Source organism: Triticum urartu, chromosome 1A (assembly GCF_056163025.1).
Source record: "Triticum urartu cultivar PI428250 chromosome 1A, HENAU_Tu73, whole genome shotgun sequence".
Classification (NCBI taxonomy): Eukaryota; Viridiplantae; Streptophyta; class Magnoliopsida; order Poales; family Poaceae; genus Triticum; species Triticum urartu.
In genome coordinates, this window is record NC_141873.1 from 501,775,693 (window position 1) to 501,847,781 (window position 72,089).

A 72,089-nucleotide genomic window follows, 5' to 3' on the forward strand; every position below is an offset into this window, starting at 1 on the left:
TGGGATCTCGACAAATGTAAGGAGTCAGGTATGACACATAAGTTTGATTGTGTTAAATCTTTTATGGATACCGATATTTTCTGTAAGTTTAGCACTAAATATGGACTTGATTCTGAGATAGTAGCTTCTTTCTGTGAATCTTTTCCTACTTATGTTGATCTCCCTAAGGATAAGTGGTTTAAATATCATCCTCCCATAGAAGTAAAAGTAGCTGCACCTATTAAAGTTGAAGAAAAGACTATCACTTATAATGATCCTATTGTTCCTACTTGTTATGTTGAGAAACCACCTTTCCCTGTTAGGATAAAGGATCATGCTAAAGCTTCAACTGTGGTTTGTAAAAGCAATATTAAAACATATACACCTCCTGAGCAAGTTAAAGTAGAACCTAATATTGCTATTGTTAAAGATCTCTTGTCTGATAATATAGATGGGCATGTTATTTACTTCTGTAATGAAACTGCTAGAATTGCTAAACCCCGTGATACAGATAAACCTAGACTTGTGGTAGGCATGCCTGTTATTTCTGTTAAAATAGGAGATCATTGTTATCATGGCTTATGTGATATGGGTGCTAGTGCTAGTGCAATACATATTGACTTATACAAAGAAATTATGCATGACATTGCACCTATTGAGTTAGAAGAAATTGATGTTACTATTAAACTTGCTAATAGAGATACTATTTCACCAATGGGAATTGTTAGAGATGTTGAAGTCTTGTGTGGGAAAACTAAATATCCTGCTGATTTTCTTGTTCTTGGTTCCCCACAAGATAGCTTTTGTCCCATTATATTTGGTAGACCCTTCTTAAATACTGTTAATGCTACCATAGATTGCACAAGGGATGTTGTTACTGTCGGCTTAGATGATATGACTCATGAGTTTAATTTCTCTAAATTTAGTAAACAACACCGTGAAGAAGAATTGCCTAGTAAGGATGAAATTATTGGTCTTGCTTCTATTGCAGTACCTCCTAGTGATCCTTTAGAACAATATTTGCTAGACCATGAGAATGATATGTTTATGAATGAAAGAAGGGAAATAGATGAAGTATTCTTTAAACAGGAACCTATTCTGAAACACAATTTGCCTATTGAAATCCTTGGGGATCTCGCTCCACCTAAGGGTGATCCCATGTTTGAGCTTAAACCGTTGCCTAATAATCTTAAATACGCTTATCTTGATGAAAAGAAGATATATCATGTTATTATTAGTGCTAACCTTTCAGAGCATGAAGAAGAAAGATTATTGAAAACTCTGAAGAAGCACCGTGCTGCTATTGGATATACTCTTGATGATCTTAAGGGCATTAGTCCCACTCTATGTCAACATAAAATAAATTTGGAAGCAGATTCCAAACCAGTTCGTGATCCTCAATGACGTCTGAATCCTAAAATGAAAGAAGTGGTAGGAAAAGAAATACTAAAGCTTCTAGAGGCAGGTATAATTTATCCCGTTGCTGATAGTCAGTGGGTAAGTCATGTTCATTGTGTCCCTAAGAAGGGAGGTATTACTGTTGTTCCTAATGATAAAGATGAATTGATTCCACAAAGAATTATTACAGGTTATAGGATGGTAATTGATTTCCGCAAATTAAATAAGGCTACTAAGAAAGATCATTACTCCTTACCTTTTATCAATCAAATGCTAGAAAGATTATGCAAGCATACACATTACTGCTTTCTAGATGGTTATTCTGGTTTCTCTCAAATACCTGTGTCGGCTAAAGATCAATCAAAGACTACTTTTACATGCCCTTTTGGTACTTTTGCCTATAGACGTATGCCTTTTGGTTTATGTAATGCACCTGCTACCTTTCAAAGATGCATGATGGCTATATTCTCTGACTTTTGTGAAAAGATTTGTGAGGTTTTCAAGGACGACTTTTCCGTCTATGGATCTTCTTTTGATGATTGATTGAGCAATCTTGATCGGGTTTTGCAGAGATGTGAAGAAACTAATCTTGTCTTGAATTGGGAAAAGTGCCACTTTATGGTTAATGAAGGTATTGTCTTGGGGCATAAAGTTTCTGAAAGAGGTATTGAAGTTGATAAAGCCAAGGTTGATGCTATTGAAAAGATGCCATGTCCCAAGGACATCAAAGGTATAAGAAGTTTCCTTGATCACGCCGGATTTTATAGGAGGTTCATTAAGGACTTCTCAAAAATTTCTCGGCCTCTGACTAATTTATTACAAAAAGATATACCATTTGTCTTTGATGATGATTGTGTAGAAGCATTTGAAATACTTAAGAAATCATTAGTCTCTGCACCTATTGTTCAGCCACCTGATTGGAATTTACCCTTTGAAATTATGTGTGATGCTAGCGATTATGCTGTAGGTGCTGTTCTAGGGCAAAGAGTTGATAAGAAATTAAATGTTATCCATTATGCTAGTAAGACTCTAGACAATGCTCAAAGAAATTATGCTACTACTGAAAAGGAACTTATAGCAGTTGTATTTGCTTGTGATAAGTTTAGACCTTATATTGTTGATTCTAAAGTAACTATCCACACTGATCATGCTGCTATTAAATATCTTATGGAGAAGAAAGATGCTAAACCTAGACTTATTAGATGGGTTCTCTTGCTACAAGAATTTGATTTGCATATTGTTGATAGAAAAGGAGCTGAGAACCCCGTTGTAGACAACTTATCTAGGTTAGAGAATGTTCTTGATGACCCACTACCTATTGATGATAGCTTTCCTGATGAACAATTAAATGTCATAAGTACTTCTGTAGTACCCCTTGGTATGCTGATTATGCTAATTACATAGTTGCTAAATTTATACCACCTAGCTTCACATACCAACAAAAGAAAAAGTTCTTCTATGATTTGAGACATTACTTTTGGGATGACCCACATCTTTATAAAGAAGGAGTAGATGGTGTTATTAGACGTTGTGTACCTGAGCATGAACAGGAACAGATCCTACGCAAGTGCCACTCTGAAACTTATGGAGGACACCACGCGGGAGATAGAACTGCACATAAGGTATTGCAATCCGGTTTTTATTAGCCTACTCTCTTCAAGGATGCCCGTAAGTTTGTCCTATCTTGTGATGAATGTCAAAGAATTGGTAATATTAGTAGACGTCAAGAAATGCCTATGAATTATTCACTTGTTATTGAACCGTTTGATGTTTGGGGCTTTGATTATATGGGACCTTTTCCTGCCTCTAATGGATATACACATATTTTAGTTGCTGTTGATTACGTTACTAAGTGGGTAGAAGCTATTCCAACTAGTATTGCTGATCATAACACTTCTATTAAAATGCTTAAAGAAGTTATTTTTCCGAGGTTTGGAGTCCCTAGATATTTAATGACTGATGGTGGTTCACATTTTATTCATGGTGCTTCCCGTAAAATGCTTGCTAAATATGACGTCAATCATAGAATTGCATCTTCGTATCACCCACAGTCTAGTGATCAAGTAGAATTGAGTAATAGAGAACTCAAATTAATTTTGCAAAAGACTTTCAATAGGTCTAGAAAGAATTGGTCCAAGAAACTTGATGATGCATTATGGGCCTATAGAACTACATATAAAAATCCTATGGGTATGTCTCCGTATAAAATGGTATATGGAAAAGCATGTCACTTACCTCTCGAACTAGAACATAAGGCATATTGGGCTATTAAAGAACTCAACTATGATTTCAAACTTGCCGGTGAAAAGAGGTTATTTGATATTAGCTCACTTGATGAATGGAGAACCCAAGCTTATGAAAATGCCAAGTTGTTTAAAGAAAAGGTTAAAAGATGGCATGACAAAAGGATACAAAAGCATGAGTTTAATGTAGGTGATTATGTATTGCTATACAACTCTCGTTTAAGATTTTTTGCAGGAAAACTTCTCTCTAAATGGGAAGGACCCTATGTTATCGAGGAGGTCTATCGTTTTGGTGCCATAAAAATCAACAACTTCGAAGGCACAAATCCAAAGGTGGTAAACGGTCAGAGAATTAAACATTATATCTCAGTAATCCCATAAATGTTGAAACCAATATTATTGAAACCGTAACCCCGGAGGAATACATAAGGGACATTTTCCAGAATGTTTCAGACTTCGAAAAGGAATAGGTATGTGGTATGGTAAGTAAACCGATTCCAAAATAGTTTTTAAGGCAATATTTCTCCATTTTGGAATATTTAGAAAAATAGAAAATTAAGTAGCAGTCCAGGAAGGACACGAGGGCCCCACGAGGGTGGAGGGCGTGCCCTACCCCCCTGGGCGCGCCCCCCTACCTCGTGAGCTCCTCGTGTGCCTTCCGGACTCCGTTTTCTTGCACGATACGTATTTTGGTCGGTAAAAATTCATTATATATTTTCCCGAAGGTTTTGACTCCCGTATCACGCAATTATCCTCTGTTTTTGTTTCGAGCTGTCCCACTGCAGATTAGATCAACGTGTCTTCCCAGGATTCGGAAGGAGAAAGCTATGTGGATGATTACTTAGCTAATCCTAAGGTCTATGGAGATGTGGAGCACGATGGTTGGACCACGGAGGAAGAAGAGGACTATGAACCCAATGGGAAGGAGGAGACGAGCTCAGATGAAGATGAAGCCCCATTACCTCAACCTGGGGATATGCACGTGGAGTTCAAAAAGTCAAGTCTCCCTGATAGGGTAAAGAAACCAAAATTCGAGTTTATCCCTTTTCGTCTCTTGCAGGAAAATAAGTAGGACCTATGCAAAAACATATTAACCCTGGAGTGGGAGATTGATGATCTGAGGGATCAAAATGTCGTCCTCAGGCGTAAATTAAGGGAGAAGTCTATGCCATCAACTAAGTCAACAACACCTCCACCTTCTTCACCAACCAAGGAGATATAGTCACATGGGTATGGGCACTCCCCTTGGCAACTGCCAAGCTTGGGGGAGGTGCCCCGGTATCGTATCACAATCACAACTCCTATCTTTACCATTTTCCTTAGTTCGATCATGTTAGTAGTATTTTGATCTAGTAGAATAAAGTTTATGGCATGATCTAGTTTTAAGTTTTGCTTTATGATCTCTCTATGTAATCGAGTCCATGAGCTATATAATAAAGATTAGTGTTGAGTCAAGGGCTTGATTTTCTTGCTATGATCTTGGATGAATAAAAGAAAAGAGAAAAATAATAAGAAGAAACAAAAGTTCATATTGATCTTATTGATAGTAATGACTTCACATAGAAAGAGTGTGATGATTAAAAGTTGTTGGGAGTTGGCAGACATAGCTTTGGTCATCGTTGCAATTAATAGGAAGTAATAAGGAAAGAGAGGTTTCACATATAAATATACTATTATTGACATCTTTTATGATTGGGAGCACTCATCAAAATATGACATGCTAAAGAGTTGATGTTGGACAAGGAAGACAACGTAATGGGTTAGGTTTTCTTATATCTGAGATAAAGTATGTTGTCATGGAGAATCCAACATGTTGAGTTTGCTTTCCCCCTCATGCTAGCCAAATTCTCAGCACCAAGTAGAGATACTACTTGTGCTTCCAAATACCCTTAAACCAGTTTTGCCATGAGAGTCCACCATATCTACCTATGGATTGAGTAAGATCCTTCAAGTAAGTTGTCATCGGTGCAAAGCAATAAAAATTGCTCTAAATATGTATGATTAGTGTGGGAGAAATAAGCTTTATACGATCTTGTGATGTGGAAGTAATAAAAGCGACGGACTGCATAATAAAGGTTCATATCATAAGGGGCAATATAAAGTGACGTTCTTTCGCATTAAGATTTTGTGCATCCAACCATAAAAGCGCATGGCAACCTCTGCTTCCCTCTGCGAAGGGCCTATCTTTTATTATTATCTTCTACCTTATGCAAGTGTCATGGTGATCTTCACCTCTCCCTTTTTCATTTTATCCTTTGGCAAGCCCAGCATGTTGGAAAGAACCTGATATACATATCTAATTGGATGTATGGGGGCATGAGTTATTATTGTTGACATTACCCTTGAGGTAAAAGGTTGTGGGGCGAAACTATAAGCCCCAGTCTTTCTCTGTGTCCCATTAAAACTCCGTAACCACAAGTATTGCGCGAGTGTTAGCAATTATGAAGGACTAGATGATAGTTGAGTATGTGGACTTGCTTTTTAGCTCTGACATAGACTCTTTCTGATGTTATGATAAATTGCAATTGCTTCAATGACTGAGGTTATAGTTTGTTGGTTCTCAATAAGGTTTCTGATTCATACTTTTGCATTGTGAATAGATCATCACTTGAACATAAGTAATCATATGACAATATCTATGTATGTTGTTGTTATGAGAATAATCATGATGCCCTCATATCCGTATTTTATTTTTATCGATGCCTCTACCTCTAAACATGGGGACATATTTATTGTTATCGGCTTTCGCTTGAGGACAAGCGAGGTCTAAGCTTGGCGGAGTTGATACGTCCATTTTGCATCATGCTTTTATATCGACATTTATTGCATTATGGGCTGTTATTTCACATTATGTCACAATACTTATGGCTATTCTCTCTTATTTTACAAGGTTTACATAAGGAGGGAGAATGCCGGCAGCTGGAATTCTGGGCTGGAAAAGGAGCAAATATTAGAGACCTATTCTGCACAACTCCAAAAGTCCTGAAACTCCACGGAATGCCTTATAATAAATAATGAAAAATCCTCGACAAAGATGAAGACCAGGGGGCCCACACCCTTTCCACGAGGGTGGGGGGGCGCCCCCTACCTCGTGGGCCCCCTGGTGGCTCTCCGATGACCATCTTCTCCTATATGAAGTCTTTTGTCGAGAAAAAAAAGAAGAAGCAACCTTTCGGGATGAAACTCCGCCGCCACGAGGCGGAACCTTGGCGGATCCAATCTAGAGCTCCGACAGAGCTGTTCTGCCGGGGAAACTTCCCTCCAGGAGGGGGAAATCATCACCATCGTCATCACCAACGCTCCTCTCATAGGGAGAGGGCAATCTTCATCAGCACCATCTCATATCAAAACCCTAGTTCATCTCTTGTATCCAATTCTTGTCTCCAAGTCCGGGATTGGTGCTAGTAGGTTGCTAGTAGTGTTAATTACTCCTTGTAGTTGATGCTAGTTGGTTTAATTGGTGGAAGATCATATGTTCAGATCCTTTATGCATATTATTACCCCTCTGATTATGAACATGAATATGCTTTGTGAGTAGTTACGTTTGTTCCTGAGGACAAGGGAGAAGTCCTGCTATTAGTAGTCATGTGAATTTGGTATTCGTTCGATATTTTGATGAGATGTATGTTGTCTAGCCTCTAGTGGTGTTATGTGAACATCGACTACATAACACTTCACCATTATTTGGGCCTAGAGGAAGGCATTGGGAAGTAATAAGTAGATTATGGGTTGCTAGAGTGACAAAAGCTTAAACCCTAGTTTATGCGTTGCTTCGTAAGGGGCTGATTTGGATTCATAAGTTTCATGCTATGGTTAGGTTTACCTTAATACTTTTGTTGTAGTTGCGGATGCTTGCAATAGAGGTTAATCATAAGTGGGATGCTTGTTCAAGTAAGAACAGCACCCAAGCACCGGTCCACCCACATGTCAAATTATCAAAGTACCGAACGCGAATCATATGAACGTGATGAAAACTAGCTTGACGATATTCCCGTGTGTCCTCGGGAGCACTTTTCCTTATATATAAGAGTTTGTCCAGGCTTGTCCTTTGCTACAAAAAGGATTGGGCCACCTTGCTGCACTTTATTTACTTTTGTTACTTGTTGCTCGTTACAAATTATCTTATCAAAAACTATCTGTTACCACTTATTTCAGTACTTGCAGAGAATACCTTGCTGAAAACCGCTTATCATTTCCTTCTGCTCCTTGTTGGGTTCAACACTCTTACTTATCGAAAGGACTACGATAGATCCCCAATACTTGTGGGTCATCACGCACGGGACCCTGTGGGCATGGGGTCTAAACCCCCGTGGGCACGGGGTGTCCAGGAAGTGTCCGTTGGAGCCCCAACAACTAGTTTTGGAAGTTGGCTATAAAAGAGCCCTTCCTCGCCATCGGTTTGGGGGTTGTTTTATTCACATTATAAATATCATTTTGAGCCTCTTACCACCTCTCCCAAACCCCTATCTCCCCTCTAAGTGAAGGGGTATTTGTGGATCGATCTTGGAGTCATTTGTTGATTTCCTCCATTGCATCCCCTCTCTTCAATCCCCTACTTTCTTGAGTTGCATCTTGCGAGATTGAGAGAGTGAGTTGAGCATTTGTTGCTTGACCTTGCATTGCATTTGTTGCCTTGGTTTGAGCTCCCCGCATCGATTCGTTCGAGTGAGAGCCCGTGAGTTTATTACTCTTGGAGGCTTCGCCTCCTAGACGGTTTGGTGATACATTGAGAAGATTGTGAAGAGGCCTATGTGGCCAAGGTTCCCCCGGAAGATTCCTTTTGTGGTGTGCTCCGGGGAAGGGTGTTGAAGTGGCCTAGGTGGTCAAGTTCCTCCGGAAGCTTCTGGTTGTTGTGTGCTCCGGAGAAGTTTGTAAAGGTGTGGTGGTCTCATTCAAGACCAACCCCGAGTAAACCGAGGCTCATCCGTTGGGGGTGACTCGGAAGGGAGAATACGGTGAGTCACTTGGTGACGCCCTGGAGCTTTGGCTTTGGCACTGCTCTAATGGAGATTAGCACTCTCACGAGTGTGAACTTCGGGATAAATCCGCGTCTCCGACTCACTTGTGGTAATCTCATACCCGCACCCTTTACTTTCTACAATTCATACTTGCTCATATTGATATATCTTGTGCTAGTTGAATTGCTTAGTAGTTCCTACATTTCCTTATCTTGTGATATAGTTTGTGCTTTCTAGTTTCCTTTAGTGCCTATCTTGTTTAGCATAGGTTGTTGGTGCACTTAGTTGAGCCTAGCATATTTAGGATTTGTGCATGAAAAGTATCCGTTAGTTTAATTCCGCATTAGGATAAAGCCAAATCCGTAAAAGTTTTAAAACGCCTATTCACCCCCCCTCTAATCGTCATCTAGATCTTTTCAATTGGTATTAGAGCTTTGGTCTCTCCTTGGTAGGCTTCACCGCCTAGAGAGTAAAGATGTCGACTAGTGGTATAGTGCACGATGACACCTTTTGTTTTAGTGGCACAAACTATCACTTGTGGAAAATTCGCATGCTTTGTCATTTCCGGACCATGGGTCCAAATTTTGTGCGAATTGTTCTTGTGGGGGCTTCTCCGTGGAAGGATGAACATTTTCCAACTAATGAGGAAAATGATGATATGCTTTGTGGGTATGGTGCTAAGAATGCCATAATCCAGTTTATATCCCTCGAAGTGTTTGAGTCAATCATGACCTGTGTGACAGCTCATGATATGTGGACCAAACTTTAAGAAATATATGGTGGGTCCAATCTTGTTGATATTCATCATATGTCAGAGGATTCAATTGAGGAGTTCTCCAGATCTTCAAATCATGAAGAACTCCATATTGCTTCTTCATCCATGTGCTTGGACATTTCTACTTCTTCCACCTCACCATCATATGGTATGTCCCAAGGTAATGACATGGTGAGTGGAAATATTATTTGTGATGATGATGTTGAGCTAAACATTGATTATCTTTCATGTATACATTCTAGTGTTGTAGATTCTATGGACTTGAGCATATCTAGCAAAAATGACTTACATTATTGTGTTGATAGTCCATGCATATCATTTGGAGATTCCTTGAATACCTTTTGTGATGATATGCTTGATACTCCTTGTTTCCATGATCTCTATGCTTCTATTTCCTCTAGTTGTTGTTTGACTAACCATGTAGAGGAAACAAGAGAAAATAGTGCACACACCATTATTGAGGAAATTGCTAGAGGAGCAAAGAAGGACATCACCTCGTTGGAGAGGAAACGCTATGAGTGTCAAGAGGATGGACACGGACATCCTACTCCTGATGATAAAGAAACTCCCTCTCCAAAAGAATCATCATAAACCTCCGATTTTCACATGTGCCTCATGGCAAGAGGTAATACCGAGGTATCATCTACTCATATAATGATAATGATGAGAGTGATGATGAATGTGATAGGGATATGAGTCAAGAAATATATGAAATTGGTAATTCTCTTCGTGGGGTAAATAAGAACACTTATGAGATATTTAAAGATCTTATTACTCATTTTGGAAAGTGTAATGATTTACTTCACGAAGAGCAAGAACAAAATGAAAAACTTGATAGTAACCTTCTTGATGCTCTAGAAACTCTTAGAGACTTAGAATCTTCCAAAGAAGAGATTGAAGTTGCTCATGATCAACTTAAAGAGGATTTTGTGCACCTTGACCTTGGCTACAAGAATGTCAAAGGAGAGCTCACCAAACTCTCTAAGTCTTATGAGGAACTTCAAGCTAGTCATGTGAAGTCTCTGGTCTCTACTAGCTCCTCTCATATTGGCAATGATGCTTTTGCTACTAACTCTACTTCTTGTGAAGCATCTATCTTGAAGGAGAATGTTGAGCTAAGGGCTCAACTTGTTTTGCTAACTAGCAATTATGGGAAATTAGAAGAAAGTCATGAAAAGCTCTCGGGCTCTCATGATGACCTTCTAATCTCCCATGAAAGGCTAACGTTAGCTCATGAGGCTTTTGTGGCTAAGGTAACATCTTGTGAGCCTCGTGCGGACATTGGCACTAATTCTACTCAAAATTCTTTATTGTCATGTGCTAGTCCTTATGATTTATCTAGACATATTGTTACCACATCTTGTGATGAATTGCTCTCCTTGCCTTGTTGCTCTAATAATGAAGTTTCTACTTCCTCTAGTACTTTTGTTGATACTAACCTTGTAGAGGAAAACAAAGAGCTCATGGCTCAAGTCACTAATTTTAAGAAAGACTTGGAAATGTGTCGTGAAGGAAATTCCACTATCAACAATATTTTGAGTGGTCAAAAATCCCCTCATGACAAGGGTGGACTTGGTTTCATCTCCAACAACAAGAAGTCCAAGAAAAAGAATAAGGGACAAGACCAAGTCAAGAATCTGGCAAACATTACATGCTTCAAGTGCAAGAATGTTGGAAACCATGTGAGATATTGCCCATTGAGGAAGAAGGCTTCAAATGTGAAGCGACAAGGGAAGCGGCCTCAAGTTCAATCTCAAGGGTAACCTCAAGTTCAATCTCAAGGTCAACCTCAAGCTGAAGAAAGGCCACTATCAATAATGAACCAAGGAAATTCTCCCAAGTTGAGAAAGTAAAGAAGAAGAAAAGGGGGAGCACATGTTGCTATATTTGTCGTGAGAAGGGACACATATCTTCATCTTGTCCCAATGGTAACATCCCTAAGCCTCCTCTAGCCAATGATCATTATTCGCATAGGAAGGATGTTGTTGGCAATTTGTTTGCCAAGTTTGTTGGCGCCCAAAGTGGTTTGGAAATGGAAAAGGCCATTTGGGTTGCCAAGCCTATTGTGAATAACTTCTTAGGACCCAACTTGGTTGGGGACCATCAAGCTCAACCTTGATCAATAGGTGTGTGGAGGACATTGTAGATTTGGCTAGTTCATGAAGAAAATAATATTCACCATTTATTTGTTTGTGCCAAGTCATGTGGATTATCTTCATATTATCTATCCAATGTTCCTCCTTGCGGTAACTTGTATTTTTATTGCTTACATTGAAAGTTACTCGCCCCTTGCATGCTTAGGTTTTGTATCTAGCATGTGCATTTATATGTTGTGCTTCCTAGTATGCTTGATTTGCGCTATCTAGCATGTGTAGGTTGCATTGCACATCATATAGTGTTGCTTGTTGTCTTGAGCCTTATTTGTATGTTGTTTGGCTCTTGCGAGATATTAGTGGACCATCACATTATGGGGGAGTGTTATGTTTTGTGCACATCACAAACCCAAAATGTGAATATGAGAAATACCACATAGTATTGATACTCAATATTATCTAGTCACTATGTGGTATGTTAAGCTCATTTGAAATTTAGATTCTCAGAGTATCCATTAATTATCTCTTTTAGGTGGTTATTTGCCTCTGTTGTGTGCTTGTTGTGGTATCCAGGAAGTTGCACCATAAAAGTTCTGAATACCCCATGCGCACGGGGTCTTTTGACCCCCGTGCGCATGGGGTGTTGCGTAACTCTCTGGGGCCCCCGTGCGCACGGGGCCCCCGTGCGCATGGGGTACTGCATAACTCCCTTGATACCCCATGTGCATGGGGTCTTCTGGCCCCCGTGCGCACGAGGTGGTTGTTGATTATGATCTTGTGCTTCTTCGGATTCTACCACCGAGTGTTAATTCGAAATACCAATTGGTATTTCTTCTTGTGGTAGAATTTTATGATCATCTTCTTCTTGGCTTGTGCTTCAACCTGCCTTATCTCACTGCTTGTACTATCTATTATATACTTGAGTGAGATAAGCCTTTGAGCATGTGTGTAATGTATATCCTATATGCTCTTTGGTTTTTGCTTAGTTCATATGTTGTACTTTTTGTGCGGTCCTGTGTGGATTCGTCACTGATATAATTTGGACAACTTGAATGCTTCATGTTATTTTTGGAGTATTCTTCGTTTAAGTGTTCTTTTGTCCAAATTGTATCTCTTTGGATCTTGGTAGGCATGTGCATGCATAGTTATTTATATAACTTTTCATGCCTTCATTTCTCTACTTGACCCTCTATATAGGGTAAACTCCATCAAATCATTAATTATTAAAATTGTGCATGAACTTCAAGTTCATATCCTTTTGCACATATTTAATATGGAGTTTTTCCTATGTATTGTGGTTGGACTAACTACTTCGGACCCAATAAGTTTGGGGACCAAATTGTACCTTAATGTGTTTTAGGTACATTGGAGAAGCATTGGATGCTTGGCTTATTCATGAGGAAGGTGGAGACACCATGGAAAATTATTAGAGCCAAGCTTGGTTGATTCTTTGATTTGAGAGAGAAGATAAATGAAAACCCGGTTCCATGTAAGTGTTGCATTCTCACCATGTAAACCCGGTATACACAATTTGGGTCTTTTTGTTGGATATGCATCAAAGTCGCACACTTACTATATTCTCAATAAATCCATGGTATGTATTGAGGAAACGGTGAATGTGGAGTGTGATGAGAATAACGGCTTCCATGTGAAGCAATTTGTTTTAAGTGTTTTAGGTGATGAGGCTCCTTCCCAAGCTACAAGTACAATGGGGATTGGTCATATTCTTCCACAAGAAACACCCCTTGTCCATGTAGAAGAAACAGGAGTAAGAGCCCCTCTTGTGGATCGACCACAAGGGAAGCCATCACCCCCAACACAAGAGCAAGATGCTATGGGGGATCATGTACCTATCCAAGAACAAGATCAAGTCCCTCAAGTTCGCGTAAGAGATCAAGGGCCCCTTGAACCAATGCTTTCTCTCCCGGTAACAAGTACTTACTTCATGCATTTATTTAAGCTAGAGTCAACATTGTGTATGTTGCATCATGGCATGATTAGTACTTGTTGAGTGAGTGCTTGTATGTATTTCTTATACCTTTGCACTCATGGGTTTTTTGATATATTTTTGGACCCATGCTTAGCATGATTATCATATTGGATATCTCCATTATCCCTTGTCCAAAATATGTTCTTTTGATCCTTTGGATGTTTGATTCTCATGACATATCTTTTTGGTGCATTCTATGGATCCTCAACATAGTGTGAATTTCTTCGTTTGTTCGTAACTGGATATGTGCACTTGATTCCACTCACAATATGAGGAATGCACAAATTAAGGAGGAACCCATACTATATTGGCTGTCTAGATTTTTCTTCCATTTTGGCACTTGTTGCCAATGGGGGAGAAGTTTAGAGGGTTTAGGAGAAGTGGGTTGGTTCCTGTCATTCATGCATATATACATTTGTTGTGCTTGCTCGTTGCATCGATGTGTATATAGAGAAAACTCCACCGAGTTCTTTCACATGCATATATTGTGAGGGAGTTTGCTCTATATATTGTGGTTCTACTAGCATCACATTCTTGTGTAATATTTCGATGCTAGTATAATCGGTTTTGACAACATCAACTATCTTTGTGATAGTTGAGGCTATCAAAACCACCTCAAGTATACAATTTATTCTCGGATAGATTGCATACTTGTTTTAAATTCATTATATAAACCCTCTTGTTGAGATTGCCATCAATTACCAAAATGGGGAGATTGAAAGGGCATGTAGCCCCTAAGTGTGGTTTTGGTAATTAAATGACAATCTCTATGGACTAATATTTCTCAATGAGATATATTTGAAGGTTTTGTCCATAGATGGTGCCTCAAGGATATTGGATGGAATCAAGGATGAAGTCCATATATATGAAGATATGTTTGCTGTATGCTTTGGAGTTAAATGACAATTCCTATGGAGCATCAAGTGCATTGAATCTTATATGAAGATATGTTCCATAGTGATGCTTGAAGTGCATTGGGTTGTTTTGTGAAGTCTTCCATCAAAGCATCTTAAGAAGTCCTCATGGTATCCTTCTCTGGATACCCCTTGCACACAGGCTTGTACCATGCGCATGGGGTCGAGTGTCAACTCTCTGGATACCACGTGATCACGAGGCCTAGGTGTTGGCTCTCGAGATCCCATATCCAGTGAGGTTTCAAGTTGGTCTTCGAGTACTTCTATTGAATCCATCAAGATTGATTTTTATGCCTAATCTGATTATGTTCATGGTGGAGTTCATTGGAGGATCTCTAAGACTGACATATTTGGGCTTTTAAGGATCAAGGGCTTGAGAGAATAATCAAAGAGAAGAATTCAAGTTATGGTTTCAAGACAAGATCATGGTGAGCTCATGTGTTGGGTTTAGGTTGATCAAGTCTTGAAGCAAGCAACTAGAGTGGAGAATTCATTATGCCTCTCAAGATATTATGATGGAGGACTTTTAAGGATCAAGGGTTTGAGAGAATAATCAAAGAGAAGAATTCAATTTATGATTCAACAAAAGATCATGGCGAGCTCATGTGTTGGGTTTTAGTTGATCAAGTCTTAAAGCAAGCAACTAGAGCGAAGAATTCATTATGCCTCTCAAGAGATTGTGATGGAGTTTTTTAGAAGGGAAAGTGGTGATCAAGATGATATTCATAGTGGAACTTGATATGGTCATGAAAGAGTCTTTGGTGATATTGTCTTGAAGCAATGAAGGGAAATTAAGAGTTCATTGTGGTTTTCAAGAAACCAAGATGGAGCTTGGAGTAAAGATGTTGGTTGACCAAGATGAAGCTCGAATATTATATCTACATGGTCAACTCTCAAAGCGCAAACATTGTACCACGTGGGATCAAGTGATCTAGTGGTATGGTAAGTAATTTTGAATTGTGCTTTGTTACCTAACCCATGCTGTGTGTTTGTTATGTCTATGTGGGTTAGGTGTTTCTCATGGGCTTGCATCAAAAGGAAAGATCTCAAGTAGCCTATGTGTGGATGACATCAAGTAGTGATGGTCATCGAGTTCGAGGAGTCCAAGTACAAGATGAGAAGCCGGAGGTTATATGCTTTGAAGCTTGCGGTCCACATCATGATAATGCTCATGTGAAGATGGACTTAAGTTAAGGCTTCCTCATTGCAATATGAGGAAGCAATTCAAGCATCTTCACCAAGTGGTTGTGGACAAGAAAGGGATTCCAACTTGAGACAAGCATTGGAGTCATCACCAAGCGCAAGTTGAATATGCAAGGCAAAGGTATACCTTAGCTAGGTTTTCCTGGTTTTGCCGGTCTCATGGTGCTTGGAGGGAGACCGGATTATAGGTTTGATAGCCATACTATCAAGAGGGACTCTCGGGCAAGTAGCTTGATCATGTCGCATGTAGAGAGATCAAACCTTTGCATTACTTGCATCATTATTTCTTGTTGATCTTGGGTGGTTCTCTATGTGAGGACCTTGGACTTTTACATAGCTTCAAAACAAGCCCAAGATCATCGAATTCGGAGTCTGTATGCCAAAGTTATCACTGTTTTAGTGGGCCGCTGCAGGCTGTTCTGGGTACCCCGTGAATACGGGGTTTTTGACCCTCGTGGGCACAGGGCCCTGTGCACACGGGCTTGTACCATGCGCACGGGACCCCGTGGGCACGGGGTCTAAACCCCCGTGGGCACGGGGTGTCCAGGAAGTGTCCGTTGGAGCCCGAACGGCTAGTTTTGGAAGTTGGCTATAAAAGAGCCATTCCTCCCCACCGGTTTGGGGGTTGTTTTATTCACATTCTAAACATCATTTTGAGCCTCTTACCACCTCTCCCAAACCCCTATCTCCCCTCTAAGTGAAGGGGGGGTTGTGGATGGATCTTGGAGTCATTTGTTGATTTCCTCCATTGCATCCCCTCTCTTCAATCCCCTACTTTCTTGAGTTGCATCTTGCGAGATTGAGAGAGTGAGTTGAGCATTTGTTGCTTGACCTTGCATTGCATTTGTTGCCTTGGTTTTAGCTCCCCGCATCGATTCGTTCGAGTGAGAGCCCGTGAGTTTATTACTCTTGGAGGCTTCGCCTCCTAGATGGTTTGGTGATACATTGAGAAGATTGTGAAGAGGCCTATGTGGCCAAGGTTCCCCCAAAAGCTTCCTTTTGTGGTGTGCTCCGGGGAAGGGTGTTGAAGTGGCCTAGGTGGTCAAGTTCCTCCGGAAGCTTCCGTGGTTGTGGTGTGCTCCGGAGAAGTTTGTAAAGGTGTGGTGGTCTCCTTCAAGACCAACCCCGAGTAAACCGAGGCTCATCCGTTGGGGGTGACTCGGAAGGGAGAATACGGTGAGTCACTTGGTGACACCACGGAGCTTTGGCTTTGGCACCGCTCTAATGGAGATTAGCACTCTCACGAGTGTGAACTTCGGGATAAATCCGCGTCTCCAACTCACTTGTGGTTATCTCATACCCACACCCTTTACTTTCTGCAATTCATACTTGCTCGTATTGATATATCTTGTGCTAGTTGAATTGCTTAGTAGTTCCTACATTTCCTTATCTTGTGATATAGTTTGTGCTTTCTAGTTTCCTCTAGTGCCTATCTTGTTTAGCATAGGTTGTTGGTGCACTTAGTTGAGCCTAGCATATTTAGGATTTGTGCATGAAAAGTATCCGTTAGTTTAATTCCACATTAGGATAAAGCCAAATACGTAAAAGTTTTAAAATGCCTATTCACCCCCCCTCTAGTCGTCATCTAGATCTTTTCACTATTCCTCTCTTTCCTTTTCCTTCCCCTCTTTTCTTTTCCTCCTAGGCTGGCCCATATGGGGGACACACCAGCCCCTTGTGGTTGGTGTGTTTCCCCTCTTGGCCCATAAGGCCCATATCTTTTGCCGGGGGTGCCCGGAACCCCTTCCGGTGACCCGATAAGTACCCGGTACCCCCAGAAACACTACTGGTGTCCGAATACCATCGTCCTATATATCAATATTTACCTCTATACCATTTCGAGACTCCTTGTCATGTCCGTGATCTCATCAGGGACTCCGAACAACATTTGGTCACCAAATGACATAACTCATATAATACTATATCGTCATCGAACGTTAAGCGTGCGGAACCTACGGGTTCGAGAACTATGTAGACATGACCAAGACACCTCTCCGGTCAATAACCAATAGTGGAACCTGGATGCCCATATTGGCTCCTACATATTCTACGAAGATCTTTATCGGTCGAACCGTTATGACAACATACGTAATTCTCTTTGTCTATCGGTATGTTACTTGCCCGAGATTCGATCGTCGGTATCTTCATACCTAGTTCAATCTCGTTGCCGGCAAGTCTCTTTACTCATTCCGTAATACATCACCTCATGACTAACTCCTTAGTCTTTTGCTTGCAAGCTTATAATGTATATTACCGAGAGGGCCCAAAGATACCTCTCCGATACTCGGAGTGACAAATCCTAGTCTTGGTCTATGACAACTCGACAAACACCTTCGGAGATACCCGTAGAGCATCTTTATAATCACACAGTTACGTTGTGACGTTTGATAGCACACAAGGCATTCCTCCGGTTTCCGGGAGTTGCATAATCTCATAATCGAAGGAATATGTATTTGACATGAAGAAAGCAATAGCAATAAAACTCAACGATCATTATGCTAAGCTAACGGATGGGTCTTGTCGATCACATCATTCTCCTAATGATGTGATCCCATTATCAAATGACAACACATGTCTATGGTTAGAAAACTTTAACCATCTTTGATCAACGAGCTGGTCTAGTAGAGGCTTACTAGGGACATGGTATTTGTTTATGTATTCACACATGTATTTAAGTTTCCGAACAATATAATTCTAGCATGAATAATAAACCTTTATCATGAATAAGGAAATATAAAATAACAACTTTATTATTGCCTCCAGGGCATATTTCCTTCATATATATCTTCCTCAATTGTGTGCAGCTTGGTGTTGTAAACTTGTAATTAAATCCGAATGGCATCTATGGCAGGCTTTCCTACTATATATTTGTAACTTTTAGTTGTAAGGGTGTACAAAGGTGTGTGTGTGTGTGAGAGAGAGAGAGAGAGAGATCCGGACGCGGCGGAGCGCAAGCCGGACGGCCGTCTCCTCCTCGGGGCCGCGTGGGATGAGCTTGGGGTCGACGGATCTGGAGGTGAAGGATTCGGATCCGCTGTTCGCCATGCCGGAGACATCCAGAAGGGGCTAGAGATGAGTTTGGGTGGCAGAGGGAAGGGGAGTGAAATGGTTAGGGTTTGGTTCGGCGAGCGAATGGGAATGATTTTATGTGCGAAATTGCTCCATGCACGACACAAGTGGCCGATCTATGCATGGCACGTAAATCCAACGGCCGACACCCTTCTCAATCAACGTTTGTCCGGCCAGATTTAATCCATCGTCTGTGCATCGTCCAATTTCATCGTGTGTGTAGCAAGACTCTTTTATGTGGGGTCGGATGGACCAGCGTGCGCCGGGTCCAACGTGACGGGCGTGGCCGTGCGCGCTCGGGCGCCTCCATATTCGGCTCATATTTGAGCTGGATATAGTGGGTGCTGGTCAGCCCAGGCGTTTGAGGGCCATTTGATGGGCCGCCTAGGTTAAAAAATCATGACCGAACACTAACCGGGCGGCCCGCCCGCACGTACGGCGGATTTAAGAGGTCCGGCTGTAGATGTTTTAAGTGTCTCAACCTTGTACACTTATTTTGTTATGGAGGGAGTACATTTCAAAAACAAAATTCTTCGGAAATTCTGGCCGGGAAACTGGCGGTGTTCTCCGGCAACCACAAATTCCACCACATCTGGTAAGTTTTCAATCCGACAGCCAAAAAGCTTAGAAGCGACTAGAATATTCTAGCACGTGCAGCAGCACTATGCAAATTGCAAAGAAAGCAAACCGGCCGGCCAACACACGGACGCAACGCCGCAACTGGATGTCGCGCGTGCCATTGCCACCCTCCACGCGAGAGTGCGAAATACACATATGATATTGGGACGTGGGGGAGGCGGTCAGCCCAGCCATATTGGGTGGGCTACGTTACGTAGTGGCCGTCGTGGCAGCGACGGCAGTGCCTCTCCACCTTTTACGACTGACTGACTCCGGCCGCCCCGCCACCGCATGCGTGCGTGCGCCCGCCCGCCGACCCGGCCGTCCACCCCATTCTCTTCCATTCCACCCCGCGCGTGATGCGTCATGTGTCACGCCGCAACGCGAGCATGCCCGGCGATCTGCTTGCCGGCCGGCGCGATCGGGCGTGCGGGGTGCAATTGGCTCGAGAACAGGCCAGGCACCGAGCTCTCCATCACTCGCGGCTCGATCGATTCCGATTTCCGAGCCATGTTGCATGTGCATGGGTGCCGATCGCGCCGGTGCGGGTGCACTGTGAGTGGCGCTCCGAGATTGCCTGCGCCTCGGGGTTCCGCTTTACCTTCTCCTCCTTCCTTGGGTAGGATTATGCCTGGCTAGCCCTATCCTGTCTGCGTGATGCGTCCACCCAACGTCGATCGGACGACCATCATGTACAGGCTGATGATCATGTATGTGGGATCGAGTAGCAATTACAGGGTAGCACCGTACTACTTTGCGTGCCAACATGCACCGGCCAGCTCCCTCTCCATCGATCGACCTCCCTTTGCGTATAGGTCATCACGCGCCCACAAGAACACTAATCAAATGACTTTACGACCTTCCTTTTGCTGCAACCCAACATGCGAATTGGGCCGACACTTCTTGGTTGGTTAGGTCTTACATAGCTAGGTGCTTGTTTTCACTCCTAAAAAAATATAGGAAAAGGCCCGCAATAACAAGATAACAAGTGCGAACCAACATATGATTGTATAGTTAAAAGGACAGTGGTATGCCCAGCCCATCAGGGTTCAAGTTCTGGTGCTCGCATTTATCCTGAATTTATTTCAGGATTTTCAGCAATGCGCGTTCAGTGGTAGGAGACGTTCTCGTAGACTATGAGGCTCCTACGGCGACTTCGTAAAATCTCAATATGATATGCCGGCTCAGTCTCTCGAAGGTGCTCATATGATAGGGTGTGCGTGTGCGCGTTCATATGGGTGACCGTATGCACGTATATATGAGCGCTTGTGTCTGGATTGTGTTTTAAAAAATAAGATAGCAAGTGTTTTTCTCGCAAAAAAAATATAGAAAGTGTTGTAAATACAGTTACTATTAGTTTGCTTTTGAGGGGGCATACTAGCTTGTTAAGTCGTCTAGAGTCGTCGCACGCCTTTCTCTCGCTCTGTTATGTGGGTGGCGTTATCAGGACACAAAGTTATTAGGCATGCGTTGCGAGGCCCCGGATTGCTTTTGTTTAATTCTTGCCGCACATTCGGTGATACCTTTATTGTGCCTTTTGCTAGGCCATGTAGTATCTATTATTGTACCTTGAGTCCTTGATAATGTTTGAGATCCACAGTGCTCCCTTTGTCAATTTGGGTTTTATAAGTTGTGGCCGTGCGGGAAGGGGTCTGTGGACGGGGAGCTAACGGAAAACAAAGTTTGTCATCAGCAAGTAGTCTATGAATACATTGTTGACAGAGATGCGCGGAACTATGCTAGATCCTGCGGAAAATGTGCCACCGAGCTTGATCATGGTTCTGATGATTCCAGAGCTTAAAGAAGGGTCTAATCCTTTTTTCTGAGGAAATTTTCAATCCATTCATTATTCCATGGCAGTACAAAGAACACATAAATAACAAAAATTATGTTCATGTCCATAGACCATCTTTCAAGGCCACAACACGGAATTATAGATTTCATAAAGCCATAAGGGTACTTGTTCACAGACTTCACAAAAATATTTTTCGTTAGAAAAGTCTAGATGGAATTCCGAGCCGATTCATGTGCTAGTAGAAAAAATTGATGAGGTATATCCAAAAATAAATAAATTAAGAAACACATTACAGACGTGATGCTCGCAAACACATACATACACTCATGCCTATGAATACACGGCGCCACTTCTCTTCATCTGTGGCGGTTGCTGTTCTGGTGTGCTGATCCTTAGCATGACGACTCTCGAGTGTCTACTACAACAAATTTTCTTGGCTTCGGTGAGAGGGGTGCAATGACGGCGGTGCGCCTTCTTCTTGCCCGGTGGTCTACGAACCTGTATATAATTTTTCTTGTGTCCTTGTACTGCCATTGCGAATGTTGAATAATGGAAGTTTCTCTAAAAAAAGTTATTATAGAGTTTATTTTCTTGAAAAATATTACATACACTATAAGTTGACAAGAAAGAAGTAATATATGGTAACAAAAGTTACAGAACATTCTGCTGTATATTCTGGTAACTGTCACGCAAATCATCTCATACTGTTACATTTGCATCTTTCTATATACAATATATAGGTAATTTATACTACACACGACCATGCTTTAACTAAGTTTTTTGTCTGGCCTAATATATTTTCTCTGGTTTTAATTACTTCCTCATCTATAAGGGGCGTGCGACGGCTTGACGTCGCTCATCAGTAACACTTCAAGCTGCTAGCTTCATCCACGTTCCTGGGCACGCCCTCTATGAGGCACGCCACCGGCGGCACAATGGGCGTGGTGGTGTTGCCGTAGACGTTCCAGCAGAAGGGGCTGTCGACGGTGTCGCCGGAGGCGGGCAGCAGCTCGACGCCGGAGAGGGTGATGTTGGTGCAGGGCACGGCGTCGCTGCAGCCGAAGTGGATGGGCGGGCCGCGCACGTCGTAGGTGCCCCGGATGCCGGCGTAGGTGATGTCGGAGACGAAGACGGCGGTGGTGGCGTTCTCGCAGCTCTTGGTGAGGCAGTAGTACTGGTCGATGATGATGGGGTTGCGCACGGCGTCCATGCGCACGTTCTCGAAGGTCACCGCCGACACCGACCCGGAGCCGCCCTGCCACGTCTTGATCCTCACGCCGTTGTCCGAGTGCCGGATCACCGCGTTCCGCACCGTGATGTTGGCCACGCACGCCCGCGACCCCTGCTTTCCCAGGCTCCCGATGCTGCAACGAGAGCGAGCACCCAATGTCAGCCAATGCCACCGGAGTGGAGTATATATAACATCCGAAGAAAAGCTACGACGAGGAATGAAGTGGATGCGAACCTGATGCCGTGGCCGGGGCCGCAGGTGACGTTCTCGATGTGGACGTTGAGGGTGCCGGCGCCGATGGAGACACAGTCGTCGCCGTTGGAGACGACGGTGTTGGTGATGAGCACGTCCTGGGTGTTCTCGACGTGGATGCCGTCGGTGTTGGGGCTCAGCGCCGGGGAGCTAATGGAGAGGCTGTCGACGTGCACGCCGCGGCAGCTGTCGAACCGGAAGTGGAACTCCGGGCTGTCCTGCACTCTGAGCCCTTGCACCGTCACGTTGTTGCTCATGAAAAACCTAAGCGCCTGCACAGGAGATCAACGTCCGGCGTTTAGCACTTACTGGCCATTAAAAATACTGTTAAAGGCCTGAAGCAGCAGTACGTGGCTGGGTTAGGCCACTCACCACCGGGCTGTCACAAGGTCCGTGGGTGCTTCCTCCCTTGTGAGGCTTGCAGGGGAGATCCCACCACTTCTGGCCCTTGCCGTCGATGAGCCCGGAGCCGCGCAGCGCCATGCCGTCGGCCTTGTAGAACACCAGCCAGTTGCGCTTGCTGTTGGCCGGCCACGTGGTGGGCTCGCTGGGCGCCACGATCGTGCCGTCGATCTGCAGCGTGACGCTGCCCTGGCACGGCCCGGTGAAGGTGGTGGTGTGCACCAGGAACGAGTGCCCGGCGGCCGCGAGGACGACGCCCTCCCCGTCGTCCTGGCACGCCGTGTCCCACGCGGTCTTGATCGCGTCCGTGTCGTCCGTCACGCCGTCCCCGACCGCGCCGAAGTCCTTGATGACGTCGTACACGTTGTCGCCATCGTCGGACGGGGCCGGCGCGGGCGCGCCCGGCATTGGAGGGGCTGACGGTGGCGTCCTGGCCGGCGGTGGTGCAGACGGAGACCCATGCTTAGGTGAAGGTGCCCTCCTCGGTCCCGCAGGCCCGGGGGCGTGGGACGGCGGCCGCACGGAGTGGCGCTTGGTGTGGTGGTGGTGGCGGCTGTGGACGCCGTCGCAGAGGAAGCTCGCGGCGACCACGAGCGCGAGGAGCAGCGCAATGGCGGTCCGGGCCTCCATTAGAGCAAAGCGTTGCAAGCTGATGAACTTGCTCGCGTTGGTTAGATTCAGCTCAAGGATGGAGTAATCTCGGATCACTGGGCCTGCTTATATATGGACGTCCAGAGGAAGGCCGAGGCGCGATCGAGCGCTGTCCCGGGAATCTAGCCACTAGCTAGCTAGCTTGGACGCTGTGCTATACTGGAGTAGATGAGCAGAGGAGCTGGACAGTTAGTGGCAGTTGGGTTTGAGAGAGTGAGGAGCGCGCGTACATGGATTTATAGGCTGGCATGGGAGCCAAAGATGTACTACAGTGTCAAGAAGCGTGGTGGTGGACTGGTGGTGGTGCGCGCATGGGCGGCAGGGCGTGCACGCGCGCGCCGAAGGAGGGGGGTTCGTGGTTGGACTTGCGCTCGCTACCATGCACGATCGATGATCTGCAAACCGATTTCCATTTGTGTACTGCTGAGTGCAACGACTATGCTTTCGGTGGTGTTGTGTGTTGAATAATTGTAGCTTTTGGTTTCTATTAATGGAAATCGAGAGAGGATCACCCTATCTTTGAATGGAAAAGAAGCAAAATTTTGAGTGCAACTATATGTGGCCGGGCAACTCTTGGTCGTGCTGGATTCCTCTGCCGTGCAGTGTGTCGTTGGGCCAGTGACATGTGAACCAGTTTTCCTATGGGTCGACATGTCAATGGAAGAACGACAGGGTGCCGAATGTCAGAGGATCCTCCTCCTGGTCATCTCCAGCATTCACTGGGCGCCTCCTTTCTCCCACTTTTCGGCGATCAACCTTGATGAGACCGGCCAGACGTACGTGCACGCAGACAGCCGTGGTACCGTTGCCCTACCGGCCTAGCTGGTTTGCTTTCCAGCCGAACCAACCCAGCTTCTGCAGCTTCTTCCTCTATTTTGCCCCCCTAGCAATTGCTATCTACTCTTATCTACGACAACTGAGATACGACCAGCCTAGCTAGCATGCATGCAGCTTGCCTCCAGCTCCCATGCTGGATGGATGGACCGATCTCCTTTTGCACATAGGTCGCGCATGCGCCCACAAGAACACTAGCTTTACGACCTTTTTCGCTGCAAACGAACATGCGAATCGAGCCGGTATTCCTCGGTTGGTTAGGCCTGGGCTGAGGTGCTTGTTTCTTTCCGATCTCAGCACATCGTGCATGCATGTATTTTTTTGATCATGGCTGAATTTTTACTGACTTCAAATGAAAGATTGAGAGGACATAAACACGATGAGCATACATCTAGCCTTTGCACAATTAAGATGAACATGGCTAATAAGCATGTGCACAGAAAAATAAAAATAAAAAATCAAAACATTGAGACAACGACAATCGACACCAACCATCTCCTGACAACATATCGACGAGGAAGATTCTTCATCAACAATGCCTTCGGGAAGAAAACGGCTCTATGCCGCCATTCTAGCTGAACATTGAGTCCGAGCAATGCCTTCAACAAGATAATGACCAAAAACACTCAGTTACAAGTATGATCAACTAGCGTCTGGCCTAGGGATTTCATCCTGCAACTCGATGGATACTTGGGAAGCACCACCGAATGAATTCATCATGTGTTGTCGCTAGTACTTAACCACAATCCCAAACGCTACATGCGTGCACGGTCTTGTATGAGATGCCACAGAAGTGGTGACCATTCTCGCACATTACTTACGTGTGCCACCTCATACGGAATTCTCTCTACGGACTCACCCCTCGACTAACCTCAGTAACATCCAGTCCCGGGCATTTGAGGCGGGTTTGGAGCGTCCGGCTGTAGATGCTCTTAGGCCTGAGGTGCTTGTTTATTTCCGATCTCAGCACATCATGCATGTATTTTCATTTTTGACCAAGGGTGAATTTTACCGACTTAAAATGAAATATCGAGAGGATAAAAGCACAGTGAACATACACCTGGCCTTTACATGAACACACACAAAATCTGAAAATGTCAAAGAAAAAACTACCAGCGAGCTACAACAATGACTATCGATACCAACCATCTCCTAACAACATATGGACAAGGAGGAAGATTCTTCATCAATAACACTTACAGAAAGGAAACATCGCTCTACCACCATTGTCGCCGGATTCAGCCGGCAAATGACAGATTTTGGGTTTTCACTCAGAAGATTGAGTTCGAGCAATGCCGCCAATAAGCTAAAGACCCCGAAGTTACAAGTATGATCAACCAGGGTCTGGGGTTTCACGCTGCGACTCAAAGATTTGGTACTCGGAAAGCATCGCCAAATCAAAGTCATCAAATGTTGCCACTATCACTTACCACAATCCCAACAGCTATATGCATGTACGGTACTTACGGGCCATGCTCGCACAATACTTACGGCCCACCTCCTACGGAATTCCCGGTACGTACCGACTCCCCCAAGACACCCCCAGTCCCCACCCCCCACCCCCCAAGAAACCGGGGCTTTGCTACACCTACGTGCAACACCTACGTAAACCTACGTGATGGCTGATTTGGTGTGGTTTAATTAGAACAGAAAACGGCCCGGGCCCCACCCACGAGAATCAGGGGGCGGAAGAGAATTAGATTATAGAAAGTTACGTAAGAGTACGTAACATTGTTACGTAGGTGTAGGATTACTGAAGAAACCGAGTCTCATTGTGGCCCCCCTGGGGCTCCAACCAGATGTTGTCGCCTCAATTTTTAAAAAAAATAAAGGGCTTTTTATTAACTCATAACGTAGGTTGCCACCTCATTCTGTAAGTCTAATTCCGTAAGATCCGTAGCTGTAGCAAAACTCAGGTTCTCCTCGCTTTGCTAGATGTAGCAACGAGAATACAAGAAGGGATGCATGCGTGATGCGATTCAGTCAAGCTAGTAGATCATGCAGCTGTGTGCTGTCGCTTTGGTTGATGTTGCCGTTCCTCCACGTTCCCAGGTGCAGTGGTCATCCATGTCGTCCCGGATCATGCATTGCTTTCAAGGACATCCACTGGATCGACCGGCCTGCCCCGCCCAAATCTCTTCCTCCTTCCTCCGGTTACTACATGCAGCACAAGCTAGTGCATGCAGCCTAGTTTAATCTGAGGTCGAGGAGGAGGAATGGTCCACTCCACTCCTCATCACCTTTCCATCCCTTTGTGGTCATAGATTGCTGCGAGGCGCCGTGAGTGCATGTATGATTCTTCCATAGATCGATGGTGATAAGGCCACCACTAGAGGGCCCGACAGGGAGTGTCGATCGTAGTATTCTTAGAAGGCTAGCTAGTAGATATAGATGGGTAGCCAGGTAGGTGGCCATGGCGCTTTTAGGAGTGGATTAACCGGAGAGACGGTGCCGATCGATCGGAGTTCTGTTCATGCAACTGGATTATTGGAGCACGTACACCGGCCGGTTAAAGCGCCTCACTCACGTTGCGGCTGGCCGGAGGAGAGAGCATAATGGGGTGGTGGTAATTTGATGGTGGCCACAAGATTTTGGTGGTGCTGAGGTGGTCCATCAATTTGGCCGAGTAACGCTACTGTTTTCGTCATTACACGTCTTGGCGGGGTGCGCTCAAGGTTTGGAGGCCGCATATAGAGCGTGGAGCACAACATTTTGCATAGTTCCTTCCAGCGTATCATCGTAGTAAAATACTAGGCGCACGTTCGTGCCGTAGACTTGCGGCGCAACGCGCTGCGGGCGAAAAGGGAGGAGTAGCTTTTGAGAGATTTTACGGTACATCATATTACCTAAAACAGTGGGTAGTATATAATGGATCCAATGATCGGTATTAATTCCTTAAATTTTTGCTATAGGTCTTTTCGGTAATTAACTATTAGTGTGGATTTTTTTTCTTTTAAAATTTTATAATAACGATTAATAATGTAATTAATAACAACGCGATGCCATTGCCATCTCGACGATGCAGCCATCTCTCTTCGTCTGGCATTCCTCACTTGACGGCTCGATGATGCCGCCCGGCGGCCGTCTCCTCAGTTGCACAAGGCCGACCGCTCTGCGTTGAACGACCTCTGGTCGCTGCTTCGAGATCTTCCTCCCATGCATCCCAGCAACGACGCAGCCGCCTTGTCCCGCACGGCGGCCCTCTCCCCGTCTGTGTTAGAAGGTAGAGAGAGGGATTGGTGGAATAGTTCGTTGTATTGCTTGAGCCTCGTGGGCATATATATAGGAGTACATGATCTACTTGGAGTACAAGGCAAGCCAGAATATTTCCTAGTCTAACCTATGTTTCCTAATACAATCACGTTACTCAACATCCCCCCGCAGTCACAACGGTAGCGACGCAGACGGTGAGACTAGAGAAGAATCCGAAGGCAAGCCGGCGGACACCCCCCACAGTCGTAACGGCCGACGAGGTTGCTCAAGCAAGGCGGTAGCCCTTTGTGCCGTTTGTCGATGTAGCCGAGAGCCGAGGATGGTGTAGCCGTGGTCGAGGTAGCCGCGCGAAGAATGTCGTGGTCGATGTCGAGTCGGGGAGCCGGTGTCAAGGATGTCGTCGTGGAGCCGCGGGCGCAAGAGGGCGCCGAGTTAGCATGGGCGCAGTGGTGTCGAAGTAGTGGTGCGCTGGGAAGAAGACGTTGTTGACGACGCGTTGTGACGGGTTTGCCAAGCCCGGGGACGCATCGTAGACGAAGGCACACACCGGTGTTGCCAGCACCGGGCATGCGTAGACGGACGAAGACGAAGTTGACGAAGCGCCACACCAGGCTTGCCAGGCCCGGGGAAACATCATGGACGAAGGCACGCATCGGTGTTGCCAGCACCGAGCATGCATAGACGAGGACCTGCACAAGCTGTACGCCATGTCGGAGGAGTCGGAGAGGCCAGCAGAGAAGGACTCGACGACGGTTGCGGCGTCAATCAGCGCGGAGCCGATGTCGTCTGCGGTTGTTGGAGTAGACGAAGTGGTCGGGGTAGATGACGGCGACGCTGGCGATGGGCCAGTGTTGGACGAAGACGAAGGAGGTGGACGTGCGGCGGCGGCTACGTGCGTAGCGGCGGCGGCCAAAGAAGAGCGGCGGCGGCGGCGGCTAGGTTAGGAGCGCGGCGGCGGTGCTCGAAGTAGGCGAAGAACCCAACAGCATGACGAAGACCGGCGCGGACAGTGGCGTTCCCGCGCCAAGGGAGGTGGCGCGACGCATACCACGGGAAGTCAACGCGCGTGGACGACGAAGTGGACCGTGGGCCGCCGTGCTACGGCCCGAAGGGGCGACGCAGCGGCGGCGGTCAGGTCGGGGTGACGGCGGGAAGACCTCGGGGCGGCGGCAGGGACCGCGGGCCGCGGCGCGATAGCCCGAGGGGGCGGCGCAGTGGAGGAGCGCGGGTCGGTGTAACCGCGGGGACGGCCTCTGGACGGCGACGTGGACCGCGTGCCACGCTCGCTACGGCCCGACGGGGCGACGTAGTGGCGGCGCGAGGGTCGGTGCCGCCACGGGGACGACCTAGAGCGGACGGCCTCTGGGCAGCGGTGGACCGCGGGCCGCGGTACTACGGCCCGAAGGGGCGACACAGCGGTGACGCCGGTCAGTGCAACTGGGAGAAGAACCACGGGACGGCGGCGCTGCGGCCCAACGGGGCGACGCAGCGGCAGCCCATTGCTCGATCGGTAGAGGGGCGCGCTGAAAGATCATGGATGTCGCCTAGAGGGGGGTGAATAGGCGCTTTAAAATAATTACGGTTTAGGCTTGAACAAATGCGGAATAAATCTAGCGGTTAATTTGACAAGCATAAAACCTACAACAACTAGGCTCACCTATGTGCACCAACAACTTATGCTAAGCAAGATAAACAACTAAGTGATAGCAAGATATATGACAAGAAACAATATGGCTATCACAAAGTAAAGTGCATAAATAAAGGGCTCGGGTAAGAGATAATCGAGGCACGTGGAGACGACGATGTATCCCGAAGTTCACACCCTTGCGGATGCTAATCTCCGTTTGGAGCGGTGTGGAGGCACAATGCTCCCCAAGAAGCCACTAGCGCCACCGTAATCTCCTCACGCCCTCGCACAATGCAAGATGTCGTGATTCCTCTAAGGGACCCCTGAGGGCGGTCACCGAACCCGTACAATGGCAACCCTTGGGGCGGTCACCGAACCCATACACTTTGACAACCCTTGGGGGCGGTCACCGGTACCCGTTAAATTGTTCGGGGCGACCTCCACAACCTAATTGGAGACCCCGATACTTGCCCGGAGCTTTAACCATAATGATTGAGCTCCGAACACCACCAACCGTCTAGGGCGCCAAGGCACCCAAGAGGAATAAGCTCTAGGGTGTCCAAACACCCAAGAGTAATAAGCTTCTCAAACTTCACTACCACGTATCACCGTGGAGAACTCAAACCGATACACCAAATGCAATGGCAAGGGCACACGTAGTGCCCAAGTCATTCTCTCTCAAATCCCACCGAAGCAACTAACGCTAGGGAGAAAAATGAGAGGAAGAACAAAAAGGAGAACACCAAGAACTCCAAGATCTAGATCCAAGGGGTTCCCCTCACACAGAGGAGAAAGTGATTGGTGGAAATGTGGATCTAGATCTCCTCTCTTTTTTCCCTCAAAATCTAGCAAGAAACTATGGAGGGATTGAGAGTTAGCAAGCTCGAAGAAGGTCAACAATGGGGGAAGAACACGAGCTTAAAGTATAAGGTTCATTGGGGAAGAAGACCCCCTTTTATAGGAGGGGGAAAATCCAACCGTTATGTGCTCAGCCCGCACACGAGCGATACTACCGCTCAGGCAGAAGAAACAGGGAAAAGGAGTAACAAAACATAAACCTTGGGGCGGTAGTACCGCATATAAGCGGTACTACCGCTCACCCCAGCGGTACTACCGCTGGAGGAGCAGAACACAGGACCAAAAGAGGCAGGCAGAATATAGTATGGCGGCAGTGAAGCAGAAACGGTACTACCGCCCGACCGGAGTGGTACTACCGTGCCTTACTGCCGTGCAACTACTGCTAAACCCGACACGAAAAGAGCAGGACCCAAAATCGAGGCGGTAGAAGAGCGGCACTGCAGCGGTACTACGGCTGAGAGCTCCAAGCGGTACTACCACTTGGGCTCGCGGTACTACCGCTGGGACCAGACAAAAACCACACTCAAGAAAACAAGAACTGCCATAACTTCTGCATATGAGCTCTGAATTGAGCAAACTCAAAGTTGTTGGAAACAAGACGACGAGTAGCATCAAACTCGAGCTTGTTATAGTAAGAAGAGGCAGGGGACGTATGCCTAACAAATGGAGGAGTGAGACCTCCAACAGAGAAGAACGAGCATAACCTCCAACATCGAAAACATCATAGAAGATGCATGTGAACTCCGTTTTCGATGAACTCGAGCTTGTCATCAAGATGACCATAATCTCTAAGACTCACAAAGAGAACCAAACAAGAACCAATAAAGATTATGCAAGGATGCAATGGTTTGAGCTCTCAACGAACGATACGATCAAACTACTCATCGAGAACCCCCCCCTTGATAATACGGTAATCAATCCTATAACCCGGTCTCCCAACTACCATCATGAGACCGGTAAAATAGAAAACCTATCAAGGGCAAACCTTTGCCTTGCACATGGTCCACTTGAGCTAGATGATGACGATCTTGACTCCCTCAAGTTGGACCACCTTTCTTGATTGTGTTGACTCGATGAAGACTAGTTGATTGCTCCCCCATACTCCACTATGGGTGAGCCACTCTTCCACACATCTTCACAAGTCCATTGTCACCACAAAGGACGGCAAGCTTCAAGCATTTGATCTCTTTGTGATGCTCCACTTGAACTTGCACACCGCAACCTTTCTTGATTGTGTTGACTCGATGAAGACTAGTTGATTGCTCCCCCATACTCCACTATGGGTGAGACACTCTTCCGCACATCTTCACAAGTCCATTGTCACCACAAAGGACGGCAAGCTTCAAGCATTTGATCTCTTCGTGATGCTCCACTTGAACTTGCACACCGCAACCTAACCCCACAAAGAACCCTCACGAAGACAATGGGTTAGTACACAAAGCGTAATTGATAATGCTTACCATACCATGGGATCACTTGATCCCTCTCGGTACATCTTCTACGCTTTGTGGGTTGATCAACTTGATTCACTCTTTGACTTAGTCTTGATCAACCTCTCACAAGACCAATCTTTAGGTAATTCCTTGAATAGCACCTTGGTCGACACAAACTCTCCTTGAAACCAACACGTGTACTCCAAAAAAAGCCTATGGACAAAACCTTCAAATATAACTCAAGGCAACCATTAGTCAATAGAGATTGTCATCAATTACCAAAACCAAACATGGGGGCACCGCATGTTCTTTCACGCGCTGAACTCGGGACGATCTTCACGGGGCCTGCAGAGGCGTCCGCAACCGACGGGACAGGTCGGTCGCACTGCCTAGATGAGGCGGATCGCGGCGGCGGGCGGGTGATCACTCCGATTGCGCGCGAGGTCGGGGACGCCGTTCGGTGGAGGCGCGGTGGCAGCGGAGTCCGAGATGAAGCCGGCGGCGGCGGGCGGTAGGGCGGCTATGATTGGCCGCCACATGGCGCGAGGCCATCGGGTCGGGGTGATGCAGGAGTTCCGGTCGGAGCAGGGCGGTGACGGCCGGCGTAGATCGACGGACGGGCCGTCGCGCGAACGGCGGCGGTGAAGGGCCGCCGCATGACGCGAGGCCGCCGGGTCGGGGCGACCGGCGGGCCGATGCAAGGATGCCGCGCGAGGCCGCCGGGTCAGGGCGACCGACGGGCAGACACGCGGACGACGCGCGAGGCCGCTGGGTCGGTCAAGAAGCCGGCTGATCACGCCGGTGTTGGAGTAGAGGCCCACGGGGTCGACGGCGGCGGTGGGCGACGCAAACCGGATCACATAGACTGGAAAACCAAAAAGGAGACGCCGATCAAAGCGACCGGCGAGAGAGAGAAAACCCGGATCAAAGGATCGGGAAAAAAAGACTCCCTAGGGCAGCCGACCAACACGGCCGGCGGACGAACCCTAGGTACGGGCGGCGCGGCCCCCGGTGGCGATCATGGAGGCCGACCGCCCCGGGGGCGGCGCGCGGGTGCGGAAGCGGCGGCTGCTAGGGTTTAGGATCGACTTGCGATAAATACCATGTTAGAAGATAGAGAGAGGGATTGGTGAAACAATTCGTTGTATTGCTTGAGCCTCGTGGGTATATATATAGGAGTACATTATCTATTTGGAGTACATGGCAAGCTAGGATATTTCGTAGTCTAACCTATATTTCCTAATACAATCACGTTACTCAACAGTCTGCACGCACTTCGGTAGGTGGTCTGAAATCGCTTCTCCTCTGGCCCTCTCTTCATCGCGCACGTACGTCAGCCGGCTTCCACTAATCTAAGCACACCGCATGCACGCGGAGCAGCAGCAGCAGCACACGCCTGCAGATGGCGGAGGAAAGGACTGAGGGGGAATGGGGGATGTAGTGAAGGAGAGGGTAGAGAGGGGAGGCGAAGGTCGTTGCCTCGGCACCGGTACGGGCCGCGAGGTGGCCTCTGTGTGGTCGTGGGAGGCTCAGGCCGGTGAACATGTCTTGTGGCAGCGCTTGAATCAGGGTCCGTGATGTCGGACGAAATGGGCGCCGTTGCGGCGTCTGTGCGCTCTGGGATGGGAGCGACGACGCCGGATGAGCTGGGCGTGGGCGATGGCACATCCGCACAGGGTGGGCTGAAAATGGCCGGCTGCAGATCACAAACTATACAGTACATACGGAGGTGCGGTAGCCGCTGGCAATGGCGGGAGCAGGATCGATGGGCCAAAGGAACGACTATGCCCTTCACTTTTTTTTAAAAGAAACATAGAAACTTTATTCATTTGCGATAACAAGTACATTGTTTATGAGGAGGGATACAATTTCACTCAAGGGCTCCTCAAACCAGTTCAATGATGAAGAAAATCTAGCTAACTTAACAAGTTCATGTGCGATCCTATTTGCTTCTCTATTACAATGCTCAATTTTAGTAATAGGAAAGTCACATGCTAAAAAATAACAATCGTCAAAACTGCCGCCGCTGTACTAGATGACCATCCTCATTGTTCATGGTTTCGATAACCTCCATGTTATCTGAGTTAATAACTAAGCGGTTGCAGCCCGCCCTTTGAGCAATAGATAGACCATATCTAAGCGCCATAGCATCAGCCGTCAAAACGTCCGTGCATCAATCAATTCTTCAATTCCCCCCTGCAACGAATTTTCCTTTATCATCTCTCAAAACAGCACCAGCCGTGCCCCTAAGCCGGTCATGATCAAAAGAGGCATCCACATTAAGTTTTACAAACCCCCTTGGAGGTTGGACCCAACCTCCTCTTTTCATCGTAGCCTTTGGTGATATAGGCAAAACATAGTTTAACGTAATTGCACGAATTCCCATGGAGATCTGGTTAGCGTCTTGGGTTTTCTCCTTATGGACCAGTTTTCGCCTCTCCCACCATAAATACCAAGTTGAAATTGCAATTCATTCACGGACATTCGGAATACCCAAGATCATAAGCTCCCGTTCAGACATAGAAAGCAAAATTTCAAGCACCGCCTCACTAGCATAATCAACTTCGCACGCTCTTTTAATGACCTGATCTAGACCCAATTTTTTCCAAACCTCCTTTGCTTTCTGACACTGAAATAATATATGCTTTGTATCCTCTGATCCAAAGGAACATGACGGACAATTGGGGGTAACCTTTATATGTCTATTCACCAAATTAACTCTACACGGGAAGGTGCCATGCAGTGCGCGCCAAATGAAAATTTTAAGCTTCGATGGACAAGATAATTTCCAAATCTCACTCCAAATAGGATTGATAGTCATGTGTCCCATATCATCGGTTCTCCTTAGTTTCCCCCCGTGTTGGTGTTCCCATTGCACTGCATAGACTGATCGAACAGAAAAAGTTCCATTCTTTGAATAGCTCCAAGCGACAAAATCCGACATATCATGTTGTGACAAAGGAATTGCAAGGACCCTTTGTACATCAACTGGCGAGAACATTCGTGTGACCAAATTTTCGTCCCAATTACTAGTAGCGGGATCAATTAAATCAGATACCCTTGAGATCAAATTACTCCCTCCCGGTGTGATTACTTTTCTATTTGCACAATTAGGAATCCAAGCATCTTCCCAAATATCAATGTTGTGACCATTTCCAACACGCCAAATATAACCAAGATTTAGACAATTAACCCCTGTCATAATACTTTGCCAAGTAAAAAAAGAGCCTTTTTTAGCTTTGTATTCAATAAATCACCTGACTATGCCCTCCACTTGATTTGGAGGGAAATCTGCCCTGCGGGATGGATTAACAGCAAACTACCCAAAAGGCCCCTAATTGCTCAATATACTACTTGAAACTTGGTGTAGTATTGCCTCATCTGAACCGTCAAACCATAGAAATTAACGGCCCCAATTTAATTGATGTACCGTAAAAGGTCTCTAGCTTTTGGTTTTTAAAAAAGGGAGTAGATGGATCGAACACATATAGAGGCTGGAGCACAACATTTGCATAGCTCCAGCGTATCACCGTAGAAGAATACTAGGCGCACGTTGGCGCCGTAGACTTGCTGCGGGCCGGGAAGGGAGGAGTAGCTCTTGGTTTAAACAAAAAGGAGGACATGGATCGAACTCAGTCTTTTCCTTTCTTTGATGATCTTCGACACATCTATTTGAATTCTCTGCGGGTGAAGGATTTCTCGTGTGGAGAAAAACCTCTTGAGCGCTATCTGATCGTCGTGACGTCAGCATACAAAAGGCATTTTTTAGGCATGGGTGATTTTGATGTAGCAGTAGGAAGTAGTCCTCATTTTAGCTTTGTCATAAATTCAAGTTTGTAAATTTTGACCAAGTTTATAGAAAAAACATTAACATCTACAACAATCAATACCAGAAGATTCATCAATGAATATTTTTTCACATCATATATCCTTGTTATTGAAATGTACATATTATTTTCTATAAACTTGGTCAAATCTTATAAAGTTTGATGTTGGACAAAGCTAATATGCAGAATAGATAAAAATAGAGGTAGAAACTATTTTGTTTCTTTATATCAATAGTTGTTCTTTAAATACCAGGCATTTACTGAAACGCGAGGGGTACTGGTGACCCGAAAGGAAAGGGACTTGTTTGTGAATCGGTGCATGATTTAAAACTAAACTTTGTTGTTATATAGGAGGCAAAAAAATACATGTGCACATATTTGGTGCTTCTCTCCTGCTAAAGGATTATCTTTTGTGTGTGTGTGTGGGGGGGGGGGGGGGGGGGGGTCATAATAGAGATAAAGTGATGTTATTATTAATAGAACTTGTTCTTGTCCTTAAGCGCGATGACTCTTTTTATTATAGGTGGGGACTTTAATATTATTTGGAAGTGTACTGAACTTGATAGAGCTACAATAATTGTTAGATCGGCTCAGATTCTTAATGCTATTATCCGGTATAAGTAGTTAAAAAAACTTGATTTAGCTGGGAGAAGTTTTATTCGGTCCAACAATCATAAGGATCATCTCGCAAAAAAAAAACAATCATAAGGATCCTGTTTTTGAAGCACCAATACACAATGGGAGGGTTGGTTTCCCTTTGTCTTCTCCAGAAGTTTCCTTAGAATTATCCTGAGCATAATGTTCTAGTTGTAGATATTGGTTTTGAAAAAGCTAAAGATTACTTCTCCTTTTAAATTTGAACAATATGACTTTTTAGACATGATCTGAAAAGATGTAGTAGCTAAGGCTTGGGAAAATACATGTAGAGGAAATCCTTAGATAAATGTCAAAATAGAGCTAGTAAGAAGAATGCCTAAAGGTATTTACAGAAGACAGTGGAAGTTGTCGTCCGAAGAACTGGAGAGTATTGGCAAACATAGTGAAAGTTTTTGTTTATCTATTGCTAATTTTCTTTTGAAGAAACAACTTGTTGAAAGGTTGCATAAAATTTTAAGGAAGAAGAGATTTAGCAGATACGGAGATCTAAGGAGCAAGACCCACTTCAGGAACATGCTATCATTTTCCCTTTTTATGGCAAGGCTAGTGGCAAGAAAGAGAGGAACAAAATCATCTCTTTGAGACATGAGGGGTTTACATAAGAGGGAGGGGGGGTAGGCATATGTTACTGTATGCAACTAGTTTTTCTAAGTCTTTGTTTAGCCCAATAGCTTCTAATGTTTTAGTATTAGCTCCCTTTTGCTTGTGTTCTTGATGAATTGATAGAGAAATATTCGAAAAAGTATTTAGCTAAAAGGAAATAAGAGTTGCTCTGTTAGAAAGAGGTAAAAATTCTTCTTTTGCAGGGATTTTGGGAAAAAAAAAGTCTCTTATCATTTTTTTATTATATGAAGGAATAAAAATTAATTTTACGAATTCCTACTTTGTTTAAAGTATATTTATTAATTTTTTATATAGATACATCATGTAAATTGATCTACTTTAAATAGAAAAAATAAAGTAGAGAGTGAATAAGAAAACATAATATTCGGCCTCATAGGTCAGAAATAGAGTTCTTTCTTTTTATTTTATTTATAGTATTTCTTCTCATTATACTGCAAAAAAATATTGGCTACAATTGAGGAGGTCTTATCAATGAAATTTCCATTTACATGGGATCTAGGCATAATTCCCAACCCATTCTATATAGAATTATTTTCATTCCTTCACAAAATAAAATAAAAACAAACATATTCAAGATGAAGCACAATAAAGTACCAGGCGTATTTGGGCTGCCTATTGAGTTTTACCAGTATTTCTTTATTTATTCTTAGTGGAGATCTTATGCGGTTATTGTTAAATTTACCATGGTATAGCTAGGCTCGGTTATGGTACTTTTGAGTCTTTTGATTACAGTTGTATAGACCTCTATCTTTACTGAATGGTGCGATAAAATGCTATGTTTTTTTGGACAATCTAGAAGACATGAAACAATTCATGTTCTTGAGATATTAAACCTAGTGATCCTACTAATGTTGTTTTATTTCATTAAAAAATGTAGTTTCTTTTCCCTATCTCACAATCTCAATACCTAGGCAAAACTTTGAGCGGGAGAAGCTACACATCAGTCGACTGAATTTTTTAGTTAGGAACAGTCAATTTATGGACCGTTGGATGAAGATCGTATGGCGTCTGGATCTTTTTCCTCCTCCGCTCCCAGACCGCCAAACGTGTCGCCGAACGAACCACCAGCCACCACCACCTGGGGTTGGCGGCGCTCCTGTGACTGCCTCGCCGCCCCGCCCTCCCCGGAACCGCCCCCACCGCCGGTCTAGCCGCCGCCCCCGCCATCCCTCTAGCCCCGCCCGCTGTTGGATTTTTTTTCTTTGGCGAAGTGCGCCACCGCCCCACATCACCGCCGGCAACCACCGCCCCCACCCTGTACCCTAAGATAGATATTCGGGTGATGACAGCGAGCCCCTTCGTTATCTCCGGCGACGCCCTTCCTTCTCCTTCCTTCGTTGAAAAATCGACTGACCCCCCACTGATGCATAGCTAAACTGTTTTCGAGCAGCTACTAGCTAGTATGTCAAGCAAAGGTTTGATTTCCTATGTTTTGGCAGTAAACAGGGGCTTTGCCCTGTTTACCTGATAACATATTGCACTGCACAAGACAGTTTTTTTTTCTTTTTGATGAGGGTAACTGCACAAGACAGCTGGGTTCTTTTGTCTCAAAAAATTCCGAACGAAACGGGGTCCGTTGGGCCGCTTTTCCTCGGAAAAAAGGAGGCATGAGTATCATCGATCGGCAGGACCATGTTCGAAGCTAGTGCGTGGGCTGCCATATCACTTGGAACGCAAGGCAAGCACAACTTGTTACTCTTTCTGCCAAGCGCGAGGCCTGCTGGAAGCTTTTCTGAAGAAACGGTAGGCGAGTCAAACCCTTGTGTCGTGCTTACAAGATCGTGCTAGTAGTAGCCTGTACATGTGTTATCTGAGAGTACTGTTGATGGATAACCGGCCAGCAGACGAACTGCCTGTCTGCTTAGACAATGATGTTGATGCAGCAGCATGAAAGACCTACTCTAGCATATAGGAGTACGATTTTTCTACTATCCTACCATACTACTGTAGTAGTTGAATACCATTTCAGTGTTAGTACTCTTCGTAAAGACGACGGTGTGGTGCCTATGAAATCCTTGCGTCAGTGTAAATCATTGCCGTTCTCTTTGTTTGTTATAGTGGCCACAAAGAGACAGTTTGCTGCCTATGCAACCCTGTGTGCGATGTCCTTGTCTAGGCGAGGTCTCTGCGGTAATTCCTGATTAGTAGTAGTAGTAGTACTATACACCAATGCGCACTGTAATGCGGCACTGCGTGGAGCGACGTTACTGAATTCAGATACTGCGTGCAGTATACTACAGTACCATCTTCCGGGTGAGCAACGATATTTGTGGATTCAGAGACAATCTACCCAGGTGCAGTCAGAGATCTCGGGAGAATGATAAAACCCGTAGTCGATCACCTGCTTGCAGCTTGGTGTTGTAAACTTGTAATCAAATCCAGATGGCACATACGAATCTGGGTTAAGCAGCGCAGCGCAGCGCATTATGTTCTTAGGTTTTTCAGTGAAGATGGTGTATTCGTTAACTAACTTTCAACAGGTACAGCCAAGTCGACAAATGCAGGACGATCGAGTGGTCAGCCAAAGATGGCGTTCCAACATTCCGATCACGTAAGCATCACAGTTTAATTCCCTGCATTCGTTCCATTTACAGTCAAGGCAGTGGATCATCATATATCTCGAAGGATTGCCCCAACCCACTCTGCATATGCCTTGAAGGACCAATGGATCGCCACATAACTGTAACTTAGAGAGCAGTATGATATGAAGCAACCACAACCTTCTTATATAGCTTAATTCAATGGCTTCATATACCTAGGGTCACCTTCTTATATAGCTTCGTTACTGGCAACTTATTTTCCATCATTGATGGTGCAGGCCACCGCCGCCAGTTCAGTATCGAATCGAACATTCCTGCTTGGGTAGGCGGGATGCAACGGCATCACTTACAAGCATCGACAGCACTTTTATCTGAAACTCTGAATTCCGAACGTGCCACTGCAGTGCAGCCCAGGCTCCGGGGCCTCTCCTCCGTGACCCGTGACAGCCGCCGCAATGCATCACCCATCACCTAGGCCTAGCTATTCGATCGAGCTTGACGACAGTGGTTCTACCTTTAAGCAATGGTGACTGGTGCATGGCAGATTCGCGAGCCATGGCCTGACCATTCTGTTGTCCATTTGTCTGTCATGAACCGAAGAAGTGGCTCACCAGACGCGGAGGACAGGGAGGGAGGAGCGATGCCGGCGGCATGGAGAACAAATCGACGCCGATGCTAGAAACTCAGCCATGAGATCGCCTCAAATGGAAACTAAGGTAATCAATCAATCAATCCATGGCGTAGGTCATGAAATTCAGCCATGAGATCCTACTATAGGAGTAGTTTATTTCAGGTAAGTTGCGGCCGCAGGAGGTCGCTCGAAAGAGCAAGTCTGAATCTGTAGCTGGCGCCGCACCAACGCACGTCGCTTCTGAACCGATAGAAGAAACAAACAGCTGTGCGGCAGTGCAAAAATGGATTGCAGCAAGGCCACAGGAGCCACGAGATTATACAAAGCCAACAAAACAAACGGGGAATATGCTTCTACTCTACTGCATTTTCATGTGGCTAAGACAAGCTCTTCGCGTCACAGCTCCATGTGCCCGTCGTCGCTGTCGGCCGTGGCAGTGAACCCGTCGTCGTCAGAGTCGGTGTCCTCGCCACCGCGGCCGCCGTCGCCGTCGCCGTCGCTGGAGGAGAGGCGCGCGAGCCAGCAGCTGCCGTGGAGGTGGCCGCTGACGCAGACAAAGTACTCGAGGCGGCCCTCGTGCGCGCCGAGCCGGCGGCACGCGCTGCGGGGCGCGAGGCCGGCCGCTGTGACGCTCCAGACGCGCGCGCCGCAGTAGGGGCAGCGCACGCGGGGCTCCAGCGGGGCCCGCCCGCCCACCAGGCAGGCGCGCGTGCGGGAGCGCATGAAGCCGCGGAACACGCCGCGGTAGGCGCCCACGTCCTCGTCGGCCGCGGCGCCGGCCGCCGCGTGCTCGCACGGGTCCGACACGTACAGCAGGTCCCCGCCGCAGCGGCGCGACAGGAAGCTCCGGCCGGACGTCTTGGAGAAGCGCGACACGGGCGCGAAGTGGCCCCGCACGCCGGCCCCCGCCGCGCCGCAGCAGAAGAGCAGCAGCTTCGCCAGCGCCGGCCACCCGCCGCCCACGCGGCCCGACGCGGCCGAGGAGCCCGTGGTGAGCGTGGACACCATCCGCGGCGCGCGCGAGACGCAGAGCTCCCGCCACAGCACGCGCTCCGCGACGGCGCGCAGGCGGCGGCTGACCCGCGCCACGGAGCACAGCGCCTGCGGGTCCCAGTTGAGCGCCCGGAACACCAGCGCCAGCACCTGCTCATCCAGGATCCCCACGTTCACCCCGCGGATCCGCGCCCCAATGCCGCGCCCCCCGCTGCTCCACTCGTCGGCGATGCCGATGCCGATGCCGCCGCTCGCGTTCGCCTTGCTGCCGCCCCCGCCGCCGGCGCTGCCAACGCGCAGCCGCCTCATCTCCCGCGTTCCCTCGCTCATGCTAACCGAATGCTACCCAACCCGTGCACCGAGCCAACGGAGTCCGGCGACTCCCTCCCGGCGCCTCCGCGCGTGCCAGCCGAACCTAGTTGCCCGACGTGGTGGTGTGACTCTGAGCGTGACTGCGATTCGCGAGTACGAGCGCGGAGCGGGGCGGCGCCGGCGGGTGGGCAGTTATATACGTGGGCGGCCGTCCCGTCCGTGCTCCCTGGAGGCGACCCCGACCCGGCCGGCCAGCCCTGCTCCTCGTGTCGCCGCGCCGCGCGTGACAAATGTACGGCTCGGCCGCAATAGCCGCTCGCGGTACGGTTGCGATCAGAAAAGCGATCCTTGTCGCACTCCCCCGCACGCAAAATATCTCCATCATCCCCGCACGCTAATCCCTCTTGCCTTGCGTGCCGTCTGCCGTGCCCCCGTCAAAACAGTGCCGTTCTTGGACCGGAGCAGCGCCTGTCGCCACCGCCCGATCCAGGCTCGCTGCCCGGACAGAGCGCGCCGGTGCTGCGCATGCGGGTGCAGCACAGCGCTGCTCGCCATCCCCAAAATATCTTGCGCGCACACTGCCAATCTTAGTTTACTTTGCCATGTATCATGCGAGCTTAGTTTACTTAGCTGACGTACAGCATCCACGGCGGGCACACTGGCGGGCGGGACGCGTGCCCCGGCGGTCGCGCCTGCGCGCCCGTGCTCTGGGGCGACACGTGCCGGCCGGGCCTCGCTTGGCGGGGGACGCGTGGCGCGATCACGGCGGCTGGCACCGGATAGTCTCAGGATTCGGTTGGCTCCTCGGCCGGGGGTGGCGGCGGTGCCGACGCGTGTGGCTGCCGGGAAGACCACACGCGGAAATATCTGGGGCTACGCGGCGCGCCTGGGTTGGCCGAGCGGCACACGCGTCCGATAATTAGCTCGGTCGCTCGCTGCGGGCGTTCCGTTTCTTTGCCGCTACGTACGTACTGGATCAAGATCCACCAATCATCAGATCTGCTGCACGCACAACGGTGGGATTGCATTTATTTTGTCGTCTTGTGGGAGAAGGGTGGAGATGTACGTTACGCAGGGTTTGATAAATGAGTGAATGACGTCTCGGGGCTAAATTTCATGTTTTGACTCTTTTCTGAAGCCTATTCAAAATTTGATCTTAGTTTAAAAAAGTTTCAAGATCTGATCCTTTTGCTACCGCCAGGGACCATGGCGATAGGCACCGTCAAGTCCCTGACGGTAGGGTTGCATGCCCTACCGCCAAAAACCTATTAAATATTGAACACAGTGCGTACTCGTGCCTACCGCCAAGCACCTTGATGATAGGGTTGTGCAGGCTATCACCAGCCTGGTTGGCGGTAGCGATGTTTCCTACCGCTAAAGTCCCTGGCGGTAGGCTGTTAACCCTACTGTCATGGATTCTGACGGTAGCAAAATGATTAGATCTCAAAAAAAAATTAAACTGAAGTCAAATCTCGAATAAATTTTAAAAAAGGGTTAAAATACGAAAAATTGCCACGTCTCGGCTGGCTCTCGCTCCGGTGCGATGGGATGCCCAGGAAACGGGGTTCCTTCAATCATTCGTGGTGTCGGGGGCGATGTCATGGAGGAAGCATCGCCTCGCAGTTCACACAAGCATGGTTTTTTTTCCAGTTCGAATCACGCAAGCATGCTTGTTACTGTCATCAGGTGCTACTGTGCTAGTAACACATCAGAGTTCTTGCCATGTCAAAATAAAAAAAGATTTCGTGCTGAAACACAACTACGAGGTTTTTTCTTCACAGAAATCTCTACTTCTAGAGAGGTGTCCGTAATCGTTTCGTTTCGTCTGTCCCTTCGATTGATCGATCGGAACCCCTCCCCACACGACATCTCTACTCCTAAAGGGGCAGTCTGTAATCGTTTCGTTTCGCTTTGTTTCATTGTCCCTTCGATCGATCGATCAAAATCCCTTCCCTCACGGTAAAAAGGAAAAAAAAATTAGAGAAAGGAAGCAATGCATGGGATCTGATTACTTTAGACTTCTTTTCCTCGCGTGTTTTGTATGCGTGCGTTGGTGTTGGTTGTGTGCATCTTCTCTATGCAGCGGTCGGATATGTGCTCTTAAGGCATGTATCCACTTGAATCTTGATGCACCTTTTTTGAGCCAATAAAATTCACCGTTGGGTTAAAATGATACTATGTGGACCCTTTTACTCTTATCAATTGATTCAAAGGATTCTAACGATATACAAAGACATGAAAAATAAAGTAATTGCAATGGGGTGTCAGTAGATCGTATATTGTTTTTTATCTTGTTTTTTGCAAAAATGATAGGATTCTATTATAAAAGTTTATTGAAAATACAAATCATCTCAAACATAATAAAAATTACATCGAGATTCTGAGACCACCGAATGACCACTAATGCCATCAGAACGAGCTGCTGTCGCCGCTCCCCTACCGGAGCCTTCTTGACCTTGTCCATGACAGCCAGGAAGTCTTTGTGCATATGCCTTTAAGGACCAGCGTCCTGGAACCGCAGTCGTCGTCGTTAACCCTTGCATAAATCTGAAGCACATGGCACCAAATCTCGTCACATGATGAGAAATTCTAACCGCACTGCCCTAGGGAGACGACAAGAATCTGCGTCAAAACTCCATCGTCTACGTCCGAAGTGACAAGCTTGATGAGGATCGAAGCCCAGAAGAAACACCGTCATCCGCCCAAGAGTCGTACCTGCGAGGTCTAAAAAACTCTAATCTAAACTACTAACCGGAGCTGAGGCACTAGGATTCTCCTCTCTGCTACCAGCCGCCAAAGCGGCAGGTAGAGGAGAGGCGCATCAACAGGCTCACCGGTGAAGTCTAGAGGGAAAACTTTGCCCTAGCGACCTAGGGTTAGGGGAGGAATCAAGAGGAAGTAAGAATATAATGCTACATTATTGGGTACCATATATTGCACCGAACAAACAATATAGGAAGTAAATTTAAATCCTGCAAATGAAACCACCTCATTTTTAAACAGAAGAGGCCGCCCTGTACGCTTTGAACTAGTAAAATAGGGAGGTGAAATGAAAAGAGACATCGTGGTGGCCCTGTGCAGCGGGTCCAGCGGATCCACTCTGTCATACAGACCACAAGTGCTTGCCTCAAACCTGCAAGTTGCTGCCATGGAAACACACATTTTTTTGTTTCATATTCCTGGACGATCCCCTTCTTATGCATGTCAGTGAAGCATGCAATGACAAGACAGGTTCACACCAAGCATGCAACTCTTTTTTTCGAGACAAACAGCCATGTATTACTCACTGTCAGCATGAGAATCACGCTGGATACAGGCATTTAGGAATACAGGAACCTGATACATCCAAGTACTCACAAGTCACAACATTCGATTTGGAGCCCTTTTTGGCTGTGTAGTGAGCAGCCATTTTGGCTTCTCTTCTAAGTTCTAACATGATTAAGCTCAAAAGATATACACACCCTAGTAAGATCTTGGATTTGATACACCATAGGGAGGATACACGAACTATTAACGTTCCTACTACGCCACAAATTAATCAACTCAAGGCTATCAATTTCCATAATCACCTTCAGCAGGTCCAGGTTGCACCCTAGATCTGCTCCGTCCCCGCGAGCAAGAGCTTCAGCAGTGATAATATTAGGGAGGGCTTCACACCATTTGTTCCTTGTTGCAATAACCCAACCCTGGTCATCCCGAATGATCACCCCTGTGGCTCCTTGTCGAGTATCCAAATTGAAAGATGCATCAACATTCGCCTTTACAAAACCTACAGGGCGGCGTTTCCATTTAATGATTCTAGCTTCTTCTTTCTCCTTTGCATCAGAATTTGATGTTTGGATCATATCTGATGCCATCTCCCCATGGTATCTTTTATTTCTGAGGGTCCAGATCGCCCACATGCCGCAAAGGATAGCACGACAGAGCTCCTGTGGACAAAAGGCATTATCAAGCAAGTCATGTGACCAAGTAGCAGGATGTAAGCTAGGCAATTTACAACCACATAGTTCTTTAAAAGATTGCCAAAAACATTGGGCAAACACCAAGCATGCAACTGATGCTCTTTTTCCCGTACTTGGTTTCCTCTGAATATGGACGTGCAAAAACCTGTGAGAGCAATCTGACTTTTGAAGTAGACCAATGCATCATGCCTCGCGATTCCAGTACTTGCATCAAGAAACAAGGGAGGCTGCTAGGACTATGGACATGGAGCAAACCAGAGCCAAAATGAAAGTGAGGCTAGATACAAATCCTGTGTGCGCCTCGTCGCCACAGGGTATGCGCTACGTGGCTTTCTCCACAGGCGCGGCGTCGAGATTCTGGAGGATCCACAGGCAGGAATCAGGATGGGTTTCCTTTCTTCTGTAACGCAGGAGCAGGTCAGGGCTGACCAACTCAACCCTTGCGTAACCACTGGCGTCGAGAGGCTGCAAATAAATACGACAATCAGTAGTCTGCTAGGGGATTTCTTCAAAAGTGTTACGATGAAGAAGGGAATAACTGAAAACCTGTATGTGAAATTTTATCATGGATCCATGGTAACATCTAGAATTGGACTGGACTACAGAATCTTAGTCATTTTCTTGAGGGATTTAGGCTGGAAAAAAAATCTTGGGGGAGAAAGCGACTTTAATAACATCAAGCATCTCTTACAAGAGAATTTGGGAGGAACCTAAGACCTAAAAAATTACTCCAAGATAACTGCCGTGTACATCCACCTTCCATGACAAATACTCCCTCTGTCTCTAAATATAAGTCATTTTAGATATTTCAAAAGAAACTACATACGGATGTATATAGACGTCTTTTAGAGTGTGGATTCACTCATTTTGCTCCGTATGTAGTCCATATTAAAATCTCTAAAAAGACTTATATTTAGGAACGGAGGAAGTAAGAAGTAAAGGAGATCAACATGAGAACCATGTAGTAATATTTTCGTAACACCGTGTGCATTTCAGGCATGTTTGCACCAAGTTAGAACATGCAAATGGAGGGTGGAGCTTCCACTGGTTTTCTCTTTCTTTCTACTACCATCCAGCAGCAATCTCCAATACACGTAACATTTCAGATGAAAGTATTCTAAAAGTGAAATTCTCCACCCTCGCAAAAAAAGTGAATTCTCCAGAAAAGGTAAATTAATTGTACTTCTGTAGCTTCCCATTTCACCAACTATGTTGCCTGCCCACACACACTGCAGTGTCCCTTGCTTCATTTGATCCGTTGATATCATTAAAGCTTTTCAAAATTTCCTAAAAACACGTGGGATCAAGGTAGGGACCCACAGTCTGGCAAAATCTTAAACTCGACCTAACGATGAAACCCAAAACACACAAATATACAATGAATTGCGATTTTATGCCACTTAGTTATTAGCATGTATCTCGTGGTTCGCCTTTCTCATTTCTCGGTCTCTTGTTTGACTACGCCGTTGAGCAATTATTTTTCGGGCAGTTTAGTTCATCAGAAATTTCAATTTTGCCAGATGTACCATCTCTCACACTATTCACTAGCTTCAGTGTTCTTCTGGAAAATCTGGAAACCTTTTATGGTGGGATGCTCAATAGCTGGTCCATAACATCACCATAAATACAAGGACATTAATGAGATGTGACCTAAAGCAAAACTAAACATAAATTACTACAGTTGCAAGGTATTGCTGATCTCTACTTGATATTTGTTAGGTGCCTGTTCTGCAAATAACATGCTAGGCATGCATTATTTGCCATTATGTGCGCCAAGCCGGTAACCTGGTCTACAATAGTTATTTTGTCTGTCATCAGGATGCACTGTCCGATTTCCATCAAGGAGGTGATATTCACATAAACATTAGACCGCTGTTGAATGTTGTGAAAATAATCATGTGACCTATTTCCTCAAATTGAGAAGGCAAGATTTCCAATCAGAAGTATGTGTATTTGCAGACAGCATGAACCAAATAAATCAAGTTGACAGCTTGTTACCGCAGATAATTTTCTTTGAAACTAGAAACTTACTGGGTATCTAGCATGGAGAGGAAGCTCCATCACAAGGTTACAGTTCATTGATGTGCTTGGCTTGAGATCAAAATGAATCTCAACAGCTGGCCGGTTGGACAGAGCTGAGGGGAGTTCCAGGTTTGTGTCTCCAAAAACAGCAACATCAAGAAAAACTACAAGATAAAAGCAAATTATCACAATGTAAATGTATATAGTATAATTGACTTGCTAGCTCAGAGTTTTCTCTCACCTTTTCGTTCAACAAAATGATGTAGCTCGAATGGGTCAACAAAGACCCCACTAGGGAGGCTCTCAATTATCACAAGATTCGCATCATAGCCATCAAGGAATTTTACCAAAGTATCTTCGCTGTTACCAAATTTCATGGAATAGACAAGACGGCGGTGGGAACCTTCACCAACAAGTTGCCGGTGCGATTCCAAAAGCACAGGCACATCAGGGTCATTAGTGAGTCCTTTGCACAAGTCAGAAGAATCAGGTACGTCAGCTAAGTCAATATGTTGAGCAAGCGGTGGCGTCAAGGTGCCGGGATATGCATCAGAAACGTATGTCATAGAGCAGGGCATGCAATTGAAAGATTTCTGGCTGCTCCATGCCTGCGCGGAACTAGAATTAGAACTTACAGACAAAATTTTGAACGTCTTGGAAAAAAATGAACCAAAATTTAAAGTAGCGCCTAAGTAGTTAACATTGTGGCTCTCGTTAATCATCAAACACAGTTAACTACCACCAGAAAACTAAACTCACAGAGTAACTCAATCTAACATTGGATGGGTGCACAAATCCTGCTTCCTAGAACTGAATTCAGCAATGCAAATCTGTAGAAAATCCGACGTAGAATCACATAGGCAAACACGTTATTCAACCCCTGGTGTACCTGCTCACTAGGCGACGAACCAGCAGCAGCAATGGAGGTCCAAGCGGCCACAAGCACCACAGCTAGCAATTTTCCATGTGGGACATGCGGATTCAACAGACCTAGAAACATCTCTGAAGAAGAAGCTGCCCCAGCACCTGGGCAAAGAAAAATCAGCGACTATCTGAGCGAAGAAAGAATAATTTAAATCACTCGCTGCCAGCACGGTAATGAAGAAACCCCAATAGTGAAACAAATTCTGGGAATGACATATATCCATCCAATGGAGCCAGGGATCGGTACCAGCAGTATAAGGCAAAAAGCAATCCAGGGCATGGTTGCAAATATTGGGCGTACAGAGTTCGAGGAACGGAACAAAAACAACGACAATAATTATGGAACGGAGGGGGTATCAAATACCAACTACTCCCTCCTTTCCAAACTACTCGTCGCAGAAATGGATGTATCTAGAACTAAAATACATCTAGATACATCCATACCTGCGACAAGTAATTCGGAACGGAGGGAGTACATCACAAATACTCCCTCCGTTCCAAATTGAACTAAGAGCAGTGTTACATGGATGATACTTTATGGCCGATCTTCGCACGACACAAGATTACAGCCCTGTATCCCGTTTGTTCAGTGGGAAACAACCGTTGATGAGTAGTGTCGTGCAACAGCCATCGTTTGCACACTGATTCCGTTGAACTAAAACCATGGCACTTATTTTGAAACGGAAGGAGGAGTTTATTTATGCAAAAGAGACTAGGAGAGCACCTCACAGCAGCTTGCAAATGGTGGCTGTGTCAAGATCTCTAAACTGGGAAATGACGAGTGTGTGTGCATTCTACTATGGCGGAATCAGGAAAATTACAGTATCCTACATCTCAGAATCCGTGCGGCTGTGTCTGCATTTCATAGAAAAAAAATGCAATCCAATTACACATTCACATAATCAGATTTCACAATTTTGCCGTCCTCCAACTAGACTCTAGTCTCTAGGTCTCAAGCATATAAGCGGAAGAAGAGAGCAGTGCGGCAAAATGATACAGTACCTCTCTGGTCTGTGCCGGCCGCGCCTCGTCGCTCCCTCTCCCCGCCGTGCGCTCCGGTGCTCGCAGCCACCGGCCGTCTTGTTGTTCTGCTGCTTGCGTCGCAGAGAATGGCGACCTGGCGCGTCTCCGATCCAGTTTTTTTTCTTCCTTCTTTTTCTTTTTTGGGTGGAGAGGGACGCAGTCGGGGAGAGGCGGCGAGATGGCCGGAGAATGGGCCAGGTCGCGGCCGCCGGCGTCGCTTTGCCTTGGGCGCGAGAGGGGAAGAGGCCGAGAGAGCCAGGGAGATGCGATTTCTGCCCAGTCGATCGTTCCATTCACACATCAGGGACAGAAAGGTATTCACACGTAACAAGGTTTAGATATTAGATTAAGAGAAGATTATAATTGTAAATGTTTCTAATCGGCGGACCGGCCCGGCGATCCATCGGTCGCCTATCATCACGCGCGTCGCTTTCCTCTTCCTCTCTAGATCCTGCCGCCGCCGACGGCTAATCCACTCCGGCGCAGGTTCCCACCCCTAACCACAGCTCCCCGCGCCGACTTCCTCCACTGACCTCGCCCATGGGTCTTCTTTCTTATCCATGCGAGCGGAGTTGTTGCAGGAGCAGGTCTTCGCACCACCGCGCACGAAACCCATCGTGCCCCTCCCTTGGTCCACTCCGGTGAACTGGCCACCGGGCCCGCACCACGTCCTAGACCTATCTGCTCACAGGCCATGACCACACGATACGAGGGGAAGCTGGATGTGCCTGGTGTTCATGGTCTTGCATCCCTCGTCATCGCTTTTTCTAGGGCCGCATGCTGCACCCGGCAGCTGCGTGCTTCGAGATGGTGGCCACCGATGAAGCAACCGGTAGCAGCTGGCGATGGGGACGAATGCCACTGGATGCTGGGATCGCAGTGACGCGTGTTGGAACCGTGTGCCAGAGATGTTGCAATCATGATGGCCTCTTGCTGGAACCGATCGGGGACAACAAAGTTGCATCCATGGCAGCAAAAATTGGAACCCACCGGCGGCAGTCGGTGGTGGGAGATGAGTACCACCGGATGCTAGGTCACGGTGACGCGTGCTGGAACCGGCAGCCACGGATGTTGGAACCATGACGATCGCATGCTGGAACCTGCCGGCGACAGAGCTACATCCTCACCTGCATAACTACATCCATGGCAACAGAAGTTGGACCGCACTGACGCCCGTTTTCTTCCACTTTCCTTATCTCGTGCGCTCTCCTCCTTGCTCTAAGGGGATAGCAACATACGACAGCTAGCCGTCGACGATAGGGACGCCACATGCTGCAAGCTTGCTCTCTCCTCCATCTTCCCTCTCTCCCTCCTCTTGTGTCCAGGTCTGGGAGGAGACGGGGTTGACTGCCGGTCATCAGTGACGACAACAAATGATGAGTCGGGATGAACCGCTAGCTGCAATGGTGGAAGCAAATCCTGCAACCGCAGCTGGGGCTTTCTCCGAGCAGTGTCCCCTGGTGCTACGACTAGCGTGACATGGGCGGACGCACGACGTGCTGCAACCAGAAGTGCGGTGGGTGGAGGCATCGACGACTGCACGAGTTGGTACTGGAACCCAGCGGAGCCGCGGTTGCTGGAACCAACAACAGGGCTTGTTGTGCCCGTGGTAACTACAACCTAGAACCGGCCGGTGTGATGTTGCAACCACGACGACCGTGCCCTGGAATCAATGGGCCAAGATGTTGCGACCATGACGACCGCGCGCTAGAACTGGCTGGCAAGATGTTGGAACAAGGAGTGACGAGTTTCCAACGAGCATTTTTTGCTGGAACCAACGGCTACCAAAGGTAGGACAATCAAAGCAACTAGCGACTTCCAGAGTTGCAATTGTGAGTCACTTTTGTTGTAGTCGACAAGCCACTTTGCTGTGACCGGCGATTACTGGAGCTGCGACCAGCAAGCCATAGCCATGGTGCTACATCTCGCGACCGCGGCGCGGCGAGGAGAACCCACCAATGCGGCATTTCGACGAGGACGTCGACAAATTTTTCCTTTTTTTTGTGAAGCCATGAGATGAGGACGACACACAGATCGCGCATCGTGCGGCTGGCAGGCGACCGGCCGAGTCTTGCGGCGGTCCTAGCACCGCCTTATAAAAGCAGGTGTTTTTGCGGCATACTGCGACACGTGTTCACTATTTCCCAAATAGAGAAACATGTAACCACCATTTGCTAGCATACAAGCTGGAATGCCAATGGCCATTGGTGCTTACCCAAGTCACCTCCGTAAGCACTTCTCAGCCAGTCAACGCACCAGTATAAAACGGCGACGGTTGATCACCGCGACAGAAAACGGGGAAGAATTCTACGGGGACAAGGAGTCCACGGCAGGTCCTTATCGGCGGGGCGCGCACGCGCGACAAGGGTGGGAGCGCACGGCGCCAGCGCCACGGCGGTGTCACAGGCTCGCGCCGCGTGACGTGAGCCCGCGCGGCCGAGAGCCCCCATGTGAGTGCGACCGCCCGAGCAATCCCCACCACGCGCGCCCAGCCAAGCGCACTAGCGCGCACAGATCGGAGCGGGGGCAGGGAGGGAGAGAAAAAAATCCCCGGAAGCTCCCGCGGCCCGGAGCTGATCAGATCCCTCCCCGGAGGAATGGCGGCGGTGGCCGCGCCCGCGGCCGAGGCGCAGCCGCAGGCGGAGGAGCCCTCCCCTCCCCGCCCGCTGCCCCCCGAGAAGCGCGCCGCGCCGACGGACGCCGAGGAGGGGGACGAGCGGCCGGAGCCGAAGCGGCGGCGCGCGCACGTGGCCGCGCTCGAGAAGGTCCCCAGCGCCGCGGCGGCTGCTGCCGCGGCTGCCAGCGAGGAGGAGGACGACGGGTTCTCGTTCCTCGCGCGGAGCTTTTCCGGGGTGGAGACGACGCCCAAGTTCGGGTCCTTCAACCCCGCCGCCGCCCAGTTCGTGGCCTTCCACTTGGCGCGCCCGCCGCCCCTGGTCGACCCGGCGGAGGGCTCCCCGCCGGTGGCGGTGGGTGGCGACGGGGAGGAGAAGGGCAAGGACGGCAATTCACACTAGCGCGGGCAGCATGATTGCTTGATTTTGAGTTAGGCAGCGGGGAATTCACCTTCCCTGAACCTCCAGTTCGTTGGACAGAGCGCTTGGTCGATTTCTCTTGCGTTTACCACTACTTCTTTTCTTCTGCTCCATTCCACTGCTCCCGTTGTACATCAGCGAATCTTGTAGCCTTGTACTGATACGATTAGCGAATAAAGACTGATTTTTTTGGTTGATGTGCTTGCTACCCATGTCTGAGACCTCTAGATTGCAGCCACAGCCTACCATCAGCATCCCTGTTCCCATGGCCCCTGCTAATCCACCTGCTGACTGTTGCACTCAAAGGAAACGAGGCACACTCGGCGGAGTGCTTGGGCCAGGCCTCCAACTGAGCCCAGTACCCCACTGCTCCAGCCTCAGCCTCGAGTTGCACTTGTGGCTGTGTCGTCCAATCCGGTTACAAAGATTGATATGGCATTGTTCAGATCAACGCTTAGATGGGCTCCAGCGCGATCTTCCCGCCAGGGCATATGTTCGTCTTCGGCGGCGTCACCCTCGTCGCAAACTCGACTGGCCAGGTCGAGTCCAGGTCGGATCGTAAGATTTAGCAACATGGAGTACATCAAGAATTTCCACGAAGAGATGATCTTCGCGGGTTTGGCATCTCGTCGGATCGAGGATCAGCAGACGTTGGTCCTTCCGATCTCGATGTGAGATCTGATCTTGGAGTTGTGGGAAGAAGTTAATATTTTCGACCCACCCACCACGTATCTCATCGCCAACATCAAAGACCTCGCCGACGTCCTTGAGGGAGCCACCAAGGCAGAAGACATGAAAGAGGAAGTCGGCAGTCTGCGGACAGCCAACCGCCAGCCACGTTGCCCTTACGCAAGTGGCAGGCGACCTTGACCTACGCGTGCTACATGGTGAACACACCCAATGCCAATTCTAGCAACGACAACAACAATGGCAACGGCAATGAACCTAAGGGCGACACCGGTATGCTCCCGAGAGGGAGAGCCTGCCTCATGATAGATCACGTGACAAGGAGGGGGAACCCCAATCGCTAGGCGGTGAATTTGGCCCCTATGACGAGGACATGCTGAATGAGTTGTTCGACAACTCTCACCATGACGAAGCTCGGTTATAGCTACTCAAATCAGCAAGGAAAGTAGCCAAAGAGAATAACCAACTGCTCAAACGGATTCAAGCCCTCGAGGATCGCTGCCAACATGTCCCAGTACGAGGAGAACGTGAAGGGTGATTAGAACCAAAGGCACCAAAGGAAACATCGGACAAGCACGACAGAAACCTAATGAAAGGCTTGGGCGTCGTCGTAGACCATAGTTTGGCCTTTAAACACATGTTGACGAAGAACTTGCACACCAGTGTAGGAGATCGGTCTCCCCGCCATGAAGGCTGACGGGCTGATTGATACGTCTCCAACGTATCTATAATTTTTTTATTGTTCCATGCTATTATATTATCTATCTTGGATGTTTTATATGCATTTATATGCTATTTTATATGATTTTTGGAACTTACCTATTGACCTAGAGCCCAGTGTTAGTTTCTGTTTTTTCCTTGTTTTTGAGTTTCGCAGGAAAGGAATATCAGACAGAGTCCAATTGACCTGAAACTCTATGACGATTTTTTTTGGGCCAAAAGAAGCCCACGGAGTACCGGAGATGCACGAGAGGAGTCCCGAGGGCACCACAAGGGTGGAGGGCGCCTGCACCCTCCTAGGGCGCGCCCTACGACCTTGTGGGCCCCTCATGGACTTCCCTGACTTGTTCTCGACGCCAACACCTCTCATATATCCCCAAACCTCTAGAACAGAATCTAGATCGGGAGTTCCGCCGCCGCAAGCCTCTGTAGCCACCAAAAACCAATCGGGACCCTGTTTCGGCACCCTGCCGGAGTGGGAAATCATCACCGGTGGCCATCTTCATTATCCCGGCACTCTCCATGACGAGGAGGTAGTAGTTCACCCTCGAGGCTGAGGGTATGTACCAGTAGCTATGTGTTTGATCTCTCTCTCTCTCTCTCCCTCTCTCTATCTCTCTTGTGTTCTTGATATGGCACGATCTTGATGTACTACGAGCTTTGCTATTATAGTTGGATCTTATGATGTTTCCCCCCTCTACCCTCTTGTAATGGATTGAGTTGTCCCTTTGAAGTTATCTTATCGGATTGAGTCTTTAAGGGTTTGAGAACACTTGATGTATGTCTTGCATGTGCTTATCTGTGGTGACAATGGGATATTTACGTGATCTACTTGATGTATGTTTTGGTGATCAACTTGCGGGTTCTGTGACCTTGTGAACTTATGCATAGGGGTTGGCACACATTTTCGTCTTGACTCTCCGGTAGAAACTTCGGGGCACTCTTTGAAGTTCTTTGTGTTGGTTTGAATAGATGAATCTGGGATTGTGTGATGCATATCGTATAATCAAACCCGCGGATACTTGTGGTGACATTAGGGTTTTGGATGATGTGTGTCTTAAGGTGTTATTCTAGTACGAACTCTAGGGCTGTTTGTGACACTTATAGGAATAGCCCAATAGATCGATCAGAAAGAATAACTTTGAGGTGGTTTCGTACCCTACAATAATCTCTTCGTTTGTTCTCCGCTATTAGTGACTTTGGAGTGACTCTTTGTTGCACATTGAGGGATTGTTATATGATCTAATTATGTTATCATTGTTGAAAGAACTTGCACTAGTGAAAGTATGAACCCTAGGCCTTGTTTCGAAGCATGGCAATACCGTTTTTCGCTCACTTTTACCACTTGCTACCTTGCTGTTTTTATATTTTCAGATTATCAAAACCTATATCTACCATCCATATTACACTTGTATCACCATATCTTCGCTGAACTAGTGCACCTATACAATTTACCATTGTATTGGGTGTGTTGGGGACACAAGAGACTCTTTGTTATTTGGTTACAGGGTTGTTTGAGAGAGACTATCTTCATCCTACGCCTCCCACTGATTGAGAAACCTTAGGTCATGCATTTGAGGGAAATTTGCTATTGTCCTACAAACCTCTGCACTTTTTTCTTCCGATGAAGGGCGCTTTTATTATCTCAAAATGTAGCATCAAAGTGATACAAAGCATTAAGAGTATCACCTGGCCTCTGCATAACTAGGATGCACACAGCCAAACACCAGTAGTCTGATAAACAGAAAGATAAAAGACCGACAATTCGGCAACAATAGAGTCCATAGACCGACACTATGCCTATGTCGAAAGAGATGATGGACCGAGCCGGAGATTATGCTGCCATTCATGTTGGGTAAAAACCTCTGTAGCCACCTGCTCCAACAGTGTACACACCGCCTTGAACAACGGTTGGTACTCCGCTCGTTGTAGCGTACACCACGTACGAAGCCAGTGCGTACAACGGAAAATAACCTGCAAAGGAGAAACCATTTTTTGTCATTAAAAACAACGTCATTTCTACATAGCCAAAGTGACCATAGTAAGGCATCTGCTCCCACCCTTATTAGCGTTTTGTACCTATTTGAAATACCGTGCAGCCAATGATCAAAAATATTGGCAACACTTGTGGGCGGATACGAATTTGACGCTATTTGGATGGCTGACCACGTAGTACGCGCAAACTTACAGTAAAAAAAGAGGTGTTTAATTGTCTCATCATGAGTACAAAAACAACACTTCTTACTTCCCGACCAGTTGCGTCGTGCGAGGTTGTCTTCTGTTAGCACAACTCCCCTACGGAGATACCACATGAATATTTTGACTTTAAGTGGTACCTTCGCTTTCCAATTTTTTTTGTTATTACTCACCGGTACCTCAGAATGCGTGAGTGCACGATACATAGAGTCTACTGTGAAAGACCACGATGTAGTAAGGTTCCAGCGAAACACATCACGACCTTGTGTCAGGATAATCAAATCCAGACGGGACAATAGATTATTCCATGACATAAGTCGGGTGCCAATCAAATCCCGCCTGAACGAAATATTTGGTGGGGATGAACTAAGCACTTGCGCAATAGTATTATTCTTATCGCGTGCAATGTTGTATAAGGCTGGGTATTTTTCTTGGAGGCTAGCATTGCCTAGCCAGATGTCTTCCCAAAAACGAATCTCCGACCCGTCCTTTATCGCGAAAGACCCAAAGCGAAAGAGATGTTTCATTGCCGCCATTAGGCTGGCCCAAAAGTGTGAGTCTCCGGGTTTCCAATATACCTGAGACACTGCCTTTTGTCCTATATACTTATTGCTCAGCATGGTTTGCCAAACACCATCCTTAGTAAGAAGTTTGAACAACCATTTACTAAGTAGGGCCTCATTCTTGACCTGCACGTCATGAATACCGAGGCCGCCCTGGTCTTTCGGCCTACAAACCACACTCCATTTGGCCAGCCTATATTTTTTCTTTTCACCATCTCCTTGCCAAAAGAACCTGGACCTAAAATAAAACCCCACCTTGATCAATAAAGCTTTCATCTTATATTCGCAATATCCAGATTGCAATCTTAGTTTCTTGCTTGTTCTTCATTTGCTTGCAGGAAATAGACCTTCGTGGTGAGGTTGATCATGCTCCGGCGTGGTCAATAACCTCTCGGAGTTGGTTTAGCGATTGCTAAGGCACGACGTCCTCACACGTTCATAGTCGGATCATCAAAGTCGACCTCCACCAAAGCGATATCCATCATCTCATCGAAAGATGGGACACCTTTGCCTCTATCAAGTGGAGGCCCAACAACGTCTACAAGAAGAAGGTTGCGTAGTAGACATCACTGATACCGACAAGCGCGCTCTGGAGACAACGGGACATCGCAGCAAGAACAACGACATGGAATTTTCGCAACATGGGTGGCTCAGGCTCCCGGCATAAGGCCCCTCCCAACACTCCACCTTGTACAGGTGCTAAGGTTGCCAACTAAGCAAAAAATCTATTGTGGCATGATAGTTAAGAAGAGAGAGAGGGTAGTATGGTGACCCCAGGAAGAAACGGTGCTAAGCACGTGTACCTAGGTGGAAGCACAATTCTAAGTCTACAACTAATTAAATGCATGAAGCTTGGCACCCAAAAGTTTAGCACCTTTGCATTGGGGACTTGAGTTGTTAAGGCATTTAATATACTTAGCACCTCATCTAAGCACCTTTACACCGGAGGAGGTCTAAGCAGAAATCGAGATCCCACCCTAAGGAGCAGCGCCCAACACCACCCGAGGATGATGCTTCTCGGACAATCTATCAGACCAGGTGCAACACGCCACGTCCCCAGCGCCACTACGAGATGTTAGGCGAGCAAGAGGCTCGACTAAGCGAACTGATAACCCACAAGTATAGAGGATCACAACAGTTTTCGAGGGTAGAGTATTCAACCCAAATTTATAAATTCGGCACAAGGGGAGCCAAAGAATATTTGCAAGTATTAGCAACTGAGTTGTCAATTCAATCACACCTGGAGATTAATTATCTGCAGCAAAGTGATCAGTAGCAAAGTAGTATGATAGTTTTGATAGTAGTAGCAACAACAATAGTAACGGTAACAGTGATAGCAATGATTTGGTAGCAAGTGCAACAGTAACAATAGCAATAGTAACTTAGCAAGAACAATATAAGAGAAATTCGTAGGCATTGGATCGGTGAATTGTTGGATGATATTCATCATGTGACAGTTACAACCTAGGGTGATACGACACTAGCTCCAGTTCATAAATATAATGTAGGCATGCATTCCGTAAATAGTCATACGTGCTTATGAAAATAACTTGTATGACATCTTTTGTCCTACCCTCCCATGGCAGCGGGGTGCATAAGGAAACTAAGGGATATTAAGGCCTCCTTTAGTAGAGTACTGGAACAAAGCATTAGCACATAGTGAATACATGAACTCCTCAAATTATGGTCATCACCAGAAAGTATCCCGCATATTGTCACTACAGGGTTTACGGATCATAACACGTAATAGGTGAATATGACTTGCAAGATCGGATCTAGAACATAGATATAATGGTGATAACATAAACGGTTCAGATCTGAATTCATGGCACCCGGGCCCAAAGTGTCAAGCATTAAGCATAGCAAAGTCATAACAACATCAATCTCAGAACATAGTGGATACTAGGGATCAAGCCCTAATAAAACTAACTCGATTACATGATGAATCTAATCCAACTCCTCACCGACCAGCAAACCTACGAAGGAATAACTCACTCCCGGTGGAGAGCATCATGGAATTGGTGATGGAGGAGGGTTGGTGATGACGAAGACCGAAGATTCGCCTCTCCGGAGCCCCAAACGGACTCCAGATCTTGCCTCCCGATGAAGAACGAGAGGTGACGGCGACTCCGTATCGCGAAACGAGATAATTCTTCCTCCCTGAATTTTTCTCTGAAAATAGGATTTTATAGCGTCGAAGCTAGGGTCTACGGGGCCACTAGGTGGGGACAACCCACCTGGGCGCGCCCGGAGGGGGGCGCACCCTGGTGGGTTGTGCTCACCAAGGCCCCCCCTCCGCTGGTTCTTGGCTCCATTATTTTTATTTATTTATATAAAAAATCCTCGCAAAGTTTCGTTCCAATCCGAGAACTTTTATTTCTGCACAAAAACAACACCATGATAGTTGTGCTGAAAACAACGTCAGTCTGGGTTAGTTTCATTCAAATCATGCAAATTAGAGTCCAAAACAAGAGGAAAAGTGTTAGGAAAAGTAGATACGACAGAGATGTATCACAAACAAGCCAAGGACAGGTACCGAGCAACATTCTCCGAGTATGACGAGCCTATCAGCATCAATGATGCGCGCCATACCATTGACACTCCCCGAGGAGTAGGGGGCCATCCACTTTGTTCCCTCCTTGTTTCTTTGATAGAATTGACACGCATTTTTCAACCAATTTAAATATCACAAGTTGTGCTAAATATGATTGAGGTAGTCCTGGACTAAGGGGTCCTCGGGCGTCCAGCCTGTAAGCCATGGGCTGGACTGATGGTCTGTGAAGATACGAAGACCGAAGACTGCCCCCGTGTCCGGATGGGACTCTCCTTGGCATGGAAGGCAAGCTTGGCGACCAGATATGTAGATTCCTTTCTCTGTAACCGACCTTGTGTAACCCTAGATCCTCTCGGTGTCTATATAAACCGGAGGACTTAGTCCGGATAGGGGACTCATCATCATAGCCATACAAGCTAGACCTCTAGGGTTTAGCCATTACGATCTCGAGGTAGATCAACTCTTGTAATACTCATATCCATCAATATCAATCAAGCAGGATGTAGGGTATTACCTCCATAGAGAGGGCCCGAACCTGGGTAAACATCGTGTCCCTTGTCTCCTGTTACCATCGACCTTAGGCACACAGTTCGGGACCCCCTACCTGAGATCCGCCGGTTTTGACACCGACATTTGTGCTTTCATTGAGAGTTCCTCTATGCTATCACTAAAAGGTTTGATGGCCCCTTCGATCGTCAATAATGGCGCTGTCCAAGGAGAAACTTTCCTCCCCGGACAGATCTTCGTGTTTGGCGGCTTCGCACTGCGGGCCAACTCGTTTGGCCATCTGGAGCAGATCGAAAGCTACACCCCTGGCCATCAGGTCAGATTTGGGAGCTTGAACTACGTTGCGGACATCCGTGGAGACTTGATCTTCGTCGGATTCGAGACCGCGGCAGCCGCTCCCTGTCACCCAGATGATCATGACCTAAATCTGTCATCTGGCCGCATCCAGGAGATTGCTCGTGTAACCGCTCTTGCCCTAGATCCGGAGCAAGCCCGCCATCCAAGGATGGGAGGATTGACCCCACTACGGAGGCCGCAGATTCCACGGCATTGGAGCCGCACATAGACTCAACCTCTCATGATGTCTTGGTCACCGGAACTCCGGACTCGCCTTCGGCTGTAAGTTTCAAACCATGTGAGCCCGCGGACGCCGAGCATGATCGTTTATCGATCTTCGAATTCATCGCCGCGGACATCTTCCAGCACTCGCCTTTGGGCGATGTGCTAAACTCGTTAAAGAACCTATCCTTGACAGAGGACTCACATCCGAAGTATATCCGGCTCGAACTAGGGGCTAACGGTGGAGAATTTTGCTTCCCACCCGCCACCCACTTCATAGCCACGGTCGAGGATTTGACCGACGAACTTGAATACGACTCCGAGGACATCGACGGTATGGACGACGATGCCGGGGAAGAAGAGGTCCAGAACCCGCCGTTCACCGGACGCTGGATGGCCACTTCCTCGTATGATGTATACATGGTGGATGCACCAAAGGAGAACATCGGCGAGGACAAGGAAGATCCAGCTAAGGATAAACCTTCTGAAATGCAGTCCAAGCACCGGCGTCAGCGGCGCCGCTCTAAGTCACGCCGCAGCAAAGAAAGCAGTACCGACACAGGAGAAGACAACACTCCAGAAGGTGCCGAAGACAACGAAGACCCCGTCGGTACAACTAATGAACAAGATGAACGGGAAGGTGGGCATGTTAGCCCCGGTAAACAGGCCACGCACGAAGATTCGGAGGACGATAACTACCTTCCGCTCTCCGAGGATGAGGTGAGCCTCGGCACCGAGGATTTCATCGTGCCTGAGGAACCTCTTGAGCAGGAGCGCTTCAAGCGCTAGCTAATTGCCACTGCAAGGAGCCTGAAAAAGAAGCAGCAGCAGCTTCAAGTTGACCAAGATCTTCTCAATGATAAATGAACCGATGTCCTAGCAGCCGAAGAGTACGGCCTCAAGCGCCCAACCAAAAGCTACCCAAAGCGCAAACTGCTACCTCAGTTTGACGAGGAGGCGCCGAACTACATACCTCCATCGTACAATGCGGCGGATCGACCACAGTGTGGTTGAGACAAAACGGCAACTCACGCCGAACACCAGCCAGCCCCGCCTCAGCACATAGGCAGAGTAAATTAGCCCATGGGCATACATATGACCTCCGGCAAACCCTGAACAACAAACCAGGACACACTAGATCAATCTACGGATCACGAGGGCGTGGCTCGACACGCGACGACGGCCACCTATTCGGACGTGACAAACTTAGTCACGCGCGGGCCGAAAACCACAGACGGACTCCATCCGAGCTACTTCGTGATACGGCCCGATATAGAGGCGCCGCACACCCTCATTGCTTCACTGATGAGGTCCTGGATCATGAATTCCCAGAAGGGTTCAAACCTGTGAATATAGAATCATATGATGGAACCACGGCCCCCGCGGTGTGGATCGAAGACTTCATTCTCCACATTCATATGACCCGCGGCGATGACCTCCACCCATCAAATACCTCCCTTTAAACTCAAAGGGCCAGCTCGGCACTGGCTCAACAGTCTGCCTGCAAATTCTATTGGCAACTGGGAGGACTTGGAAGAGGCCTTCCTCGATAACTTCCAAGGTACATATGTTCGACATCCAGACGCTGATGACTTAAGCCATATAGTTCAACATCTCGGAGAGTCCGCCATGAAATTTTGGACTAGGTTCTTAACTAAAAAGAACCAAATCGTCGATTGTTCGGATGCCGAAGCCCTAGCAGCCTTCAAACACAGTATCCGCGACGAATGGCTCGCTCGCCACCTCGGCTAAGAAAAGCCAAAATCCATGGCAGCCCTCACGGCACTCATGACCCGCTTTTGTGCGGGCGAGGACAGTTGGTTGGCTCATAGCAAAAACAATGCAAGCGACACCGGCACCCCTGAAGCTGAAACTAGCAAAGACAAGTCTCGACGCAACAGATACAAGCGTCGAAACAATAGTGATAACATCGAGGACACGACAGTCAATGCCGGATTCAGAGGCCCTAAGTCCGGTCAGCGGAAGAAGACATTCCAAAAGAACAATTCAGGCCCATCCAGCTTAGACCGCATACTCGATCATCCGTGCCAGATTCATGGCACCCTAGACAAGCCACCCAATCATACAAATAGAGATTGCTGGGTTTTTAAACAGGCCAGCAAATTAAACGCCAAGAATAGTGAAAAGGGATCGCAAAGCGAGGACGATGACGAAGAGACCCAACAACCGAACACAGGGGGACAGAAGAAGTTTCCCCGTCAGGTCAAAATGGTGAACATGATATATGCTACCCACATCCCCAAGAGGGAGCGCAAGCGTGCGCTCAGGGACGTCTACACGATAGAGCCAGTCGCCCCAAAATTTAATCCATGGTCGTCATGCCCAATCACTTTTGATCGCCGGGATCATTCGACCAGTATCCGACACAGTGGCTCAGCCACACTGGTCTTAGACCCAATAATTGATGGGTTCCACCTGACTCGCGTCCTTATGGATGGAGGTAGCAGCCTTAATCTGCTCTATCAGGATACAACGCGAAAAATGGGCATTAAGCCATCAAGGATCAAGCCTACAAGGACTACCTTTAAAGGAGTCATACCAGGCATAGAGGCCCGCTGTACTGCCTCAATCACACTTGAGGTTGTGTTTGGATCTCCGGACAACTTCCAAAGCGAGGAGTTAATCTTCGATATCGTCCCATTTCGCAGTGGCTACCACGCACTGCTCGGACGAACTGCGTTCGCTCGATTCAACGCAGTACCATACTATGCTTATCTCAAGCTCAAGATGCCCGGTCCACGTGGCGTCATAATAGTCAATGGAAATACGGAACGCTCCCTCCGTACAGAAGAGCACATAGCTGCCTTAACAACAGAAGTACAGAGCGGCCTTCTCAAGCAGAACCTTAACTCGGCTTCTGAGCCCATGGACACCGTTAAGAGGGTCCAAACTACTCTGCAGCAGGAGAGCTTGGCTCGTCAGGAGCTCGACTAACAATTTGGCCTCTGTCGCAGTTCCGATCAAGTGGTGGCATTCGTGCCGCGCGTACATAACTATGCGCTCAAAATCCCATGGGCATCGATGGAGGCATAACTAGCTTGTGGTCCGTAGTACGGCTCAACCGATGTCGGATACACATATACTTTCATTTTTACTTGTTTCCTTTTTAGGTCTCAATCCCACAGGCACCATCTGATGGCCTGGTCATCGGTCCCCTTGAAGGATAAACACACCAAGACGGCGAGAAACACAGACATATGGGGGACTTTTTAGGTGATTCCGTTAATGATAACTGTACCTGTTTTTTAGGACCCACATGCAGCTCTTCCTTGGTTTCGACATGTCAAATAGCCTATTGCTTATCGCACTACATGTATCAATGCGCCTTGACGTACTAATTAAATTACAATGAGAACAGTTTGCGGTTGGAGCTGTATGACTCCAACTTTTTTGTACCTTTTCTGTTTTCTTCCCTTTTTTCCTTTTCAGCTCCCCTGTGGATAATCCTATCAGGTAGCACCTGTACACTTTGGTACGCTTGACGTTTGACAGGGGCTTCATAGCACCCCACATTATGGCAACAAAAGTCCGAACACTTTTTATAAGTACAGTTCGGCACCCCGAATTTAGAATTATATGCATTGGCTTCGAATCATGTCTTTGGTCAATAGTTGGGTTGCCCGGCTCCTGTGCTTGCTACCTTACGTTCCGCTATATTGGCTAAGGTAGTAAAGGGAGAACTACTGCGATTGTGCCTTGGTTTATCCAAAGGAGCACCTCAGTAGAGAAAGCTGAAAACTGACTGTCATGATGCGGCGCGAGCCGGTCAGTTGTTCGGAGGTTGCAAATCGTTGGAGATTTCTTCCGCATTACGCGAAGGATTGGTACTTCCCGATCAGACGCTTATAGCACTCTAGTTCGGATACTAGGGGCTGCGCCCATGTTTTTATTGTCGCACTCCTATGGCTAAGTGAGGGCGTTACAGCCGCATAGTCTGGTTGCCTGGTTCGTTGCGCTAAACAACTCCTTCAAGGACCATATAATTGGATCAAGATTGTTTAGATTCCATCCCGAACATCCCCGTACTACCTACGTGGGGGCAGAAGCCGACGACTGGTTAACCCTCAGATTTCATACAACACGGCCGCACAGGAAGTAAAAATTAAAAAACATAACAAGCATTATATGGCATAAACACTTTGTTTTACAAGGTAGAGGGAGCTTGAGTACATTCACTCAAAGATAATGTCTTTTGCACAATGATCCACAACAATGCGGGATCCCTCCAGGACACCATCAAAATATAACTCGGGTCGGCGGTGCTCCTTGCCCTCAGGTGGCCCCTCGGTCATTAGCTTCTTGGCATCCATCTTCGCCTAATGTGTCTTGACGCGGGCAAAGGCCAGCCGTGCACCTTCGATAGAGACCGACTGCTTTATCACCTCAAGACGTGGGCAGGCATCAACAATCCGCTTCACAAGTCCGAAGTAGTTACTGGGCATCGGCACGGCAGGCCATAGTCGGAATATTAGCTCCTTCATGGCCAGCTCGACCGCCTTGTGCAGCTTGACCAACTGTTTCAGCTAGTCACTGAAGGACAACAGATGTTCTGGTCCAAGATATTGAGACCAGAACAGCTTCTCCGTAGAACTCCCTTCTTCGGCTAGATAGAACTCGGCAACATCTGATATGCTACGCGGAAAATCCGTAAACACCCCTTGAGAACTCCAATTTCGGGTAAGTAATAGTAACATTTCCTTCACAGACTTGCTTTGCATAATGAAAGCCTTACCGCCACGATCTTCCGGGCCGCCTGGATTTCCTGAAGGGCGCTCTGGGCTTCAGCTCGAGCCTCCTGCGCACTTTGGAGGGCCTTCGCAAGTTCGGACGCTTGCGTCTTGTAATCGCGCTCCAAGGACTCGCACTTCTTGACGGCGTCCTGGAGCTCTTGCTGAACCTCTCCAACCCGGGCCTCTCGTGCTTCTCGCGCGCGGTGCGTTCCTTGGCCGCTTTGTCCTCGGCCCGCTTTAAGTCCTTCTTGAGGGCCGCCACCTCGGTCGTGGCCCCTAATAAAGTTCATGGCACTTTAGTCATCACGAACCATTCATCCTTCCTAAACATACACGCATGTTACTGCATACCTTTACTGTCCTCCAGCTGCTTCTTCACGAGGCCGAGCTCTTTCCCGGTCCGCTCCAGGTTCTGCTTCAGTCCGGAGACCTCCGCAGTGTGAGCGGCAGCAGCCAGCAGCGACACCTGCTTATTCACAAAGGCATATTATGTTAGACTCCTGCAAAAATTATTTTGATCCCCTGTTTGGCTTTTCCTTTCCAGACACCGAACAGAGCATCAGGGGCTACTATCCACATTGTGATATTTTTTCTACAATTGTTGCCTCAAAGCCTGTTAAAAGGCTAGTGTAGGCCTCGGTCAATGCGCTTTTGGCGGACTGAAACTTTTCGATCACCGTACCCATAAGGACACGGTGCTCATCCACAATGGCGGCGCCTCGTAGCGCCTTCAGCAGATTGTCCGATGCCTCTGGTTGGAAAGAGGTCATCAGTGGAACAGACACAGCTCCTCCTTTCAGGGAAGGCCGTTCGCTGGACTCTGGAGCCGTATAGGTCTCCAGAATGGTATCCGACTGAGGGCCGAAGAGAACTTGGCCCCCACTGCCAGTCCCCATGGGGCCTTTTTCCCCCATGTGTCCGGCAGCCGAGGAGTCATCCTGTGGCGCCACCTTAACGACTTCTGGAATCTCCCCTGGTTTGGGAAGATCCTTTGGGACGCCACCTTGTCATCACCCTTGGGCGAGGCATAATGAGCGGGCGGCGGAGACATGCTAGCCATCTCCTTTGAGTCTAGCGAACCCTCTGTCAAAGATCGCGGGGAGCTGTCGCGGGCCAGACTGTAATGTCATAGTTGAAACATATTAAACTGGAAAGGCCAGTGATTGGGAGGTGCATAGGGTTTTGGTACTTACAAGGCAGCCCGAGGCTTGGTCCGGGGCATTCGCTCTAGACTACTTTCTACATCCCATGCGGAGTTATCCGCAAGGGAGCCCTTCCCCCTCTTGGGCGCCTTCGCCTCCAGATTCGTGGAGGCCTATCTTTTCTTCTTTCCCCCCTCCGGGGGAAGTCACTTTCTTCTTCCTCCTCGCCGTCGCCTTCGGCGACCGAAGAGTCAGTCTCATCTTCGGACGGCATGTCCGAAGCGCCCTTTCGGCGAAGACCACTCCCGCTCCCTTTTGCCGTCTTCTTGGCCTTCTTCTCCGGCACATCATAAGGCGCCGGGAATAGCAGCTTCGTTAGGAGTGGGGTCTCCTCGTCTTCGGGAAGTGGAGCGGGACAATTAATCCGCTCTGCTATGTCTATCCAGGCCTGAAAATTCATAGGAAGGCTTAGACTCCTTCCCAAAATATGCTAGTAAAGGCTATACCTTGAATACATGAAAGAACTTACCGAATTAGCCCGACGCTTTAAGCTGAGCCCGCGATCTTCATCGTGGGCGGTGGTGTCTCGCCGGCCTTGAAGAGCACTTTCTAGATATCTTCGTGCGTTGTGCCGAAGAGCTCTCGTAGCGTCTGGTGCTGGGCCGGATCGAACTCCCACAAATAGCAAGTCCGGTGCTGGCACAGAAGGATCCGGGGAATGAGCATAACCTGGATCACATTGACGAGTTTGATCCTCTTGGTTAGCATGTTCTGAACGCACATCTAGAACCCAGTCAGCTCGCTCGAAGAGCCCCAGGCGAGGCCCTTCTCTTGCCAGGGGGTAAGCTGCAGCGGAGTTTCGGATCGGAATTCGGGGGTCGCCGCCCAGTTGGTGTCGTGCGGCTCGGTGATGTAGAACCACCCTGACTTCCGCCCCTTCACTGTCTCCATGAAGGAGCCTTTAGGCCATGTAACATTGGGCATCTTGCCCACCATGGCGCCTCTGCACTCTGCTTGTTGGCCTCTCACCACCTTCGGCTTTACATTGAATGTCCTCAGCCATAGGCCAAAGTGAGGCGGGATACGGAGGAAAGCCTCGCAAACGATTATGAATGCTGAGATGTTGAGGACAAAATTGGGGGCTAGTTCATGGAAGTCTAGCCCGTAGTAAAACATCAGTCCGCGGACAAATGGGTGGAGAGGGAATCCTAGCCCACGGATGAAGTGTGCGAGAAATACAACCCTGTCATGGGGCTCTGGGGTAGGGACGATCTTTCCTTCGGCCAGGAGATGGTGAACGATCTCCTTGGCTAGGTATCCGGCCTCTCGAAGCTCCTTGACGTCTTTCTTCTTGACAGAAGAAGCCATCCACTTGCCACCAGCTCCTGATCCGGACATGGTTGGAGTGTTTTCTTCGGCGGGGGAAGCAAGAACTTGGCCGCTGGAGCTCAAGAGTGGAAAGGCAGGAAGAAGGCGTGGGGGAAGAAGGAGGAATCTTATCTCCTTATAAGGGCAGTGAATATTGAACGCCACCCCACTCGCCTCAAAATTCGCCTGCTTCCGAGAGCTGTGTAAACGGCACGGTTGGGTTACCCACGCCCATATTGATGAGAATACCGTAATAAGGGGACACGATCTCTGCTTTGACAAGACGTGCCAATGGCAACCGCGTCTCAAAACATGGAGCGGCAGGCAAAAAATGGTTTGAAATTATGACCGGATGGATGTGATGTCATGCTGTAAAAGTTGTCAGCGGATTGGACTCGTGTATTATTATATTCTCTCTATGGTTGTATGTGGTGTGTGTTACAGGTCCGGACACGACCAATTCGTCCGAAGACTATTTTGGAGTTCGGAAGGAGGAACCCGCCTTGCAATGCCGAAGACGGCACTACGCGCCGGATAGCTTGTCATTGAAGCCAGGTTCAGGGGCTGCTGAGGGAGTCCTGGACTAAGGGGTCCTCGGGCGTCCGGCCTGTAAGCCATGGGCCGGACTGATGGGCTGTGAAGATACGAAGACCGAAGACTGCACCCGTGTCCGGATGGGACTCTCCTTGGCGTGGAAGGCAAGCTTGGCAACCGGATATGCAGATTCCTTTCTTTGTAACTGATACGTCTCCAACGTATCTATAATTTTTGATTTCTCCATGCTATATTATCTACTGTTTTGGACATTATTGGGCTTTATTATCCACTTTTATATATTATTTTTGGGACTAACCTATTAACCGGAGGCCCAACCCAGAATTGTTGTTTTTTTGCCTGTTTTAGGGTTTCGAAGAAAAGGAATATCAAACGGAGTCCAAACGGAATGAAACCTTCGGGAACATGATTTTCTCAACGAACAAGACCCGGGAGACTTGGACCCTACGTCAAGAAAGGAAACAGGAGGCCATGAGGTAGGGGGGCACGCCCACCCCCACCAGGCACGCCCTCCACCCTCGTGGGCCCCCTGTTGCTCCATCGACGTACTCCTTCCTCCTATATATATCCATGTACCCCCAAACGATCAGATACAGAGCCAAAACCCTAATTCCACCACCGTAACTTTCTGTATCCACGAGATCCCATCTTGGGGCCTGTTCCGGAGCTCCGCCGGAGGGGGCATTGATCGCGGAGGGCTTCTACATCAACACCATAGCCCCTCCGATGAAGTGTGAGTAGTTTACCTCAGACCTACGGGTCCATTGTTAGTAGCTAGATGGCTTCTTCTCTCTTTTTGGATCTCAATACAACGTTCTCCCCCTCTCTTGTGGAGAAGTATTCGATGTAATCTTCTTTTTGCGGTTTGTTTGTTGAGACCGATGAATTGTGGGTTTATGATCAAGTCTATCTATGAACAACATTTGAATCTTCTCTGAATTCTTTTATGTATGATTGGTTATCTTTGCAAGTCTCTTCGAATTATCAGTTTGGTTTGGCCTACTAGATTGATCTTTCTTGCAATGGGAGAAGTGCTTAGCTTTGGGTTCAATCTTGCGGTGTCCTTTCCCAGTGACAGTAGGGGCAGCAAGGCACGTATTGTATTGTTGCCATCGAGGATAACAAGATGGGGTTTTCTTCATATTGCATGAGTCTATCCCTCTACATCATTTCATCTTGCTTAAGGCGTTACTCCATTTTTAACTTAATACTCTAGATGCATGCTGGATAGCGGTCGATGGGTGGAGTAATAGTAGTAGATGCAGGCAGGAGTCGGTCTACTTGTTTCGGACGTGATGCCTATATACATGATCATACCTAGATATTCTCATAACTATGCTCAATTATGTCAATTGCTCAACAGTAATTTGTTCACCCACCGTAGAATACTTATGCTCTCGAGAAGCCACTAGTGAAACCTATGGCCCCCGGGTCTATCTTTATCATATTGATCTCTAACTACTTAGTTATTTCCTTTTCTATTTACTTTGCCTTTATTTTACTTTGCATTTTTTATCATAAAAATACCAAAAATATTATCTTATCATATCTATCAGATCTCACTCTCGTAAGTGGCCTTATAGGGATTGACAACCCCTATTTGTGTTGGTTGCGAGGATTTATTTGTTTTGTGCAGGTACGAGGGACTCACGCGTAGCCTCCTACTGGATTGATGCCTTGGTTCTCAAAAACTGAGGGAAATACTTACGCTACTTTGCTGCATCATCCCTTCCTCCTCGGGGAAAACCAACGCAGTGCTCAAGAGGTAGCAGTAACCGACCTTGTGTAACCCTAGATCCTCCCGGTGTCTATATAAACCGGAGGACTTAGTACGGATAGGGGACTCATCATCATAGCAATACAAGCTAGACCTCTAGGGTTTAGCCATTATGATCTCGAGGTAGATCAACTCTTGTAATACTCATATCCATCAATATTAATCAAGCAGGACATAGGGTATTACCTCCATAGAGAGGGCCCGAACCTGGTTAAACATTCTGTCCCTTGTCTCCTGTTACCATCGACCTTAGACGCACAGTTCGGGACCCCCTACCCGAGATCCGCCGGTTTTGACACCGACAATGATGACACCTCAGATCACACGATTTGGATTGGTGACTATACCCTTGTGGTCCAGGCGGCAAACAATAATTATTACCACGTGGTGAAGCACTTGCCCCTCATGTTGAAAGGACCATTTCAGTCTTGGTTATACACCCTCAAACCCGACTCCATTGGAAGCCGAGCAGACCTCTAGGTTGAATTCATGGCAAATTTCTAAGGTACATACGTCAGGCCAGTCGATGTCAGTGACATGGACAATATGAGGCAAGGAAAGCAGGAGTCGGTACGCAGTTACTGGACCCATTTCATCAGAAAGAAAGAAAAACGAGATTGTCGAGTACAACGACACTAGGCTATTGTCGCATTCAAGCATGACAGCAATGACGAGTTCCTCACAAGGTACCTCAATCACTACAAGGCCAAGACCGTGCCCGAGCTCATGGAGATGATGACTAGATTTTGTGCTTGTGAGGACACGTGGCTTGCAAAGAAGAGGAGCGAGGGTGACGACCCGGTCCACCTGACACTACTGCAGGATGCTGCTAACGCGACACTACGATCAGAGATCCTTTGACGAAACTGTGTGCGATGCATTAATCGCAAACAGTGGTGTAAAAACCATCAAAAAGCGTGCAAAATGTTTGCGATGGTGGAGCCATCAAACACGCTTTCGATTTTAGTTGTGTGTGCGATGCAGGGCACACGGTTAATCAATTCGAACTATTTGCGATGAGGCTGAACAACAGAAATGGACAGCCATATCAATGTGTGTGCGATATATGGCACACAATCCTCTCCGATGAACTGTTTGCTATTAGGGAGTGCAACAGAAATGGTTAACCAGATCAAGGTGTGTGTGATATATGACATATGGTTCACTCGGACAAACTGTTTTTGATTAGGGAACACAACAGAAATGGTTCAACTTAACAAGATGTGTGTGATATGCGGCATATAGTTCACGTCGATGAACTGTTTGCGATTAGCCAATAAAACACAAATGAGTCATGTAAACAAGATGTGTGCGATACGTGGCAAACAACCGACTCAGATGAACTATTTGCGATGAGAAATTACAACACAGATTGTTAATACAGTTAGTTCGTGTGCGATTCTGTGTGTACAAAAAACTTTGAAAAATGCAAACTAGTTTCTTGCGGTGGCTAGGAGTATCGCACATGATGTGTCAGCGAGTACTCGTGTGCGATGATTAGTAAGTTACAGATACGTTTCCTTATGTTAGCATGTGTGTGAATTTGCAATATGGACAGTTAATATGCAAGTTCCTTCTGGACATCGGGCACACGCTTAAACTCAATGAACTGTGTATGATACTAATACTTTCCATGAAAATTTAAGAACTTTGGTAACAACATTTGAGTAACTTATGTATAATGATTACACTATTGGAAAAAAGGAGGATCTTCGTAACACGGTTTTGACAACCATATGGTCCATATCTACATACTTAACATAGTAACAGCTAGCACATTTTCAGAGGCCGAGGGCCAACAACCACAACTATTCACTGGAAGCAACTTGATCATGGCGACTCGACATCTCATCAACGAAAAGGAAGAGCCCTCCTGTGCCTTGGTAGAGCATGAGTAGAATAGTGTTTCCAATTTTCCAATATGGATGTATTGCCACGCAAGCGAGAACTTGTTAATTTGAATGGTTCCATTTCCACGGGAAATGCAGTAGCTTGCAATCACTTTGGTGTTATTAGCAGGCACAAGTTTAATTCAACCACGCCGGGAAATCGACCTAGGAACTGCTATAGTGGGCAATTTCTGTTGAAATGTAGAATAAAAACCAATTGTAACATATCGTTGAAGATATATACAGTTTATGAGCATCAACATTAAAATAAGACTTCTACCAGCGTTTTGTGCACACAATTGGTCTTGTTCAACATGTGCATCATAGGTATAATTAATCCCATCCAAAATCCAGCGTTCATAGGCTATGCTATCTCTGTCAGATTATCAACAAAGTTTATGACATGCTTCAAGTCCTTCCAGTGAAATTTGGTACGCTTAGTAACATACAGACCGTTCACTATGCATCCAACATATCGTGCTTAAAAGGTCGAAAGGTATTATTTATTCAAAACATGGCAAAAGAATATATAGTGCACATAAATTGGTAAATAGAATTTGTTACTGCATAGGAACGGAGTCGGAAAATGAAATCACAATTGGTTGCTTAAATAGTAATCAATTATTCATAATAAATATGCCGATTTTGCTAAGTAATATGACAACATGGAGAAAGTTGAAAGGATACTAACCTCGATCAGACTTTGATCAGTTGATGATGTTGGGGAAGCAAACAT

General features: G+C 47.2%; 3 protein-coding genes and 1 pseudogene across 3 annotated transcripts; 1 reads left to right on the plus strand and 3 right to left on the minus strand.

Moving 5' to 3' along the window:
- Positions 1-21,667: 21,667 nt before the first annotated feature.
- Positions 21,668-23,785, minus strand: LOC125522676 (Pectin lyase-like superfamily protein). The gene is made up of 3 exons (XM_048687720.2): positions 22,891-23,785; positions 22,501-22,790; positions 21,668-22,399 (listed from the first exon to the last, which is right to left on the minus strand). The coding sequence occupies exons 1-3, from the start codon at positions 23,548-23,550 to the stop codon at positions 21,895-21,897; spliced, it is 1,455 nt and encodes a 484-aa protein (XP_048543677.1). The 5' UTR covers positions 23,551-23,785; the 3' UTR covers positions 21,668-21,894.
- A 16,353-nt stretch (positions 23,786-40,138) lies between these two features.
- Positions 40,139-42,215, minus strand: LOC125536671 (EID1-like F-box protein 3 pseudogene; annotated as a pseudogene).
- A 2,170-nt stretch (positions 42,216-44,385) lies between these two features.
- Positions 44,386-49,662, minus strand: LOC125536678 (uncharacterized). The gene is made up of 5 exons (XM_048699928.2): positions 49,031-49,662; positions 47,994-48,130; positions 47,346-47,712; positions 47,114-47,268; positions 44,386-45,547 (listed from the first exon to the last, which is right to left on the minus strand). Exons 1-5 carry the CDS (start codon positions 49,350-49,352, stop codon positions 45,404-45,406), a joined length of 1,125 nt encoding a protein of 374 aa, XP_048555885.2. The 5' UTR covers positions 49,353-49,662; the 3' UTR covers positions 44,386-45,403.
- Positions 49,663-51,363: 1,701 nt separating this feature from the next.
- On the plus strand, positions 51,364-52,283 carry LOC147991963 (uncharacterized). Its single transcript, XM_087526822.1, has one exon. The coding sequence runs from the start codon at positions 51,649-51,651 to the stop codon at positions 52,066-52,068; it is 420 nt and encodes a 139-aa protein (XP_087382948.1). The 5' UTR covers positions 51,364-51,648; the 3' UTR covers positions 52,069-52,283.
- Positions 52,284-72,089: the final 19,806 nt, after the last annotated feature.

Bases quoted from the DNA above. Each gene is read 5' to 3' on its own strand.
- LOC125536678 (XM_048699928.2), bottom strand. From the start codon at position 49,352: ATGTGTGAATGGAACGATCGACTGGGCAGAAATCGCATCTCCCTGGCT. The intron at 48,131-49,030 runs GTACTGTATCAT...TTCTTTGCCCAG, and splicing joins GGCCGGCACAGACCAGAGAG to GTGCTGGGGCAGCTTCTTCT. The intron at 47,269-47,345 runs GTGAGAGAAAAC...TTTATCTTGTAG, and splicing joins TCATTTTGTTGAACGAAAAG to TTTTTCTTGATGTTGCTGTT.
- LOC147991963 (XM_087526822.1), top strand. From the start codon at position 51,649: ATGGCGGCGGTGGCCGCGCCCGCGGCCGAGGCGCAGCCGCAGGCGGAG.
- LOC125522676 (XM_048687720.2), bottom strand. From the start codon at position 23,550: ATGGAGGCCCGGACCGCCATTGCGCTGCTCCTCGCGCTCGTGGTCGCC. The intron at 22,791-22,890 runs GTGAGTGGCCTA...TCTCCTGTGCAG, and splicing joins GACCTTGTGACAGCCCGGTG to GCGCTTAGGTTTTTCATGAG. The intron at 22,400-22,500 runs GTTCGCATCCAC...CTCTCGTTGCAG, and splicing joins GGCCCCGGCCACGGCATCAG to CATCGGGAGCCTGGGAAAGC.